The 72,089-nt window shown below is 38.5% G+C and overlaps 1 protein-coding gene and 1 pseudogene across 1 annotated transcript; both read right to left on the minus strand.

Moving 5' to 3' along the window:
* Positions 1–13,876: 13,876 nt before the first annotated feature.
* On the minus strand, positions 13,877–17,319 carry STRIT1 (small transmembrane regulator of ion transport 1). Its single transcript, XM_045386745.3, has 3 exons — positions 17,257–17,319; positions 14,580–14,678; positions 13,877–14,486 (listed from the first exon to the last, which is right to left on the minus strand). Exons 1-2 carry the CDS (start codon positions 17,267–17,269, stop codon positions 14,584–14,586), a joined length of 108 nt encoding a protein of 35 aa, XP_045242680.1. The 5' UTR covers positions 17,270–17,319; the 3' UTR covers positions 13,877–14,486; positions 14,580–14,583.
* A 20,510-nt stretch (positions 17,320–37,829) lies between these two features.
* Positions 37,830–39,766, minus strand: LOC102115960 (polyadenylate-binding protein 1 pseudogene; annotated as a pseudogene).
* Positions 39,767–72,089: the final 32,323 nt, after the last annotated feature.

Consider the following 72,089-nt stretch of genomic DNA (forward strand, 5'->3'; position numbering starts at 1 on the left):
GAAACTGAAACAAAAAAAATACAAAAGAAATGAAACAAAAACCTGGTTCTTTGAAAAGATAATGAAATTAATAGACCATTAGCAAGATTAACCAAGAAAAGAGAGGAGATCCAAACAAGCTCAATTAGAAATGAAATGGGAAGAAGTATGACTGATACCACAGAAATATGAAAGATTATTCAAGGCTACTATGACTACCCTTATGCACATAAACCAGAAAACCTAGAGGAGATGGATAAGTTCCTGAAAGTATACAACCCTTGTAGATTAAACCAGGAAGATGTAGAATCTCTGAACAGACCAGTAACAAGCAGCGAGATTGAAATGGTAATTTTAAAATTGACAACAAAAGAAGTCCAGGGTCAGATGGATTCACAGCTTAATTCTGTCAGATATTCAAAGAAGAATTAGTACCATTCCTTTTTTATAGAGAAAAAGGGAATCCTCCCTAAATCGTTCTATGAAGCTAGTATCACCCTAATACCAAAACCACAAAAGGACATAACAACAACAATAAAAATGACAGATCAATATCCTTGATGAATATAGATGTTAAAATTCTCAACAAAATACTAGTGGACCGAATCCAAAAGCATATCAAAAAGATAATCCACTGTGATCAATTTTGTTTTATCCCAGGGATGCAGGGATGGTTCACCATATGTGAGTCAATAAATATGCATCACCACAGAAACAGAATTTTTTAAAATCACGTAATCATCTCAATAGAGGCAGAAAAAGCATTTGACAAAATCCAGCATCTCTTTATGACTAAAACCTTCAGCAAAATTGGCATAGAAGGGACATACCTTAAAGTAATAAAAGCCACCGCCAACATTATACTGAATGGGGAAAAGCTGAAAGCATTTCCCCTGAGAACTGGAACAAGACAAGGATGCCCACTTTCATCACTTCTATTCAACATAGTACTGTAAGTCCTGGCTAGAGCAATCAGACAAGAGAAAGAAATAAAGGGCATCCAAATCAATAAAGATGAAGTCAAACTGTCGCTGTTTGCTGATGATAGAATTGTATATCTAGAAAACCATAAAGACTCATCAAAAAAGCTCCTAGACCTGTTAAATAAATTTAGCAAAGTTTCAGGTCACAAAATTAATGTGCACAGATTGGTAGTTCTGCTATACACCAACAGTGACCAAACTGAGAATCAAATCAAGAACTCAGTCTCTTTCACAAAAGCTGCAAAAACAATAAAATACGTAGGAATATATCTAAACAAGGAGGTGAAACACCTCTGCAAGGAAAACTACAAAACACTGCTGAAAGAAATCATGGATAACACAAACAAATGGAAGCACATCCCATGCTCATGGATGAGTAGAATCAATATTGTGAAAATAGCCACACTGCCAAAAGGAACTTACAAATTCAATGCAATTTCCATCGAAATATCACTGAGGCTAGAGAATAGTGCCTGGAGGCAGGGAACATAAGACTGATCCAGGCTGACTTCCTAGAACTAAATCAAATGGAAGCACTTCAACAATGACAAGAATATGAATGGTTTTGTAAATTCACTTCATCCTCTCCACTTACACAATTTACACTTTGTAACTTCACATTCATCCTCTCCATTTACATAGATCATACACATCAAGTAACATCCTCTCCATTTACATAGGGTGCATTCTGAGTAAATGACTCTCTAACTTCACTTCATTCTCTTCATTTACATAGAGCATGCACCAAGTAACCAATGGGAAAACTCTAGAAGAGTACTGAAACCCCAGAAAATTCTGTAACTGAGTCTCTTGCGTCCCTGTGCTTAGGCCCATTCCCACCCTGTGGAATGTACTTTCATTTTCAATAAATCTCTGCTTTTGCTTTCCTTGCTTTGTGCATTTTGTCCAATTCTTTGTTCAAGATGCCAAGAATCTGGACACCCTCCACCAGTAATACCATCACCATTCTTCACAGAAGTAGCAAAAAGATCCTAAAATTCCTATGGAACCAAAAAAGAGCCTACATAGTCTTGCTTTTTGCAAGACTAAGCAAAAAGAAAAAAATCTGGAGGCATCACATTACCTGACTTCAAGCTAAACTATAAGGTCATAGCCACCAAAACAGCATGGGACTGGTATAAAAATAGGCACATAGACCAATGGAACAGAATAAAGAACTCAGAAAGAAAGCCAAATACTTAGAGCCAACTGATCTTCAACAAAGCAAACAAAAACATAAGGTGAGTGTCAAGCACGTTCATGTGAAGAGACCACCAAACAAGCTCTGTGTGGGCAACAAGTCTGTTTATTCACTTGGGTACAAGTGGGCTGAGTCTGAAAAAAGAGTCAGTGAAGGGAGACAGGAGAGGGGCAGCTTTATAGGGCTTGGGTAGGCAGTGGAAAGTTACAATTAAAGGTGGTTTTCTATTGTTAGTAGGGGAGGAGGTTACAAGGTGCATGGTGGAGAGATCATGGGACTCATTGTCCAGAAGAATGTCACAGGGTTGATTGATCAGTTGGGGCAGGGCAGGAACAAGTCATAATGGTAGAATGTCATGAGGTGGGTTAATTAGTTAAGGCAGGAACTGGCTGTTTTACTTCTATGTGTTTTTTTGGCTGCTCCAGACTTCTTGGCTCCTGCAGGCTATCTGGATGTATATGTGCAGGTCACAGGGGTTATAATGGTTGAGCTTCAGCTCAGAGGCCTGACATTCCTGTCTTTTTATTTATAAAATATAAAGTTATAAGAAAAGATAAGAAAATATAAGTTTTTACTGAGGGTTATTGGGGTAGGGGTGATGTTTCTCAGGCCTACTTAGGGGTGGCGTGGACACCTCAAGAAAATTTAATTTTATAGCAAGTTGGTCTAGAAAGTTTTTGGGTACAATTTTGTGTGGTTAACAAGGCACCAGTTAGCATATTTTTGAGTTTGGAATTGTCCTAATAGAATTTTTTTTAAATAGCAATTAAGCATAATAGCTTTAAGGTAGGTGGCAGTGAGGTTTTTAGGCCAAGGAAGGAATAATGTTTTACGTACCAAAGTTCTTTGTCCCCGTTTCCCATCATATGAATAGAATTCCCTGTTGTTAAGCCTAAGATCTATTGTATTACCCTTTTTCCATAGGTGTGAATGGAAATCTGAATGGAGAAGTGTAATAGTTCTGATTGCAGATCCTATGCAGGAGAGATAATCAATAAAATAATCTTTGTCTCCTGGATTAAACTGAGGAAGAATGAATTTTCCATGACCTAAGAACCACTTCCTCTGAGTTGGAAAAGAGTGGTAGAGCAGGTTTTCAGAAGAGGAGTAGGTGGGGGTGATAGAGGAGACAGAAAAATACTGGCCTTTTGGAGTGAGAGCTGGAATATTTGCAGGTGTGGAGGCATTTGCTATGTCTTTTACTGTTCTGTCGGCATAGGCATTTCCTTTAGCAATAAGGTCAGTTGGTTCCTGGTAATCTTTCCAATGAATGACCGCAGCCTTCGCAGGCAGGAGAGCAGCCTTAAGGAGAGCCTTTATTGTAGCAGCATTGATAACGGAAGAGCCTTGTTTGGTAAGAAAACCTCTTTCAGCCCAAATGGCAGCATGGTTATGGCGGATGTGGAAAGCATATTTGCAGTCAATGTAAATGTTAATGTACATTCCTTTGGGGAGAGAGAGCGCATAAGTAAAAGAAATCAGTTCAGCTTGTTGGGAAGTAGTGGAGGGAGGAAGTGCAGTAGCTTCGATAATAGAGGTGTGGGACACGACAACATAACTAGCTTTAACTGGCAAGAATTGGTTGGGTTTAGAAGAACTGCCATCAATAAACCAAGTGTGGTATGGATTTGGGATTGGAAGAATAGAAATATGAAGAAAGGGGGAAGATGCTATGTGTATTAGGGAGATACAGTCATGTGGCTCAGGACTTGTGCTGGGTGCTGAGTGATAAGCTGGGTTGAAATGCGACCTATGGGTAATAGTTACTATTGGGGTTTCAATAAAGAGTGAATAGAGCTGGAGGAGTCGAGGGGCAGACAGTAAGTGTGAAAGGTGTGAGGAGGATATTAATGCTTGAAGGTTGTGAGAACTATAGAGGGTAAGTGGAGCATAGCTTGTGATTTTGAGGGCCTCTAGAAGTATTAAAGCAGTGGCTACCACTGCACGTAGACATGAAGGCCAGCCTACAACTGTAAGTTCAAGTTGTTTGGGTAGAAAGGCTATAGGTCGTGGGCCTGGCTCCTGTGAGAGAACTCCAGCAGCACAGCCTTGTATTTCAGCTGCGTGTAAGGAAAAAGTTTGGGACAAGTCAGGGAGTGCTAGTGTGGGAGCTGTTTCTAGGGTCTTTCTGAGAGAATAAGAGGAAGAATGGGTAAAGGACTTAGGGTCTATGGGATCAGCTAAATCACCTTTAGTGAGCTTGTAAAGTGATTTGGTTAGAATGGCAAAGCCTGGTACCCAGAGTTGGAAGTATCCAACAATGCCTGAGAAGGAAAGGAATTGTTGTTTAGTGGTGGGGATTGAAGTCTGGGAGATTAACTGAACACAGTCTGCAGGAAGAACACATGTATGTTGATGGAGGACTATGCCAAGATATGTAACATTAGGGGAAGAAATTTGAGCCTTAGAGGGGGATACTTGGTACCCCTTTGAGTAGAGATGTTGAAGAAGTAGAGTAGTGTCCTCCTGGGAAGATTGGTAAGAGGGCTGCAAAGAAGAAATTCATCAACATATTGAATAAGGTGGGAGGCAAACAGGCAGAAAGAAAGTAAGTCATGAGAGAGAGCCTGACCAAAGTAGTGTGGGCTGTCCCTGAAACCTTGGGGTAGGACAGTCCAGGTGAGTTGCTGGGACTGGTGGGTGTCAGGGTCAGTCCAAGTAAAGGTAAAAAGAGGTTGGGAGGAGGGATGTAACGGGATGGTAAAGAAGGTATCATTGAGGTAGATAACAGAATAATGAGTTGTGGAAGGGAGTATTGAAGAGAGGAGAGTATAGGGGTTTGGCAAAACAGGATGGATGGGAAGGACAACCTGATTTATGAGGCCTAGGTCTTGAACTAGCCTGTAGGACTTGTCCAGTTTCTGGACGGGTAGGATAGGGGAATTGTAAGGAGAATTTGTAGGCTTTAAAAGGCCATGCTCTAACAGGCTAGTGATAACAGGGTTCAGTCCCTTTAAAGCCCGCTGTGGGATGGGATGGGATACTGGCATAGAGTGGAGTAAGGGTGATTAGGTTTTAATGGAATGGTAAGGGGTGCATGGTTGGTTGCCAAAGAAGTAGAGGTGTCCCATACTTGTGGATTAAGGTGGGGAGATACAAGGGGAGGATGCAAAAGAGGCTTTGGGTTGGGAAGAAAGGCGGCAATGAGATGTGGCTGTAGTCCAGGAATAGTCAGGGTAGCGGATAATTTTGTTAATACATCTTGACCTAATAAGGCAACTGGGCAGGTGGGGATAACTAAAAAGGAGTGCATAAAGAATATTGTCCAAGTTGGCACCAAAGTTGGAGAGTTTTAAGAGGTTTAGAAGCCTGGCCGTCGATACCCACAACAGTTATGGGGGCAAGGGAAACAGGCCCTTGAAAAGAAAGTAATGTGGAGTGGGTAGCCCCCATATCAATTAAAAAGGAGATGGACTTACCCTCCACTGTTAGAGTTACCTGAAGCCCAGCATCCATGATGGTGCAGGGGGCTTCCGAGGCAATGAGGCAGCATCAGTCTTCAGCCGCTAAGCCCAGCAGATCTGGGAAAGAGTCAGAGAGCCTTGCGCCAGAGCTTTAGCAGCTCTGGGAGTGGCTGCCGGGTGAGCTGGGCAGTCTGATTTCCAGTGAGTCCCTGCACAGATGGGATACCATTGGGAGGAATCCTGGGCTGCGGGCATTCCTTGACCCAATGGCCAGATTCCTAGCACTTGAAGCACGATCCTGAGGGAGGAGGTCCTGTAGGAATATCGCTGCGGCTTACGCGTTTTGAAGTTCCCGTGTGCTGGAGGTGCAGCTGGGTTTTGTCTCTCAGCAGAGGCAAGTAATTGTAACTCAGAAATGCATTGCCTCTTGACTCTTCTCTATTGTTGTACACCTTGAAGGCAAGGTTAATTAAATCCTGTTGTGGGGTTTAAGGGCTGGAATCTAGCTTTTGGAGTTTTTTTCTAATGTCAGGAGCAGATTGAATGATAAAATACATATTGAGAATAAGGCAGCCTTTTGGCCCCTCTGGGTCTAAGGCCTAAGCATTGATTAATTTGGGAAAGGTCTGATAGAGAAAATGATACATGCACTCTTACAATGCTCTTAGCTCCAGCCACCTTTCAAAGAGGAAATTGTTGGGCAGGTGGGGGAGGATTTGCCTCAGAATGAAATTGTAATCCGGACCAGGTGTGGAAAGGGTACACTATTTAACAAACGGTACGGGGATAATTGGCAAACCAAGTGTAGAAGAATGAAACTGGATCCTCATCTCTCACCTTATACAAAAACCAACTCAAGAGGTATCAAAGACTAAAATCTAAGACCAGAAACCATAAAGATTCTAGAAGATAACATCGGAACAATCTTTCTAGATATTGGCTTAGGAAAAGACTTTGTGACCAAAAACCCAAAAGCAAATGCAACAAAAACAAAGATAAATAGATGGAACTTAATCAAACTAAAAAGTTTCTGCACAGCAAAAATAATCAGCAGAGTTAACAGAGAATCCAAGAATGGGACAAAATCTTCACAATCTATACAACCAACAAAGAACTAATATCCAGAATCTACAAAGAACTCAAACAAATTAGCAAGAAAAAATACAAACAATCCCATCAAAAAGTGGGCTAAGGGCATGAACAGACAATTCTCAAAAGAAGATAAACAAATAGCCGACAAGCATAAGGAAAAATGCTCAACATCACTAATTATCAAGGAAGTGCAAGTCAAAACCACAACACGATACCACCTCACTCCTGCAAGAATAGCCATAACCAAACAAAAAATAGTAGATGTTGGCATGGATGTGAAAACAGAACACTTTTACATGTCGGGTGGGAATGTAAACTAGTACAACAACTGTGAAAAAGAGTGGGGATATTCCTTAAAGAACAAAAAGTAGATCTACCATTTGATCCAGCAATCCCACTACTAGGTATCTACCCAGAGGGAAAAAAGTCATTATATGAAAAAGATACTTGCACACATGTGTTTATAATAGCACAATTTGCAATGACAAAAATACAGAACCAGCCCAGATGCCCATCAATCAACGAGTGGATAAAGAAAATGTGGTATATGTATATATACCATAGAACACTACTCAGCCATAAAAAGGAATGAAATAATGGTATTTACAGCAAACCAGATGGAATCGGAGACTATTGTTCTAAGTGAAGTAACTCAGGAATGGAAAATCAAACATTGTATGTTCTCACTTATATGTGGAAGCTAAGCTGTGAGGACTCAGAAGCATAAGAACGACACTTTGAACACTTGGGGGAAAGTGTAGGGGTAGCGAGAGATAAAAGACTACACATTGGGTACAGTGTACACTGCTCAGGTGACGGGTGCATAAAAATCTCAGAAATCACCACTAAAGAACTTATTCATGTAGCCGAATACCACTTGTTTCCCGAAAACCTATTGAAATAAAAAATAAATTTTAAAAAAATGCTATAATTTGTTTTAAAATGATGGAGAATAGAATATTGAGCTCTTAAAATAAGAAAGTCTTTGTCAGAGATACAATATTAAGATTTATGAGGCTGGGCACAGTGGCTTACACGTATAATCCCAGCACTTTGGGAGGCCAAGGCTGGCAAATTGCTTGAGGCCAGATGTTTGAGACCCGCCTGGCCAACATGACGAAACCTCTTCTCTACCAAAAATATAAAAGTTAGCCAGGCATGGTAGTACATGCCTGTAATCCCAGCTTCTTGGGAGGCTGACACACAAGAATTACTTGAACCCAGGAGGCAGACGTTGCAATGAACTGAGATCATGCCACTGCACTCCAGCCTGGGCAAGAGAGCAAGACTCTGCCTCAAAAAAAAAAAAAAAAAAAAAAGGATTTGTGGGAAAACTGAAGATTTCTGTGTTTCAGAGGAAGTTGTGCACACATTTGAGCAAGAAATGAGCTAGGCTATAGCCTCAATGAGCTAAAGAAAAGGACCAGTACATGTGGAGAAAAATACTCCAGACTAAAGAAAGGAAAGTTACTCTGACAAACATAGGACATAGGTTGCCATAATATTATGTTTTCTAACCCTGTCTCTCTAAAAACCAAAGAAATCAAAAAAGCTGACTAGTGATGCCAAGTTATGTCAGTAGAAAGAAGTAATAGAAACATCCAGTCTTCTGTTACAGAAAATGGTTCCATTAACATTAGAACTATAATATGATCTAACAGTCCCACTACTTGATATATATCCAGAGGAAATAAAAGCAGTATGTCAAAAAGACATCTGTACTCCCATGTTTATTGCAGAATTATTCACAACAGCCACGACATAAAAGCACCCAAAGTGTCTATCAACAGGTGACTGGATAAAGAAAATGTGGTATATAAGGCCGGGCGCGGTGGCTCACGCCTGTAATCCCAGCACTTTGGGAGGCCGAGGCGGGCGGATCGCGAGGGCAGGAGATCCAGACCATCCTGGTTAACACGGTGAAACCCCGTCTCTACTAAAAATACAAACAAATTAGCCGGGCGTAGTGGTGGGTGCCTGTAGTCCCAGCTACTCGGGAGGCTGAGGCAGGAGAATGGCCTGAACCCGGGAGGCGGAGCTTGCAGTGAGCCGAGATTGCGCCACTGCACTCCAGCCTGGGCGACCGAGCGAGACTCAGTCTCAAAAAAAAAAAAAAGAAAAAAAAGAAAATGTGGTATATATACACAGTGGTATATTATTCAACCTTAAAAAGAAGAAAATTTTGTCATTTTTGACAACACAGATGAACCTAGAAGACATTATGCTAAGTGAAATAAATCAGGCACAGAAAGATAAGTACCAAATTATATCACTTACATGTGGATTTTAAATAAAATTGAACTATTTTATTTAACTTTCTAATTGAACTTCTATTTTAAATAAAAATAGAAGCAGAGAATAAAATGGTAGTTGTCAGGGTCTGAGGGAGGAGTGGGTGGGGATTCAAGATGTTGGTCAAAGGATACAAAATTTTAGTTAGACAGGAGACATAAGTTCAGAAGATCCATTACACAATGCAGCGATTATAGTTAATAACAATGTATCATGTACTTAAAAATTGCTAAGAGAGTAGTTTTGGTGGTGGTGGTTGTTGTTGTTTTAGAGACGGGGTCTTGCTGTGGTGCCCAGGCTGCAGTGCAGTGGCTATTCACAGGTGTGAACATAATGCACCAAAGGCTTAAATCCCTGGCCTCAGGTGATCCTCTCACCTCAGCCTCCTAAGTAGCTAGGACCTATGGGCATGTGCCATTGACTGGGGCAAGAGAGTAGACTTTGATGTTCTCACCACAAAAGGATAATTATGTGAGATAACATACATGTTAATTTGATTTAGTCATTCCATAATTTATACATATATTGAAATATCATGTACACCATACTTTTTTGTCCATTAAAATAAATCAATAAATAATAATGTTTTTAAAAAGGGATAAAAGAAAAACTGGTCTTTATCTAGAAAGAAAGCTTAAATATGAGGTCATCTCTTTAACTCCAGGTGAAACTGGAGCCAAGTTGTGAAAAAGCCTAAAGGCTTCAGAAAGTAGGAAACACTTAAGGAGTTACTTAACCCGAGGTGTCTTTTCTGTAGATTTCAGAAAGTCCATAAACACCTTAAATAGTATTGCAATGTTTTATGAACGTTTGGTTTCTGGGAGAGCTTATAGCTTTCACAGATTTCTCATTAACGTCTATAGCACAAAACAAGCTCAAGTAAATGAAGAGATCATCTTTCTAATTACCTCAAGAAGATTTTTTTTCAAAAGTGGCTGGTCTTGAATCCCTGACAAACCTGTGTAAGCATCAGACAAAGGGATTCAAGGCAGTGGTGTGCTGGTAAATGTTTAGGAGCTGGAGATTCAGCAAAACAGGTCCTAATATATAGCATTTGTTGATTTTTGTGGTGTACATACTCCTCCATGACCAGTTTCAAGCTACAGATGAGACACTGACTAATACAAAATTCCTGAAGATATTAACAATCAACTTCGAGAAGTCTGTAGGAGTCAACTCCAGCAAGACCTCTGATTGAAGGTCAGTTAGGTTTTCTCAGGTCTGGAGAAAACTTAAATTAGGACAAGTCATTAAGGAAATGAGTTGAGCCTAATTTTGCACACATTTTCTGCTTACATTTTGTAAATATTTCTCTAAATATATTTAAGAAGCATTTTTGAAGTGTTTAGCCAAGTTTAAAAGATCAGAATCAATGAATAGAGCAAAAGCTTTTTCTAACTTTTCGATAAGGATTAATTTATATAGAGAAATTAATCAAATGGAAGATATTGTGAAAGTTATGAGGAAGAAATCAGCTCCCTTCTAGAACAGCAGTTCTCAAAATACAGATCCCAAGGAAGCAGCAGCAGCATTACCTGAAAACTTGTTAGAAATTAATTCATAGGCTTCCACCCCAGATCTGAATCAGAAACTCTGAGAATGATGTCCAGCTATCTGTATCTGTGTTTTAACAAGTTCTCTAGAGGATACTGATGTGCACTAAAGTCTGAGCACCACTTCTCTAAAACAACGGTTCTTAAATTTTAGTGTGCCCAAGTATCCCTGGAGGAATTTGTTAAAATGCAGATTTCTGGTCCCATTGCACACCTGCTGAATCAGAATCTCCCAGGGTGAGGTTCAGGAACAGCACTATGTTTTATTTTATGTAATTTTGCTTACTTTTATTAGTTACGGTTTGCAACACAGAGTCACTGGGAGGAAAAAGGAAACTTCTTATAAAAATTTTTAAATATTCTGTAATCCCAGCACTTTGGGAGGCCGAGACGGGCGGATCACGAGGTCAGGAGATTGAGACCATCCTGGCTAACACGGTGAAATCCCGTCTCTACTAAAAAATACAAAAAACTAGCTGGGCAAGGTGGCGGGTGCCTGTAGTCCCAGCTACTCGGGAGGCTGAGGCAGGAGAATGGCTTGAACCCGGGAGGCGGAGCTTGCAGTGAGCCGAGATCGCGCCACTGCACTCCAGCCTGGGCGACAGAGCGAGACTCCGTCTCAAAAAAAAAAAAAAAAAAAAAAGTTAAATATTCACAAAAGTAGAATAAAGAGTACAATAAATCCTTGTGAGATCATTCGTCTTAAGCAAATGTCAACATTTTGCCTGTCTTATTTAATGTTCCCCACTTCATTTTTTAGTTTGTTGTCTATAGGAATATTTTAAGGTAAAGATATCCTAATATCTAACCAGCAATTATTTCAATATTCTCTCTAACAGATAAGAGCCTTTTCTATTCCAAGTCATTATTATAGTGTCTTAGTCCATTTTGTGTTGCTGAAAGAAATACCTGAGATTGGGTCACTTATGAAGAAAAGAGATTTAATAAGCTCATTCCACAGGCTGTATAAGAAGCATGGTGTTGACATCTTGCTCAGCTTACGGTGAGGTTTTTGTGCTGAGTCAAACATGGCAGAGGTCAACAGGTAAGTGGCCATATGTGAAGAGCGACCAAGCCCAAGGAGCATTCCGGCTTTATAACAACCCACTTTCTAAGGAGCCATCCTAGTCTCTAGAGAGTGAGAACTCACTCATTACCAAGAGAAAGGCACCAAGCCATTCATGAGGGATCCATCCCTATGACCCAAACACCTGCCACTAGGCCCCACCTCCCTAAATTGCCACACTGGGAATTAAATTTCAATATGAGATTTGGTGGAGAAAAACAAACCATATTCAAACCCTAACATGTAATGTCTAGAATTAATAACAATTCTTTAATATCTTTATCACAGACATGCAAAAATGTGTCTTTTGTTGTTGATTCATTTGTTGGCTATCATTTTAAGTCTCTTTTTTTCTATAATAGTTTCTCCTTTCCCACCTCACTTCTTTTTTTTTTTTTTTTTTTGAGACGGAGTCTCACTCTGTCACCAGACTGGAGTGCAGTGGCATGATCTCAGCTCACTGCAAGCTCCGACTCCCTGGTTCAAGCAATTCTCCTGCCTCAGCCTCCCGAGTAGCTGGGATTACAGGCATGTGCCACCACGCCCAGCTAATTTTTGTGTTTTTAGTAGAGACAGGATTTCACCATGTTGGTCAGGATGGTCTCAGGTGATCCACCTGCCTCGGCCTCCCAAAGTGTTGGGATTACAGGCGTGAACCACCTCACTTTTTAATGCTAGTTATTTGTTGGAAAAACTGGATTATGTGTCCTTTATAATTTTCCACACTTTGGACTTGGCAGAATATATCTTCATGATTTTGTTTAGAGTAGCCTTAGATAGATCCAGAAACTTGTTCTGCTTCAGGTTCACTTGTTTTGGCAAGAATACTTCATAGGTGGCACTCTACTTTCTACCATCTCCTATCAGAAGGAACACAATGTTGAGTTGTAATATTTTTGGTGATGTTAAATTAATCAGTGGGTTCAGGTATAATCAGACTAATCCATTCAGTATGAAATTGCAGATTACATTGTACATTTTCTGCCCTAGGCTAGGGTAGGGATCCCTGCCTCCTTTGAGTGGAGACTGGACTTACAGACTGGACTCCTTCCTCCCACTTTTTCCAGTGGACAGAGTTTGAATCGACTTTTTGTTTTAGAAGAAGAAAAATAATTAGTTTATACTGATATTTGCAGTTCAGATTTAATATCACCAATTATTTACTTGAGTTTTATGCTGATGATATTAATTTCAAACCATATCAATATTACCATGAACAAAAAGACTACTGAATGTGGTTAAGATTTTTACCCCATAAGAGGTGTACAGTCAAATATGCTATGTTATAAAGATGCATGAAAGATGTCTGTTCTCTGTGTGGTTATGCCACAACTTGTTATACTATCAGATCTGCCTTAGTTTGTTTTAAATTTTGAGAAATAATTTTTTTCTTTTTAACTTATAAAATAGCTATATGAGGCCGGGCGCGGTGGCTCAAGCCTGTAATCCCAGCACTTTGGGAGGCCGAGACGGGCGGATCACGAGGTCAGGAGATCGAGACCATCCTGGCTAACACGGTGAAAGCCCGTCTCTACTAAAAAATACAAAAAACTAGCCGGCCGAGGTGGCGGACTCCTGTAGTCCCAGCTACTCGGGAGGTGGAGGCAGGAGAATGGCGTGAACCCGGGAGGCGGAGCTTGCAGTGAGCTGAGATCCGGCCACTGCACTCCAGCCTGGGTGACAGCGCGAGACTCCGTCTCAAAAAAATAAATAAATAAATAAATAAATAAATAAATAAATAAAATAGCTATATGATTCCAAAAATAAAAACTATAAAACAAGACATATTCAGAGATATCTAGCCTCCATTTGTTTCTCCTCACAATATTTTAATTTCAACAAATACATGTACACATTGGTATAGCCCCTTCTTCTCTCATATAAAAGGTAGCACACATTGTCCTATAGCTAGATTCTTCACTTAACACTTTGTCCTGGAGATCTCATCATACCAGTATCTAAAAATCCTTTTCATTCCTTTTTACAGCTGCATAAGTACTACATTATGTAGACATACCACAGTTTGTTCAGTTAATCCCCTCTTAAAAGATATTTGGCTTATTTCCAGGTTTTTGCTAAACAGAGTATGCCAGAATAAATAGCTTTGTATATAAGTCATTTTCTATTTTTGCTCATATACCTGTGGAAATTGCCATAATCCTAGAAGACGGATCGCTGAGTCAAAAATTAAATACGTATATAATTTTGATAGATATGTACCGCCAAACATCCTCCAAAATATAGCATTTTGAATTCCCAAAGACAATGTATGAGAATGCCTAATTGCACACAGCCTTACCAACACATATGTTGTCAAACATCTTTATTTTTTTTCCCATCTGATAAGTGAGCGATGATTCCTCAGTGTAGTTTTAATTACATTTCTCTTTTTGCGAACAAGAGGTTAAGTAAGTGTACTTTTACAGTATATGTTCTATGAATTGTCTGTTTTTATCTCTGGCCCATATATATATATATATATATATATTTTTTTTCGTAGAGATGGAGTCTGTCTCTCTCGCTTAGGCAGGTCTTCAATTCCTGGGCTCAAGGGATCCTCACAAAGTGCTGGGATTACAGGCATGAACCACCGTGCACAGCCTTAGCCAACTTTCTCTATAGTTTTTTCCAGAGGGTAGGGGGGAGAATTTTTTGTAATGTGATTTAATTTATCAAACTTTTTTAATGACATGCATTTTTCATCATAGCTAAACATTTTTCTCACTCAGAATATAAATTCACTCATAATTTCTTATTGTCCTGAAGAAATTCTTAGGCACACCAAAGTACAGTTTATAATCCAAGTTTGTAAAGTGATGTCAAACATTTCATTGTTTAACATGAGACATTTAATAATCAGTCATGTTCATAGTTTTCTTAATTCTTCTAAATGATGTCAGTGTGATATCTTCTTGCCTGAATGACAAAACATTCCATTAGTAAAATAGAAAAAATTATTTCTGGAGTAATTTAGACTATAAATAAACATTCAATTATTAAAACCCTTACCTTTCTAAGAGAAGACAACATAAATCATTATAATGCAGCCCACAATCCAGCCAATCAGGAGAAGAATAGGAACCAGAAGGTGTGAAAATGTAGATCCTGCTTTAAAATAAACAGTAGAAAACGGATTATATTGGTCTTTTTAGTATTGAATTTTCTGAGTCAAGAGCATAAAAGGAATCTGGTAAGATTAAGAAAAAAAGCATACACTCTCTAGTTATACCCATACATAATTATTTTTTCTTTTCTACAGAGAATACATGAGACTGTCATAAATCCTGGGTATTTTGAATTAAACCACGGATCTTTTACTGTTATGTGACCTTGGGCAATTCTGAGCTTGAACTTTCCTATTGGTAAAATATCAGTAATGAAACTTGTGCTATCTACTTCCTGGAATAGTTTTGCAGGTCAAATGACATAACATATGTGCAAAGCTTTGTAAACTCTAACCACCGTGTGTGTTTAGTGTATACAGAACACATCCATGCATTTGTGCAATAATACATACAGCAGCTATTTAAATAAAAAACAATCTAATACAACTCTGAGACAATTTCCACTGAAGTAAATAATTATAACACAGGGAAAGGTGTTGAGCACTGTTCTTGGCCTCCATAGCCGAATGTAATTTTAAATATCACAGGGAAAAGGAAAGTATCATACATTATATAACCATTCTTGACTACAGAAAAGAATTTCTATTGTTTAAAAATTATTCATTATAACAACCAGCACTGAACCTGAATCAATGGGCAGTAATAATCCAACACACATATAAATGGCGTTTGTTATACATGATTCCTCCTGTGCCTCCTATTTGTACTCTTACCTGTAAAAAGCAATTTATACAAGTACCTTTTTACAAGTATTCACTGCATTTAATTCTTGTTCTTTCAAGCAAACATACACATGCACACACACAGAAATCCACACATGCATCACACAAAAAGATTTAGAAAGATCACAGAAAAACATTCTATAGAATTAATGTCCCTGTGTTAAGGACTCAGATATATTCTTAACTGCAAAACACAGTTAGATCTTATGCCATTAGTTAAAAGAGAGAATACATATTCTTAGCAATTATACTCCTATTACAATTTCCATCACTTTAAAACGTGAAATTTTTAAAAATGCTATTAAAATAAAATCATCAGGAGATGAGACACATTTAAAATTAGAAGACGCTCTTATAAAAGCAAACTTTCTGAAGTTGAAATGAATTTTAATACTTCTATTTTTCCAAGAATGCTAGAGTCTCTCTTAACTGACAAAATTCAACGTGCTTTTCTTGTTTCTCCATCTCACTGTGACCTTGTATAAGGCATTAAGCACTAAATGGAAAACTGTTCTCTTTACTTGACATGTGGTATTGCTTAAGGATAAAGCAAACAACATGAGATGTCCTTTACTCTCATTTGGACGAAAGCCTTTTTATGAATTAAGGTACCACCACAATGGAAGTACATAGCAGTAATTTTTTTGAACTGTCTATGTATGTGGCTTTGTATTTTTCTCAATTTCAAAGAACTTGAAAATTAATATTAACCCTTTAATTGTGCATTTATATTTTATATGTGCGTATTTTAATAAAATTTACATATCACAAAGCCTTGAAAGTCAGTATCTCATTATTTATTTTCCTTGTAAAATAGTAACAGTTGCACTAACTGTGCATTTTAACACTCAAAGTATACATTCCATTAGTGTTTTTTTAGCACTAATATTTTCAACTTTACTAACACCTGTGGAATTGTTTGGAAACAGAAATATGTAAGAACACAACATACTTTGCATATGTCACTTACATTACTAGCACAAATAAGAACAAAACATCTTTTTAAATATGAAGTGTAATTGTAAAATGCTTCTCTCTTGTCCAGTTTTGAGCATGTCAAAGTAGTTACAGCTGGAACTGTTCTTGAAGACATTGCACTCTGGAAAAGACGGTCCAGGTTAAACACCTGGTGCCACCACTCTTTAGTGATCATGAACAACTTACTAAACTGCTGTGTCTCAGTTTTCTTATCTATAAAATGGGCACGATGATGATATGCATATTTCAGAAGGTCATTGTCAAGATTCAAAGCAAAAATCCCTGTAAATATTTAAAAGCTATTTCTTAGATATAGTATATATTCAACCTATTTTGACAAATTGGAATCAATTATTTTATATAACTATAAAATATAAATACAAAAAATGTTTAAAAACAAGAAAAAAGTTAGACGTGGAACAAAAATGTTAGATGTGGAACAGACGACTGAGCCCAGTATTCTCATTTTACTGTCAGAAAACAGACTTAGAGAGGTATAGGGACTTCTCCAAACTCACATAGCCATTTACTAGCAGATCTGACACAGAACTTAACTGTCTTCAATTCTGGCTCAGAATTGAAATCAGAGCTGATTTTTAACTCACCTTTCAAAATAAGCATAAACAAAATTAAGCTCTTTTGCTTTGTTGGTCATTTTAAAATTTTCATAACCTATAGGTCTGATCCACAAATTACATAATTAATGCATTTTTGCAGCCACACTAACATATATGGTTAATGGTCATTTAGCATAGAAGCCACATTTTTTAGAGTAACTGGGAAACACCAAGAAACATAACTAAACCAAAGTCAAGAAGCCTTTTTTATTTTGCCAAGAGAATCCAATGCCTTAAATCTTACCTTTTTCAGCCATTATTCCTGTTGGTGGGTGGCTAGGTCAGGCCACGCTTACCTCTTTCTTTTGTTATCCAGCGTCTCTTTGAACTTTAAATAGAGAGAAATCTGAAGAGTGTGGCAGCTGCCCGTCTCCTGGCTGCCAATTGTCTGCAGAGTGATGTAAGTCATTGGAAAGCAGAGCTCCTCTGGCTCTTCTTTATTCTATTATTACGGAGGAAACAAGGGGCTACGTGACCTAAACAATTAGGTAAGCTGAATTATCCTAATGCAGAGATTCACAGGTTTTTAATTTGTACCATACCTTTAGATAACATGAAGAAAATGCTCTGTAAAGAAGGTGTACAGAGGAAGAACAACATTCCACCTATACAAGTGCTGTCAAGGAGAAGGGTGATATATTAGAAAGAAAGGATTTTGATGTTGGAGAGACTTGGGTTCAAATTCCAGCTCTTTCTGTAATGAAAGCCAAGTTGCTTAACCTGGGAATCAGCTTCTTTAGTTTTAAAGTAAGGATAATAATACCTGCTCATGGGAGTTGCATAAAGATGAAATCAAAGTCTATATGAAATGTAGACAGTTCTTTATTACTTTACAGATGGAAAATACAAAATGAAATGGTGCCCCTTTCTTTGAACTATTCTAAAAACAAAAACTGTTAATATACTAGAAATTAAAACAACACAGAAGTTTCGATGTTACCTAGAATTTTTAGAAAGCAGTCATAAGCTTGTTGTTTTTATTAGCAATGTATAAAAATAGGACATTTCATTTTTCAAAGTCCAAACTGGTTTATGTAACTGACCTAGACTATTCTCTATATTCTCATTGGAATAACTTTAATTTGGGGATCTGGCTGGAAAAGTTTTGCAGAGTGACCCTGTGAGCATCTTCCCAAAAAAAATTGGCATAAGATTAAGACCTCTAAAGGCAGGTCTTGCCTGATCAAATTTATCTCCAGAGTTCCAAGAATGTTATTTCCCTGCAAAGGACCCTGTTCCATCACTGCTCAAAAATCCACCAATAGTTCTTCATCTCCTAGACAATAAAAATCTGAACTCCTTGTTTAGACACCTAAAAAGCCTTATTTCTCTACTCTTCCATTTGCAGTGATAACTTCAGTGACACTGAACTCCTTGCTATTATATGAATTCAGAATCCTCCCACTCTCACAGGCAAGAACATTTGACTTGCTACCTCAAATAATGTACCTATAGATTAGAGTGTGCAGCCAAGAATCTGGCACATTTATATCATTTATGTCAAGTTGTCATTTCTCTCCTCAGTCTCTCTCTTAATATATTATTTAATATTGAAAAACATGTCTGGCTATATCAGGTAAGCAGAAAAACTGTATTGTTTATGCAACAAAATCCCTTGCTTACTTGGCAAAGTTGGGTATTTTTTTCAATATTAAATAATAATATGTTAAAGGTTAACTGAGCCCAAAAGAAAGAGAAGAAATAAAAATGTTCATTGATCTCATTTAGATATAAAAAATGTTAATTCAATAAGTTCAGATGAACACTAATTATCCTACGGAAAAAAATGGCATTCAAAACAAACAGTGTGTTCCCCACAAAGAGCACAAACATTCATACTAAAATAAATAATTTGCTTAAAACATATGAAAAGGTTTGTACATTTTAAACACTCATTTCCATTTCAATTATATTAAGCTTTCCTCTTGACATGAAATTGACTATTATTAACACTACTGCTGTCAATTTGGAGTTTGAGGAGGGATTAGTTTATAATTCATCATTTATTTTCCTTACTTTTCTATGGAAAGAAGAAGGGAAACAAACTAATTTAATTGACATGAATTTCTCAGACTTCAGAAAAGAATTCAACCTAGAATCTCATTTCCTTGGTTATACCATCAGTAAATTTTTTAAAAAATAAAATATTTTAATTAAATATAATATTTAATCAGGAAAAGATATTTTATTCATTAATAGACTGGTTTCATAGACTTTGAGCTCATAAACCCAAGGGCCTATATTTGACCATTTTCTAATCTTTCTCTTAGGACATACTAATTAGGAACATTTTCTACTTTTTTACTTTACATACTGTCTTAAATGTTTAGCTCTCAAATCCCTTACTCTAAAGGTGACATTAGATTTTTCAGAGATATGTGAGCCAAAAAATTTAAATATTTGGTTTTTCTTTAAAATACTTAAGAATTCTTCACTTTCCAAATATTTTTCACTACCAGTGTCTGGAATTATAGCATATAGACCTGACCATGGTAGATGCTCAATGGATCTTTGCTTCATGGCTGGCTGACTGGGTAGGTGGATGTAATAATAAATGCAGTATAAGGTAGCTTAGTTTGCACTCTGAACAAAGGTTTACTTATGGCAATACCTAAAAGAGTAATAAGAAATAAAATGATCTTAACTATAGTCTTATAATATATGCATATATAGATAATACAGTGTATTTAATTACCAGTAACATTAGAATAACCTATAAATAAGAATATAAACAAATAAAGGAAAGTGACATCTGCAAAACAGAGGAGTGGGAGCCTCCAAAATATCTTTCCTTCATAAGAGCACCAAGAAATCTGTCTAAAATTTTTGAATCAATTTTTAAGAATTCTGGAAATTAATCAAGGACTTACAGCAATTGGGGAGCTGGAATCTTGGTAGGAACAGCAAGTTTTGTGATATTTTAATGTGGCCTATTCTCATCTCCCCCATCTCCAGCTTTGTAGTAGCCTTGAAAACCAATGCTCCAAAATCTTAATGAAAACTAGTCTTTCAAAGTCTCAGTTTCAGAGAACAGTAATTATTTAACCTGTCTGGTGGTTCTCCCAAAGACCTCACCTGCAAAGCTGTCTTTATTTGATCAGATTCAGCACTTACTCTGTGTGAAAAGTACCCACTCCCAGGACATTTGTTGAAAACAGTTAGAGGCAATTGTTTAACATCACAGCTGCCTAGGTAACAGAGTGAACAACAGGCTTAATAAAAAGCTTAAAAGGAGAATCCAGGGAATGAGATGTCAATAGGGGCTTCAAAAGTTTCACATATCGTTAAAAATCTAGAAAGCTACATGCATATGTTCAGCTATGAGCATGACCTCGTGGCTGTGGGTATGCTTAGGAAAGACCTGAAAAGGCCCTAAGCTTTCACCTCTGGCTAACTTTGAGGCTCAAAATGCAAAGCAAAGGGTAAGGCAGTTGTCAACTCCCCGACTGGGTATTAAAGGCGTACCTCAACATATACACAGAGCCCATCATTAAAGTCTGGGAGGCATATTAGTTACAGGCATTTAAAGAAATCTTTGTCCAATCATTAGTTGATAACTAAACAAATTGAGCAAAAACTTTAGTGGTCACATACAACAAAGAATACAAATTGTACAAAATCAGTTCAGAACAATAATAACAACAACAAACAGCAATGACAACAAACTCTTGGGAGGAGGAAGAATCTGATTTTAAGAGTTGACATTATTTAAAACGACCAACTTTCAACAAAAAAAGTTATGAGATATGCAAAGGAACAAAAATGTATGGCCCTTACACAGGGATAAAAAACCTATCAAAAGTAACTGTTTCTCAGAAAGTCTATAAGTTAGACTGACTAACAAAGACTTTATGTCAACTATTTTAAGTATTTTCAAATAACTAAAAACAGCAAAAGAAAGCCATCTCAGCAAAGAGAATATTAGTAGAGAGATAAATACTCTTTTTAAAAGAGCAAACAAATTTTGAAGTTGAAAGGTGCAATGACTAAAATGAAAATTTTACTAGAGGCTCAACAGCAGATTTGAGCAGGCAGATGAAAGAATCAGTTAATTTGAAGACAGTTTGATTGAGATTATTCTGTACAAGAAACAAGAAGAAAAGATAATAATGAATACGGCCTTAGAGATCTGTGGGACACTATCAAGCATATCAACATATGCATAATTAGAGTCCTAAAACAAGAAGGGCAGAAAAAAATATTTGAAAAAATCATGGTCAAAAGCTTCCCAAATTTGTGAAAAATGTTAAGGTACATATTCAAGAAGTTCAATTACTTCTAGGTAGAATAAACGCAAAGAGACCAATACCTAGACACAAAATAACTGTCAAGAACCAAAGACAGGCTGGGTGTAGTGGCTCATGCTTGTAATCCTAGCACTTTGGGAGGTGGAGGCAGGTAGATCACTTGATGTCAGGAGTTGAGACCAGTCTTGCCAATATGATGAAATCCCATCTCTACTAAAAATACAAAAATGAGCCAGGTGTGGTTGTACACACCTGTAATCCCAGCTAATCAGGAAGCAGAGGCACAAAAATCACTTGAACCTGGGAGGCAGTCATTGCAGCGAGCCAAGATCACACCACCACACTCCAGCCTGGGCAACAGAGTGAGACTTTGTCTCAAAAAAAAAAAAAAAAGAAAGAAAGAAAAAAAAGAAACAAACACAACGAGAAAATATTTCCCTGTTGATCTAGGGGATGTATTCTAACAGGGAACTGCCAAGTCTCTAAATCACCCTCTTGTCTAGCTTGCTGAATTCCTGCCTGAATAGAACTAAGAGCAGTCGCTCAAGGTGCTACTTGAGAAGTCATTGAGGCAACTATTTTCACCCAGTGTCCTCCAGAAAAGAAAGATCTGGGGGGTCATTTTCTTCAAAATAATAATGAGGGGGTGCAGAAGGGTAGGGATGAACCTCTCCTTCCTTTGCCGCTTTCACTTTAGCTGGCAAATGAACATGCTCTGTAACCTCTTCTGTTACTTCCCTATACTCTTGTTCCTCTTCATAATCAGTGTGAAAAAGTTCCAAGATGAAACAAACCAGACCCCATACCTGTCCCATTGTTACACTGATGCCTCTGAGCTCCCCTTCTTACTCACCACGGGGATTACTTTAAGAGTACTTCGGTGTCCTCCAGCTAGTTTTCCATTCCAACCGTCACTCCAGCGACCCTTCGACCTGGATTCGAGCCCCCATGAATGGACGCCACTTGCTGAAACCAGCTCGGTCGGGGAGACCCTAACCCAGTGGCACTAGAGGAATTAAAGACACACACACAGAAATATAGAGGCGTGAAGTGGGAAATCAGGAGTCTCACAGCCTTCAGAGCTGAGAGCCCCAAACAGAGATTTATCCACATATTTATTAACAGCAAACCCGTCATTAGCACTGTTTCTATAGATATTAAATTAACTAAAAGTATCCCTTATGGGAAATGAAGGGATGGGCCAAGTTAAAGGAATAGGTTGGGCTAGTTAACTGCAGCAAGAGCACGCCCTTGAGGCACAGATCACTCAAGCTATTGTTCAGGGCTTAAGAACACCTTTATGCGGTTTTCCACCCTGGGTGGCCCAGGTGTTCTTTGCTCTCATTCCCATAAACCCACAACCTTCCAGCACGGGTGTTAGGGCCATTATGAACATGTTACAGAGTTGCAAGGATTTTGTTTATGGCCAGTCTTGGGGCTGGTTTATGACCAGATTTTGGGGGGGCTTGCTCCCAACAGTGAGACTCTGTCTCAAAAAAGAAAAAGAAACAAACACAAAGAGAAAATCTTGAAGGCATCAAAAGAAATAACTAACTCATTATATGCAAGGGATACTCAATAAGATTAACAGCTGACTTCTCCATAAAAGCCATGAAGCTCAGAAGGTAGTGTTACGACATTCAAAGAAAAAATATTGTCAACCAAAAATTCTATAACAAGCAAGATAATCTTCAAAAGTAAATAAAAAATTATGACATTCCCAGATAAACAAAAACTGAGATAATTTGTTACTAGCAAAGCTACTCTGCAAAAAATACTAAAAGGAATCCTGTCAGAATTAAATAAGAAGACACTAGACAGTAACTCAAATCCACATGAAAAAATAAAGAACATCTCTACAGGCAACTACATAGAAAAACAGGATAAATGTATTTTTTGTGTGTAACTTGTTTTCTCCTCCTAACTTAAAAGACAACTGCAATAATTATAAATCTGTATTGGTGACCCTTAATATATAATAATGGAATTTAAATTAAAATGACAACACAAAAAAGGGAATAGAGCTCTATAGAAGCAAAGATGTTGTGAACTACTAAAACTAAGTTGATACTAATCCAAACCTGATGGTTATAAATTAAAATATTCATTTTAATCCCTAAGGCAACTGCTAAGAAAATAACTCCAAAAAAAAGACAGCAGAAGAAATTACAAAATAATTAAAATGATATACTAGAAAATATTGATTAACACAAAACAAGACAGTAATGAAGGAATAAAGAAATAAAAAGATGGCATACATAAAACAAATAGGAATTATAAATCTTACTTTATAAATAGTTACATTTAAATGGATTAACCACTCCTAATACAAGATAAGAATGGCAGAATGGATTTTTAAAAGTGATCTAACTATAAGCTATCTATAAGAGACAGTTTAGATTCAAAGACACAAATAGATTGAGAGCAAAAAGATGTAAAAATACATGTCATGCAAATTGTAATCAAAGAGACCTGGAGTAACTGTACTAACATTAGATGGAATCAATTTTTTTCTTTTTTTTGAGACAGAGTCTTACTCTGTTGCCCAGGCTGGAGTGCAGTGGCATGATCTTGGCTCACTGCAGGCTCTGCCTCCCAGGTTCATGCCATTCTCCTGCCTCAGCCTCCTGAGTAGTTGGGACTACAGGCACCTGCCACCACTCCTGGCTAGTTTTGTTTTGTTTTGTTTTGTTTTGTTTTGTTTTGTATTTTTAGTAGAGATGGGGTTTCACCATGTTAGCCAGGATGGTCTTGATCTCCTGACCTCATGATCCACCCACCTCGGCCTCCCAAAGTGCTGGGATTACAGGGGTGTGCCACTATGCCTGGCCTAGATGGAATAGATTTTAAGAAAAAAAAATTACTTGAAATAAAGAAATATATTTTCTAATGATAAAATTATCAATTATAAACATATATGTACCTAAAAACAGAGTCCCAAATACATGAAGACTGGCAAAATTGAAGCAAATAGGCAATTCAACAGTAATGGTTGAATGAATATCCTGCTTATAATAATGGACAGAAAAACTAGACAGAATATCAGCAATATGGAACTTGAACAATATTATAAACCAACTGGACCTAACACACATTTATTGACTACAATAATAAACAGTAACAGAATACACATTATTTAGAAGAAAATTTGGCAAATTCACAATTATATGAAAATTAAACAACATTCTCATCAAGAAGGGGAACGAGGTATTAGTCAGAGCAAGATATCTGTTTATGATGGATTTAACTAATGTAGTTTTGATAGGTTGGATGAAACTTTTTCATATTATCAACTTTTGTTGACTAAGTTGTGTGAAAGAATTTGTGTTCAAAGTCCCATAGGCTTCAGCAAATTGCAGTAGAATGTATTGAGAAATATAGTAGTCCATTCTCATATTGCTATAAAAAACTACCTGAGACTGGGTAATTTATGAAGAAAAGGGGTTTAGTCAACTCACAGTTCCGCACGCTATATCAGAATCATGGCTGAGGAGGCCTCAGGAAACTTACAATCATGATGGAAGGTGAAGGGGAAGCAGACACATCTTCACATGTTGGAGTAAGAGAGAGAGAGCGAAGGGAGAAGTGCTATGCACTTTTAAATAACTCACAAGAACAGCAACGTGGAAGTCCAGTCCCATGATCCAGTCACCTCCCACCAAGTCCCTCCTCCAACACTGAGGATTACAATTCAACATGAGATTTGGATAGGGACACAGAGTCAAGTAATATCAAGTGAAGTTTATTTGATCTGAGATGTCCAAATATAAAAGGTATTGTGATTAATAAATAAGAGACAACAAAATATCACAGACTATGGCCAGACACAGTGTCTCACACCTGTAATCCCAGAATTTTGGGAGCCTGAGGTGGGCGGATCACTTGAGCTCAGGAGTTTGAGACCAGCCTTGGCCACATGGCAAAACCCCATTTCTGCAAAATATTTAAAACTTGACTGGGCATGGTGGTGTGATCACCTATAGTCCCAGCCACTGGGAGGCTAAGGTGGTGGGATCACCTGCGATCAGGGGGTCGACCAGCCTGGGCAACAGAATGAAACCCTGTCTTAAAAAAAAAGTCACAGACTACCTGGCCTTCCTCCCTGGAGACTCCTCTTTGCATTTCACAGAAAAGAAAGTGTGGCTCAAAAGAAAAGGCAGCACTATGATAGTGGCAGGAACAGGGACTTAGGATCAAGTTTGAATGTCAGGTCTGATAATAGCTGTATGAACTTTAATGATCACACAGGCTGAGTCTACTTCTTCATTTGGCAAAAGATAAGCGCAGCATACAGAATTAGAGATAAGCATATACGAAATTCTCAGCACCAGCCTAACTAACACAAAGTACATTCCCAATGCATGGTAGTTGTTATCGTTAAGCCATGATAAACAGGGATAAAGAGGAAGGAGAAGCAACATCTGCAAAGAATCAGATATCCCCCCTCTGCATGCTTCCAAGGCCATTTTGAGGGTCATCTAAGAGGGACCATATCTACTGATCATCAGGCCAGGACATAAGAAGGATTGTAAGAGTCCATTTTTCAACTCCCTGCTTATACCTCAAGCTGCTTTTGATTGGTTGCAGCCTGCATTTCTCTATGAAACAACTCATTTCTAAATCACTAAGACATTTCTAAGATCACTAAGACCTAAGATCCTGTGACTTCTATGTTGTTAAGCCAACAAAATTTTTTTAGTCCTTCCTGATATTACTTGACCTCTTGACATTGCTTGATTCCATTGATTACTTTCTCCTTCTTGAAATTATCTCTTCTCTTGGCTTCTGTGGCATCAGAATCTTCTGACTCTTTCTATTTTTGACTGTGCATTCTTAGTCTTATAGGTTTATCCTCTTCAAATTCTCAAAACATGTTGTGTTTTGTCATGGACAGAGAGAGGGGAACAACACACTCCAGGGCCTGTTGGGGGGTGGGGACAAAGGGAGGGAGAGCATTAGGACAAATACCTAAAGCATGAGTGGCTTAAAACCTAGACAACGGGTTTAAAGGTGCAGCAAACCACATGGCACATGTATACCTATGTGACAAACCAGCACATTCTGCACATGTATCCCGGAACTTAAAGTAAAATAATAAAATAAAATAACATGTTGTGTTTTGTAAGTTAAATTCAATAGGACAACGGAGCATGCAAATAACAGAGGCAATATACTGGTATGTGGGTATGTTGTAGGGGTCCAGCAGCAGCCTGCACATGAGCAGCTTCAGGCTCAGCAAACAGCATACCCAAAGCTGTTGGCCCTATATGTGTGCCAGTGACTGGGACAGTCCAGAGGTGAAGGGAAGCAGGGGAGTAGGACCAGCCTGGGACCTTGGTACGGAATGATGGTAGTGACAGCAGCTATAGCAGTAGCAGCAGCAGAAATGCCAGGACAGGAACTGTTGGTGCTTATGTAGTAAATTTCAGCAGTATATTATAGAATCTTCAGTTTAAAAAACTGCTCAGTCTTACAAGACAAATATCCACAGGCTTAGAAATAGAAATTAAATTCTAAGAGTACCATGTTTGATGAAAAATAACACTATTATCATATGGAGCACTGGATAAACCAAGTATAAATGGGGTAAACAATTTTTAAATTAATTTTTTCTTATCATTGAAGATATAGCAATAGAATGCATAACAGACATTTTGAAATATACACAAATTAGAAAGTTTCTTGTCCAACCTCCACAAGTTATGAAAAGCTTCAAGGGAAATAATGAAACGTCATTATACAAATTTACATTTGAAATTAAATTCAGACTTACAGGAAATTTGTGCCAAGAGTTACATCTTTTTCTAGAGAAAACAAGAGTCATCAGCTCTAGATGTACTGAAAAGTATATTTTGACATAATTTATCAGAAATTTATCCCAATATTGTTGCAACCTATAAAATACTCTTGACAGCTCCAGTAATCGTTGCATTAGCAGAAAGATCTTCTTAAAATTAAAATGATCAAAAATGATTTGTGATTTTGAAATTGCCAAGAGCAATTAATGCTGTGTTCAGTTACATAGATTGAAAATTGGAGAGGGGTGGTGGAAGCAGGGAGAACATTAGGAAAAATAGCTAATGGATGCTGGGCCTAATACCTAAGTGATTGGATTATTTCTGCAGCAAAGCAGCATGTAACAAACTTGCACATCCAGCACATGTACCCCTGAACTTAAAATAAAAATAAAAGTTGAAGAAAAAAAAGAAAGTGATGTTGCTAAAAATTTAAATTTGCATGATCTAATACCTGCATGTGAATTTGCAAAAATATGAGCCAGAAAAACATCTTATGATAATCGTGATATCAGATTATTAAGTATTATATATTGTACTACATAAAATTATGACACAAAAAATACTATTTTTACAATTTGAAAATTTATGCTGCTCATTTATCTTGGCTGTAGCTATTACATTTTGAAATTCACTGAATTTTTTAAAGGAAAAAACTTTATATTTTAGTATATTTAATATTTTTTTTTTGGTTTTTTAACAAAGAGTCCCAAATTTTATTTTGCACTGAACCCTGCAAATTTTGTAGTGAATCCTGATTCCTTCCATAAGGGAAGGAGAGAACAGGGAGGTAAGAAGTCTGAGCCATCCACTTCCCTTTCTCTCTCGATTCCTTTAACCATAGCATCTCTCTGTCAAATGTAACCCCTGAATGTGCCATGCCATGTATCATATATAACTCCTGAATGCATTATGCCATCATGTATGATCTGTAACCCCTGAACACACCATGCCATGTATGATATGTAACCGCTGAACACACTAAGTCATGCATGATATGGCATCATATTTGGGGGCCGTGGTGCTAAAAAGTTTAGAAACCTCCCATCTAGTCCAACCACACACATATGAGGGAACAAACTAACCCTTAGGAAGGTGAGGTGATTTTTCTAACTTCGGAGTTTGTCTGAAGACAACCTGCCATCACCATGCTGCTTTCTTGGTATCCATGACTTCATCCTGGTGATATGATATGTTCAGGAGTTGAATCATAGCATGGTGTGTTTGGGGTTATATATGATGCATGACATGAGGGGTTCAGGGATTATATACGAAATCCCTTTTTCTGGAACCCAGTTTGAAGATCCCTATTATTACCCTACTTTAAAGCATAAAAGTTGAAAAAAGTTGGAGAGGGTATGCCCAAAAGTGAGCATTTATTTATCTATTTCTTATTCTAAAAGGTATTACCTAATCTTAAAGCCATTTGCAAAGCAGGTAATAAAATACGCTTTCAACCTAAATTTTTCTATTGCCCTAATGTTTTAATGTTGATAAAAACAGACATAAAAACAGAGTGTTGTCTCAGTGTCATTCTTACCATAGTTCTCATGATCTTCAAGTCTGGTATCAGCAATCTCCTCTAAAGCAGAAACAAAAAGTGCTGCTACTTCAGATAGATGTTTATTTACTGAGTTGGATGATTTCATCCTCCAGAGAATCTCTGTGCTTCAGAGAAGTCCTAGCTGTGAAAAAGAATTATTTGCAAAGACCTGATAGATTCCAACATTCTTAAAAATACAAATTAACTCATTGCTGAGTCATAACAAAGGGTTGAGTACAAGGTCTGTGCAGTTACAGAGACTGAGGTTCAAATTTCTGCTCCATTAGCTAATATTTGTGGGAACAGGTTACTGTCAAAAAAAAAAAATTCTCCAAACTTGGAAATAGGGAAAAAAGGTGGGAACAGATCTTTTCAATATCATAAGAGGCAAAGGTCCCCTAGGATTGTCTAGACCTGTAATTCGTTCATCTCATTTTCACTCTTGATTAAAAGGTCTCATACTTAAGGAATTTACTGATTAATTTGCAGGGTTTTGTCCAGTAGAGATGCAAACAATTTCCAACCAATGGAACAGACAATGTAAAATAGTGATGGCCTGTTGAATATTAACCAGTTTTACATCTAACTCAGCAATTTTATCTTAACATGTCTTTGTTAAATTGCCAATAACTGCCATCACTTCTTAAATGCTCTTTGAACTGATTATGACATCTTACTTGTTCCCTCATTAATTAATTAGTTCAATAAAATAATGGACATATGTCCCTTTTGTATTTACCTGAAAGTCATGATTTTATCCTTTTGAAAATTATACCCTAACATGACTTAACTCTCTTTGCCTTTGTTTCTCTACCTGTAAAATGGAAAAGACCTACTTTTTAAGGTTTCTGTGAGAATTAAGAAACAGGATATGTAAGGCACTTAGCACAGAACCTGTTGCCAAGTAAATGCACATAAGGCTGTAAGCTTTCAGTGTGAATCTAAAGAGAGGATTTAAGGCAGCTGAAATCGGGATTGGGGTCCAGTTTATCACCGTTCACCTTCAGCTTCTTTCCTAAACACTCACATACACTAGATTTTACAAACTTGCCTGAAACAATTTCTCCTTTTTTATAATCACATTCTTTAAAATCTTACTTGCTGGTCCTTTGCTAACTGTATACCTCACACCTCATGGAAATAATGTCCAGTGAGAACTACAAGTAAAGGGCATAGCTAGGTGACCTTTGTCACTGGAAGCTTTCCAGTGCTAGTTTCTCAGGCAGGCATATGGTTTAAAAAGTCCACAATACTGTCAATCAAGTAAATGTAAACCAAAAGATAGAGAAGATTTTTCTCAGAAATTGTGCATCAGTATTTCCATATTCAAATAGTAAAATTATTCAAGATGTAAAAGGGTGATATCAAAGATGACATTTTCAATGAAAGATATGCTAAAGAAATAAATTCTGTTGCGAACACATTCTGTAAACTGTTTTCTTTAATGTGTGCCCCTCCCTGAGAGCTCTCAAAACTAGAGAATTCTCATATATTTGAATTTCTAGTGTTTCCCTTTTGCCACCAAAATACATATATACACTTTCTCACCCCCATTCCCCAAATAAAAGTAGCCTCAAATTTACCTATCAGAGTCCAAGTACACCTTAAATATTGAGGAAGCCTAGCTAATTCTCTCCACATGCTGACAGTTTCTACTGCTTGAAGCTCAGGTGAGTCCCCAGGAACCCCAGTTTTCTGAAACTGTACACAGAATAGCAGAATGACACTTCTCCCCAACACCCATTCTGTGCAGTCTTTGAAATATATAAATCTAAGTTCGAGTAACTGAAAAGCACAGAAGACAAACAGCTAAGTAATAGCACTTTATAAACTACTCAGAACTCCTGAATAAACTGTTTTAAATACTAAAGTTGTTAGCTATAAAAGAGCAACTTAACAAAAAAACAAAAAGTCAAAGGAGCAAAGAAAGTTAACAAACAACTTAACAAAACAAACAACAACTTAACAAAAAAAAGTCAAATCACCATGCTTGAAGAACAGAACTGCCCTCGGCCTGTACAACATGTGCTTTGTTACAAGACTTACTTTGTTCTCCTAGCCCTTGGGGTGTGTGTGTAGCTCCTGGACCTGTGCTCGCCTCATAGCCAACATGGCCCCTGCTAGTAGGAAAGCAGTGGCCCAGCACAGTGCTCTCAGGGGCTGGGGTGTCGGAGTTCCTCCTTAGCCTCACAAGTCAGAACACTAGGAGACACCACAGAATCTGGAAGAGTCATTCCAGGGGCAACTCAGTCTACACCCAACCCTTCTCATCTGCATCCTGGTTCCTGAAACTGTTATAATAGGAGACAAAATCTTTCATTCTGTAGATAATGTTATAACTTACAGATTTGCAGTTTTGTTTTTATTGTATACCAAATTTCTTTAAATATTAGAGTCTATTTTCCAACATTTTATTATGAAAATTTTCAAGCATACAGCAATGTTGAGATAATTTTATATAACTACAAAATTTTTCATATATGCAGCCCTCTAGCCATCTTATTTTCTGACTTTCTTATTTGTTTCTAAATGAATTGCAGATAGCAGCTTAATTCCCTCCAAATACTTTAGTATACATATCATTAGATTAGACGCCAATATTATTTTTCGATTTTTTTCTTTCAAGAGAAAAATATACAATGAAACGTACAAATCTTAACTGTATGTTCACTGAGTTTCACAAAGTGAAATTACATCTTTATAACCCAAATTCCTATCAAGATATAAAACTGCTGAAAACCATCATTCTCAGCAGACTAACATAGGAACAGAAAACCAAACACCACATGTTTTCACTCATAAGTGGGAGGTGAACAGTAAGAACACGGAGACACAGGCAGGGGAACATCACACACCGGGGCCTGTCGGAGGGTGAGGGGCAAGGGGAGGAATAGCATTAGGAGAAATACCTAATGTAGATAGATGACCAGCTGATGGATGCAGCAAACCACCATGGCATATGTATACCTACATAACAAACCTGCACGTTCTGAACATGTATCCCAGAACTTAAAGCATAACAAAAAATGAAAAAATAAAAGATACGAAAACACCCTAAGAAAAAAGATATAAAACTGAATCTATGTCTCTGGGTTGCCAGCTTTTAACCAATGACCTGTCTTTTCATGCCCTAGTAACAATGTGTTTTAAATATTTCAGCTTTAAAATATATTTTATAATCTGGGGTCAGGAGCAATGGCTCAGCCCTGTAATCCCAACACTTTGGGAAGCCTAAATGGGGCGGATCACTTGACGTCAGGAGGTCAAGACCAGCCTGGTCAACATGGCGAAACCCTATCTCTACTAAAAATACAAAAATTAGCCAGGCATGGTGATGTGCACCTGCAGTCCCAGCTACTCAGGAGGCTGAGGCAGGAGAATCGCTTGAACCTGGGAGGCGGAAGTTGCACTGAGCTGAGCTCTTCCTGCTGTATGTACTCCAGCCTGGGCGACAGAGACAAAAATGAATAAATACAGTAATAAAATCTGTATGCCTTGTTCCTTTTATTACTCTTATTTTTGTAATGATTTTGGCTATTCTGGCATGTTTAACTTTCCTTTTGAATTTTCAAATAAATTTATTTAATCCCCACCCCCACCCCTCACAGAAAAGAAGGTGAAGGAGGAGGAAGTGGAGGAGGAGGAAGTGGAGGAGAAGGAAGAAGACTCCTGTTGTTATTTCTAACTGACTTGCATGAAGTATAGAGATTAATTTAGGCATGAGTAAAATGTTGTGATATTCAGTCTACCTTTCCAAGAACAGGAAATGCCTTTCCATTTAGTCAAGCCTTCTTTGACGTCCCTCGGTCATGTGTCAGAACTTCCTTCATAAAACTTTTGCACATTTCTTATCAAGTTTATTCTCTTCTAAAAATATTTTTGGTGGTTATTATGTTTTACGCAGCATACTTTTTAAAATGTTTTAAATTATATTTTAAATTTTTGTGGGTACATAGTAGGTATACATGCTATCATACTTTTTTATATGGATTTTGTATACAGATAACAAATTTGCTTATGGTCATTAGGAATTTTTCAGTTGATTCTCTTGGGTTTTGATATATACAATCGTTATCTACAAACAATAATTTTATCTCCTCCTTTCCAATTTCCATATCTCTTTTTTTCCTTTTTAATAATAGCATCAGCTTGTACTGACAGAAGAATGCTTTCATTAGGGAGGCATTAGTGCTTTTAACAACTTTTATCTATCTCCTTATAGTCAATGATCTCTAAATATACTAAATGACCTTCCTCTTCTGAGATGGTTTTATCAATTTACCTTTTTCTAAAATTATTCCACTTCAATTCCGTTGAACAGAGTCAATTATTCCCATTTCCTCTGTATTTGTGGTAATTTCTCTATTCTTGTTTCTTATTTTGTGTAATTGTGCTTTGCTTGTTTTAACCAGTTTTACTTTTCTCTGTTTTTATTTTTATTTCAATAGGTTTTGGGGAGCAGGTGGTGTTTGGTTACATGGATAAGTTCCTTTTTTGTTTTTTGTTTTTTGGTTTTTGGTTTTTTTAATTATACTTTAAGTTCTAGGGTACATGTGCACAATGTGCAGGTTTGTTACATATATACACATGTGTCATGTTGGTGTGCTGCACCCATTAACTCGTCATTTACATTAGGTATATCTCCTAATGCTATCCCTCCCCCATTCCCCCACACCACGACAGGCCCCAGTGTGTGATGTTACCCTTCCCGTGTCCAAGTATTCTCATTGTTCAGTTCCCAACCATGAATGCGAACATGTGGTGTTTGGTTTTTTGTCCTTGTGATAGTTTGCTCAGAACGATGGCTTCCAGTTTCATCCATGTCCCTACAAAGGACATGAATGCATCCTTTTTTATGGCTGCATAGTATTCCATGGTGTATATGTGCCACATTTTCTTAATCCAGTCTATCATTGATGGACATTTGGGTTGGTTCCAAGTCTTTGCTATTGTAAATAGTGCCACAATGAACAGACTTGTGCATGTGTCTTTACAGCAGCGTGATTTAAAATCCTTTGAGTATATACCTAGTGATGAGATGGCTGGGTCAAATGGTATTTCTAGTTCTAGATCCTTGAGGAATTGCCACACTGTCTTCCACAATCATTGAACTAGTTTACAGTCCCACCAACAGTGTAAAAGTGTTCCTATTTCTCCATAATGGATAAGTTCTTTAGTGGTGATTTCCGAATTTTTCATACACTGTATCCAATGTGTAGTCTTTTATCCCTCGCCATCCCCACTTTTTCCCTCAAGTCCCCAAAGTCCAGTGTATCATTCTTATGCTCTTGAGTCCTCATAGCTTAGCTTCCACATATGAGAGAGAACATACGATGTTTGGTTTTCCATTCCTGAGTTACTTCACTTATAATAATAGTCTCTAATAACATCCAGGTTGCTGCAAATGCCATTATTTCATTCCTTTATATGGCTGAGTAGTATTTCATGGTGTATATATATATATACACACACCATGTATATATATACACCATATATATACCATGTATATATACACCAAAATTATATATATATAATTTTCTTAAGTGTCCTGTTTTTGCCACATCCACACCAACACTTATTATTTTTTGATTTTTTGATTATGGTCATTCTTGCAGGAGTGAGGTGGTATCACATTGTGGTTTTGATTTGCATTTCCCTGATTATTAGTGATGTTGAGCATTTTTCCATATGCTTGTTGGCCGTTTGTATATCTTGTTTTCAGAACTGTCTATTCATGTCTTTAGCCCACTTTTTGGTGGGATTTTTTGGTGTTTGTTTTGTTTTGTTTTTACTTACTGATTCGTTTGAGTTCCTTGTAGATATAGTCCTTTGTCAGCTGTATAAGTTGTGAAGATTTTCTCCCACTCTGTGGGTTGTCTGCTTTAACTAATTTTTGAAAACCAGCTCTTGAATGTATTTCTTAGTTTCTTGCTTTTTCTGTTTACATTTCATTAATGTTTCCTTTTATTTTTATTTGTTCTTTTCCTTAATTTTTCTTAGGCTTAATTTCTTGTTCTTTGCCTAGTTTTTAAAATGTGACACTTAATTTATTTGTTCTCATCTGTTCTTGTTTATCTGTGAAAACATTTAGGGTTATATATTTTTTCTCTGAACACAGCATTAGCTTGAGTTCTAACATGTAATAATTTAATTAATGGTATCTTCTAGATATTCTGACCTTTAAAATTTGATTTTCTCTTTAATCAAGAAATTGTTTAAGAGAATTTTTAAATTTCCAAGCGGTGCCAGGCACAGTGGCTCACATCTGTAATCCAGCACTTTGGCAGGCCGAGGTGGGCAGATCACCAGAGACCAGGAGTTCAAGACCAGCTTGGCCAACATGGCAAAACCCCATCTCTACCAGAAATACAAAAAATTAGGCAGGCGTGGTGGCAGGAGCCTATAATCCCAGCTACTTGGGAGACTGAGGCAGGAGAATCACTTGAACCCGGGAGGCAGAGGTTGCAGTGAGCCAAGATTGAGCCATTGCACTCCAGCCTGGGCAACAAGAGCAAAACTCTATCTCAAAAAAACAAATAAATAAATTTCCAGGTGGTATTTTGCTGTTTAAGATGATTCCACCAGCACAGTGGCTCATACCTGTAATGCCAGCTAATGGGGGCATATCACTTGAGCCCAGGAGTTTGAGACCAATGTGAGCAACATAGTAAAATCCTGTCTCTACAAAACATTCTTTTAAATTAGCTGTGCATGGTGGCACATGCCTGTGGTCCAAGCTACACAGGAAACTGAGGCGGGAGGATTGTTTGAGACCAGGAAGTTGAGGCTGCAGTGAGTCATGATTGCATCACTGACCTCCAGCCTGGGTGACAAAGCAAGACTGTCTCAAAATAAAATAAACTATACAGTAAAATGTTTTACAGAAGAAATATTTTAATGTAAGATATATATTTATTAATCTGTTCAGGGACTTTTGTTTCCTATATGTTGGAGCTTTTCTTTTTGGTGTGATCATGGCTCACTGTGTTGGAGCTTTGTTTATAAAGTATTCCTATATAATGTAGGCACATGTATATATGCATATGTTTTTAAATACATTTTTAATATGTATTAACTACTATGCCCTAACATTGTATTTGCTACAAAAATACATTGACTAGTTTATTCCTTAATTATTGTCAATTATAATAGAAGACCAAATCTCAGAGAGATTAAGCAAGATCTCTGAATCCAAATAGTAGAGCTAGGATACCTGCCAAGGTGTATGGCTGATTCCAAGGCCTATGCTCTTCCCAAACTGCATCACTAGAACCATGGAAGAAAACAAAATATGAATTATATACCATGTATAGAAAATAGATACAGCACACAGTACCACAAATAGGCAATGCGTTAGCATGTTTGAGATGCATAGTGAGAAATGTAGATATGTTATTTCACATTTCATAAAAGCACAAGGTTTTTGTAGATTTCAAAAGCAGAGAATACGCCAGGAAAATCATCATTCTGCTCTTAACGTTCTTTCAGATTTCCAGGTATTTCCTGAAAGAGCTTTCTTTCAATATTTCACTCTCACCATCAAGAAATTCTTCTTCATACTTTATCTATTACTTCATGCTGAGGTTTAGCCATCTCTTTGGGATTCTTTAGAGATAGAGAATAGCTGGTCCCTATTTTCGACATAATAATCCCTCATAAACTTGAAGCCTTCCATAGTAATCTTGTCTCTGGGATACATAATCCTAATTCCTAAGACCTATCTTTTTTTTTTTCCAAATATTTTCTTTAAATGTGGTTATTTTTATGCCTGGAGAAAAAGATGATATTTATATTGTCCACATCCTTTTTCAATTGTATTGAGTGTTAAGGGGCTATTGCATAGTGAGATGGTAAAAGTTGCACTATGACTGATGTATGGTGCCTATGAGTTTGTTCATGTCTCCCAAGGTCTTTTAACCTAGGTAATAAGGTTCTGGACACTTGCTGTCCGTATCTCACACTCAAGGTGCTGAGGAAAATCAAAACTGCCCATGTCCAAGAAAATTATGAGAAAAGCATGTAAATAGAGAAATTCGAGGGATGAGTAGTGTTTTTGTATGAAGTGCAGGTATCCTTACTAAAAAAAAAATTGTTTTACTTAATAGGTAGCATACAAAAGAAATAAAATGAATGCCTGGGATCTATAATAGCAGAGTATGTGTTTTCATAAAGACAAGAAAAGAAAGATAGGTCATCAAAAGCTTTTCTCACTTCAAAACTCTAGAATGATTTCTGAGTGATGGGCATTTCTAGAGATCATGACAATAGCAGAAATCTAATAACATAATAATGGAAGAACAAAAAGATGGAGGTGTTTATTGGGACTGAGTTACTGTACAAAAGAACCACAATTATGAAAGTGAGTTATAAAAATTCTGTTTCCCAGGGTCTATAAACCATCAATGCTAAGGGAATTACTTGAAAGAACAAATTAATTCTGTATTGCATCACAAATATTAATAAGAGATAACAATAATCAAGAGCTTTACTAGATGCCAGGTGTTGTTTTAGGCACATGACATGCATTAATCTAATTCTCACAACATTCTCCCACATAAGGTTTCTTAACCCAATTTTACAGATAAGAAAACTGAGGCAAAAGAGGTTAAATTATCTGACAAAAGTCACAATGGAGGTACAAGAAGGATTTGGAATTCTAACACAAGTAGTCTGGCCCAAGGGTCTTTGGTCTATCAATGTCAGAAGATGATTTTAGCTAGGACTGAGCTATTGAGTCTACCCATTCATCAAAACTGACCATTCTCAAAGGTTCAGATAAATGAATTGTAATTTCAATGTTCTCTAGTACTATAGTCGTAGGTATGATTAAGAGAGACCATGCCCATAGGTAAATACTTTTTTCACTATTTAAGAAATTTTTATTGAAGCAAGAATTTTATAATCCAAATTACATTTCCTTGCTCAGTTATCAATTCTGTTACTTAAAACAGAACTGACATTTTGAGCCATTCCACAGTGAAGGATTACAAAATTAAAGAGAGGAATGCTTTAAAATTTTGTACTTGCTGAAAATTCTGTTTCCCAGGGTCTATAAAACATTAAATTTTTAAAATATTTTACCATTTTTTGTGGGTTTTTTTGTTTTGTTTTTAAATCAGTAAGTAATCTAGGACTAACATTACGTTTGCTAGGCCTGGCATTTTCTCAGTACATAAGGTTCAAAGTTTCCCTTCCTTTTTAAATTTATTTTATATTTTGCAATTTTTTTCCATAATATTTAAGTTTTTCGATGTTTAGATATTTTTCTTCGGTGAAGCACAAGTTTCTTTTCGTGGTCCCTGATCAATTTTAAACAGTTGGAACACCAGTGGCACTGTTAACTGCTGTCTGGTACGCCTCTTTAGCTTGATGGGCTTGTAGTACAGCTACAGCTTCATCGACCTTATAACAGAGAGACTCTGGAGACTCGAGCCTATGAAGAAGTTCTGAATTATCAGTCTCCAACAACATGCCAGTGATTTTACCAGCAAGAGTAGGATGTGTGGCTTGAATAAAAGGAAACAGCCATTCACCCAACATTTGCTTTTCCTCTTGAGGAGAGGCAGACGCCAATATGGAAGCAGTCAAAGGTTCCTGACCTTGTACATGAACAGCAGGCTGTTGCATTGTAACTTGTGGCTGTGCATTAAGATGTTGCTGAGGATTGCAAACTCCCGCAACATATTTATACTGTGCAACGGTGCAGACAGCAGGAGTAGCTGCAGTAGCTACAGCTGCAGCTGCAGGACGTGGACCCATTATCTGTGTAGATGTGTTAGCAACACACTGTGTTGCCATGACTCATGGAACCTGTGAAGAAGCTGGTCTCATAGTACTAAATGGTGGTCTAGGAGCAGCTGGGCAGGTAGCACCGGGCGTATTTTGGAATGGATGACGTCTGGCACCCTGAGCAGTCCAGCGAGGTCTTAGCTGAGCAATTTGGCTAGGAGGATGGTATGCAGCAAGGTTCTGAGACTGTGAGATAGCTGCCACGAAGTAACCTGAAGGAGGTGCTGGCTGGTAGGGGTTGATTACAGGGTTGGGCACAATTCATATACTTGCCATTCTCTGCCTATACTGGCTAGTGAGGTGAGCCTGGCACTCTCCTTTGCGCTCAGCTAAAGCTACATACCATGGCTTTGTGGCCACAATTCTACCGTTCATTTCTGTAACTGCTTTAGTGGCTTCTTCTGGGGAGGAGAAACATACAAAACCAAACACCTGCTGCGACCACCCTCCATCATAACCTTTGCACTAGTGATTGTACCAAATGGAGAAAACTTTTCTGGAGATGTTCATCATCAATACCATCATCAAGATTTTTCACATAAGGATTAACATTCTAGTATCTGGTGATCCTATCTTGCTTCATCAGTTCAAGTTTGCGCTTAAGTTCCGTCTGCTGTTCCACGTTTTTCTGAACTCGAACAACGTAAATTTGTTTTCCACTGAGCTCCATTTCCATTAATCTCATCCACAGCTGTGTATCCTCATGCCTTTCAAAGCTTACAAATCCAAATACTGCGGATTTTCCACTTTCATCAATCATTACTTTCACACTTAAGGCAGGCCCAAACTTGCCAAACAGATCCTTAAGGCGCTCATCATCAATGTCTTCTCCAAAATTCTTGATGTAAACATTGGTGAACTCTTTTGCCCTAGCTCCAAGTTCAGTTTCTCGTTTTTTACGAGACTTAAATCGTCCAACAAATACTTTGCAATCATTAGGCGTATTCCATTCACTTTTTCAAAAGCTCTTTCAGATGCTTCCTGAAAGCATACAAATCCATAGCCCTTGGAACCATTTTCATCACAAACCACTTTACACGAAACGATGTTACCAAAAGCAGAAACTGTATCATACAGTGCTTTATTATCAATGGATCTGTCCAGATTTTTAATGAATATATTGCCTATTCCACTTTTGCGAAGTGATGGTTCACGCTGAGACCACATGGTGCGTACTGGCTTGCCCTTTATAAAATCAAAATTTACAAAGCACACTCCGCGTCCGCCGGCTGCTGGAAGTTCACATAGGCGTGGCCCAAGGAGCCGCGGGTGATCAGGTCCCTACAGACCCGGATGGAGAGGATAGGCCCGGCTACGCTGAACTCAGAGCATGGCCTCAGTCACCTCGGGGTGGAAGTCCCCCACGTAGAGCGAGGCCATGGTGTAGCTGGGGGCGCTGGGGTTCCTCTCGGCACGGCTGCCCGCAGGGTCACAGGCCGCGACCTTTCAGTGACAGGAGGAGAGCGAGTGCCTGGGCCGGGAGTCGGGGGCCGGACCCGGTGGGAGGGAGTGGGGGCAAGCGCAGAGGGACAAAAATCACCCGGACTCGAAAACTACTAAATGGCCGCAGGACAGGGTAGATCCGCTGCCGCCCGCTGCCGGCTGCCGGCTGGGAGTGAGGGTGGCGGTGTCGGGTCCAGGCAGCAGGAAGGCCTTGGTCTCTTGGTTCCTTCTTGGACCTGCTGCTGGGCTACAGGCGGGGGTGGGGTCGGTCTCGGCTGTTTCACCGGGTTATTTTATAAAAGAGGAAGAAGAAAAAAAAAGTCTCCTGAGGGGGAGAGGCGAATTTTTTGTAAAATGGGGGGCGGGGGGATGTTGTTAAACGACTTTTTTAGATTTTTATTTTTTATTTTTTAATAATAAATGTGTGTTCCAAGCCCGGAGCACACACTCAGCACTCTCAACACTAACCGCCGGGTAGAAGGGCCCACAGGTGAATTTTAAAGGAGGATCCTCCATCAGATATGAACCGCTGGCTCAAATCAGCATGTTCCCTCGACCAGGCTCCTCTGGAATGCACTTGGATTTAACACACTCCAACCACAGTGGTTCTACTTTGAACTTATAGTCACACCAGTGTCTCATTCCTTTGATGGGATTATTGTATTACCTGTGTCTGCATTTGCCTCTATACCGCTGGATTAAAGCTCCTAAAAAAGCAAGGATACTGCCTTCTTTATGTTTGCATTACCAAGCATCCAACTCTGTAATGTTTCTTCCCAACAAGCAGGGGCTACCCAGGCCAGTGGTCACCTGGGGCACAGAGTGAGTGCAAAGTACCTTAAACCTCTGGGATGGCTGGCATGAAAGGTCAGATGCCAGGTGCAGAGACCTGAGGATACTAACACTGAAGCCAGATAAATAGTCCAAACACCACACTGCCGAGTCCACAGGTTGAGATGGAAAAGCGGGAACAAGTGGAGCAGGAGAGAAAGTAGGCACAGGGAAAGTGGGTTAAGACCCAGAAATGCCAAAGTAAAATCAGACATTTGTACATCATCAGACAAGCGTATTTCATACAATTCCCATAATAGAGCCTTTTAAATGCCACCAGTTCCTTTGTGGCTCTCTTGCCATCTTTGTCTATACAGAAGTGTTTATAAAATTGTTTCAAGGATTTTTCCTATTTCATAAAAGATAAGTGGGAAATGGAAAACTGCGGTGCACCTTATTGTAGTAAAAAAAGCACAGATCTTATAAAATTGTTACACAGATGAAAGTCATTCTATGTGCTTTACATGCTAACTCTTCAGCTTCCTTCTAGGGTTCACTGTACTTAAGCTAATTCAAGTGTAAATTTGACTTTGGAGGAAAAATATAAAGCTTTAAAACATGTAAAAATTGCTACAACAGCATCTTCAAAATGTGCTACTGAATGTAATGGTAACTACATAATTTAATCTTTCTGGTTTGCTTGTATTACAAATCTCCTTATAACATGTAAATGTCTTGTTCAACTTTCAGACATTTGACTTTCAAACAGATTTTTCAGAAACTCGTTATGTAAAAAAGTAGGAGACTCTCTGGTATAAAACTTTTAAAAATAGTGAATATTACTGTATAAGTTAGGCTAGTGGTCCTCAAACAGTGGCAGTTTTGCCCCAAAGGGGATATTTGAAATGTCTGGAGACATTTTTGATTGTCATGGCTGGGGAAGGCAGTGCAATTGGCATCTGTTGAATACAGGCCAGGGAAGCTGCTCAGCATCCTACAATGCACAGGACAGTCCCCACAACAAGGATATACCTAGTCCAATATGTCAATAGTGCTAAGGTTAAGAAACCCTGATGTCGGTAAAATACAAGCTGTAAAAACACAAACAATCCTACCATCTCCGTGACTTAACACACCGTAAGTTTATTACCCTTGTAATAATCCTAGGTGGGTTGACAGTGGGGGGACTCTGCTCCTTATATATATACAGGAATCTAGGTTTTATCTATCCAGTGGCCCCCCCCGACCAACCATAGGGCTTCAGAATTTTCCACCAGATCTTTCTGGAAAGCCAAGAAAGAAAAGGGGCCTTTAGAGCAACGCATGGGAGACCTTTTGGGCTCTTGCTGAAGGTGGTATCAATTCTACCCACTTTCCATTGTCCACAAGTCAGTCACATGCCTGTGTCTAATGCCAAGGGAGGCGAGGAAATGTAGTCTAGCTGTGTGTCCAAAATGGGGAAACAAGTTTGATGAGTATCTACCCAGTCTCTGCCACTATGTCTTAGTTATCTTTGTGTCTAACAAAATGCTTTGCTCACAGGTGCTCAATAACAATAAATTAACTATTAACACCAAAAACTGTTCGTTAGTACAAACCAATATTGTCTTTTTTAAAAAAATAGGAACTAGAATCTGAAACTAACATTTAATATGAGGTCACCTGCAAATTTTATTTTAAACAATGCATGTCTTACTAAAATGAAATATGATAATACGATAACCAGATTTTTGAGCATTATGTTTAAAATACAAGTATATATATCATTTGATGTTTATTTCATATTTTGTGTTTTCAAACTCTGATCTATATTAGCTAACATAACTTATGTTTCTTATCTAATTTAAAAATTTCTTCTTTGTAAATTTTTAATTGCTCAAATTTTTAAATATAAAGCATGCAGCATTTTACACAAACAGCAAAATAACAATTTTTGTAAAATTAATGTGCAATTAGATATTGGCTTTCTACATACTATTCTTACAAGGAAGAGAGACAAAACAGCAACCATAACCAACAGAATAATGTTGTAAGTATTTTGACCTTTTGACATCTTTAGAGTTATTTTTAAAGCAATTACTTCCACGTGCCTCCTTCTTTTAAAAAAAAAAAAAAAAAAGAAAAAAAGGGCTAACATATAAATGGTGAGTCTTGTGTCATATCCCTAATGTCAGCAATCTGGCATTTCCAGGTCCAAATGAATGTTTATTTCTAAAAGGAAGAAAAATAAAATTTAATACCATCAGAGGGTAAATCTAATTACCAGGCAACCACCTTTTTAACCAACTATATTGACATAGTTCTGAAATTAACAATTGGATTTAGTTTAGCAATGAATAGTGTTGGATAGATCAAACACAACCAGATTCAACAACTTCTATTCCGTATTTCCCTTCATTCCTTTCTAAATTCCCAAGTTCCTCTCACTAATGGACTGCTTATGATATGCTAAGGAGTCCATCAACAGTATAGAGTAAGGGTAGAGAAAGAATGTGATCATGATGAAATTGCTGCATTCCATTGCAGAGGTGATAAAAATGCAGGGCACCTCATAAATATTTCTGACCCATTTGCTTAGAGGAATGGAAGTATTTATGGTTAGGAAATCTCTGGCTATAAAAAAGCATTCCAGTTTATTCTATGCTATCAAGTAGCCTTTTGTTAAAGTAGAGTTTTATGGGTAGGTTATTACTGGGAAACCTGCCCTTGGAACATTAGTAATGCAATAAATTCCATCCAGCCCATCTAGGCTATTTTGGGAATAACTATGCCTAAATGAGCCAAATGCATTTCACCAAAGATATTCAGAGGCTTATATATGATCTTCTTGGTCCTTGTCTTTTTGAGATTAGTAATGGTAGAAATATTCATGAGAGGAGGGGTTTTTTTTATTTAAAGAATTTTAATCAAAATATGACACAAAAAATTACCTAAACAAAGATTTGTAGTTAAAGAAGTTAACTGATCTTAATTAGCTATAAAATCACATTGAAGCTCATGAAAATAGCATGTGGGATTCATGAAAATATTTTCCTATCTTGAATCCTTTGGTATGAAGTTTATGTCATATGTTTTCAAAATTGTATGGGCATTCTGAAATCTATATATGGTGCATTTCTGGTTTGCTTTCAAATTAGGCTATAAACTCATTGGCATAAGGGATTGAGTACAAGAGGCAGTTCACCTTTGAAGTCAGATATCTTGGGTTTCAGTAATGGCTCTTCCACTTAATAGCTGTGTGGCCTTGGGCAAATTACACAGCAATCCTGTGTCCCTCTCTCCTGCATTATAAAAGAAGGACAATAAAAGTACATATTTTAGAAGATTAAGTTATTGCAAATAATGTTCTTAGAGTAGTATCTGGCACATAGTAAACCCCCAATAAGTGTTTGCTACTATTATGGTTATTTTCCTTCTCTATGTTCCCACTCACAGCATTCAGCAGATTATTGGCCCTAAAGGAGGCACTTGGTATATATTTATTGAATAAATCAGTGATAGCATATCTTACATGGTTATCTTACTTCCGTGAGACACATGGTAGTATCCTAGTATGGGAAGTGGGAGGGACTGGGAATCAGAGAGAACCAATAATCCAGTTTATTAGAAATATATGGCTACAAAGCTTCCAAAGAAAAAAAATCGACATATAACATTTTCTTGCTAATTAAGTTTTGTTTTTTTCTTCCGTTAAATGAAGACAAGAATATTCTTATGAGATCATTGTAAAAATTAGGAACAATTATGGTGAGCATTGGCAAAAATGTTTGACACTCAATAAATGATCATTACTACTAACCTGTGCAGGTTGACAGTATAAAAAATGACAACACTGTCTACAAATATGATTCCTTCACTCCACTACATTTGTAAATATCTACCCAGTACAAGGCAATGTGCTGGTGACTGGGGATGGAAAGATAAAAAGACATGATTTCTGTGTCTCATACTATGCTGATGTTATGCCCAGACCGTTTGTTCCCCCAAAGAAGACCACCAGAGTCCAGAGTCAAAGCCAAGTGGCAAGGATCTTTACTGCAAGTTCGAACTTGGTCCCTCCATTCCACAGCGTACAAGAGGGCCCCGAACAATGCGAGTGCTTGCTTTTTATAGCTCGATGTAAACAGGATATGTAAAGTTACAGGGGAACAAGGTAATTCTCTCGGTTACAGCACATTTAGCATTTTTTATTGGTTCCCGCTGTGTCCTTATCGGGGATTTCCTAGGTGGTGTTTTTCTGAAGTTTGAGAGAAATATGGAGGAATGTGTTTGTGCTGGGCTCAGGAAGTTGGGAGATATATGGGGGATGTGCCTCATTCCTTTCACTGAGAAGTAAGATTTTTTTTTAAGGTGATAAAATAGATAATTTCATACAGAAGCATAAATTTTCTTTTTATCTTTTTTTATCTTTTTTTTTTTTTTGTAATTGTAGAGATGGGGTTTCACCATGTTGCCCAGGCCAGTCTTGAATTCCTGAGCTCAAGTGATCTGCCTGCCTTAGCCTCCCAAAGTGCTGGGATTACAGGTATGAGCCACTGTGCCTGGCCCAGATAAATTTTTTAAGGTGACCCAAGAATAAGTGGAAAGGCAGAAACATAGATCAATAACCTTATTGTAGTAGACCATGGCCAGGCCTGTTTCATCAAAACCTTGAGGAGGTACAACATTACGGTAAAATATTTCAAACTGGGTTACATTATAAGATGCTCTATAGATGCTAGATGCCTCAGTGGTACTAAGTTGTACTCAAAAATTTGTAAATCTGGTACCAGGAAGATGGTAACATGGTTTAAAATTGAAATGTGTCCTTTTTTAGTATAGACCCCTATGTGCTGATATGTACCCACCTATATTCCCCCAGCACATAAGGTGTTATCAGGCAGTCAGCTGCCAGGGGCAGCTTCTTCAACATAGTAGACCCTTTCCTCCATGTGGACTACTGAGGCCACCAGACAGCGGCATGCCTGCATGAGAAACAAGGACAGTGCCAGAAAGCTCAATACACTCACACCACCACAAATCCTTGAGTGCATGAATCTGTAAGTGAATCCATGAATCTTTGCATTCTCTCAATTGCTTGTTTGCTGGTTAAAAAGTCAAACACAGAGAAATGCATTTTGCTTAAGAAAGTTGTGTTGCTCAAGATATAATTCTCATCAATCTTCAAGTGCAGGACAGCTTATGTTGTCTGGCTCATCTTATAGAAGAAACTGAAAGAAGTACAAATCATTTGCACATTATAGCAATTTTCAATGCACTGAAAAAAATAAAGTTTTGTGTTCCATTTACAAAGCTAGAAAGTTTCAAAAATATTATAGTCAAAAAACAAAACTGTAGGTAAGCATTTTCAAAACTTATCCACAAACCTTTTTCTGATAGATGTTAATGAATGGCCACATAAAAAAAGATTTTGTGATCTAATAATTTAGATCAATGCTATGCATGATATCCCTTTCTTGAAGACTCATAATACATTTTTATACAAAAGGTTTTGAGAAGTCCTACAGTATACAAACAATTTAACAAAGAATTTCCCAAACTTGTTTGACTCTAAGCTCTCACTCTCTTTTTTATGCCCCATAACATTTTCTACAACCAAAGAAAACATGGTGAAATAATAATAACCAAATCAATTTGGAAACGTATCAGATTTCATCAGGACGACAGACATAGGCCATATTTCCTGCCTCTAAGTATTAATAATGAATATGTAACACCTCATAAATCTGACAAATACTTAGATGATTCTTCCATTTATTCATTCATCTGTTAAATTATCATTTAGCTATTTCAAGGGGTGTATTATTCCCTTAAACATCAGCATTAATACAATTTATATTTATGTATGGTTTTTCTTCATTGGCTCTGAGAGACACAAGTAAAATGTGGAAGAGCTGGAATTGGCCCAAGAGAAAAACGTTGATCAACCAGGTTAGAGAAGGTAAGAAATAAAAATTATTTTCTGAAACTTCTAACCAGAGTCCCCTGATAATTTAATGTCCAAGTGGAAGCATAGATTGAATAGAATAGGCTTCCAATAAAGATTATGGAAGCCTAGTAAAATTCTTTTAAAAGGCTACTCATTGAACTCTATAAATAGTATGTGTGTCTCCCATGCTATTGGAACACTTGGCTCTTTTTTCCCATGCCATAACCATGGTGCCTTTTCGCTAGGTTCATGTTGGCAGGGCAGGCTTTAGCTGCAACTGCTTTCATATAGCCTTCATAGTGGGTGTTAATGACACAGTATTCTTTACCCTAGTCTCAACACCATGACTCTAATACTATCAATTCATACAGATGTCTGGCGTTTGATAAAAGAAAGTATCTATTATACAAACTACATTGGGCTAAAACATATTGGGCTTGGAATAATCCAAATTAAAGGTGTCAAATATTACATTCTATGTACACAAATTTTGGGAGCTTCAGTTTAAAATAAATTTTAAAATGCATCTGTATTTCAATTCTGCCTAGCCATGATTTTGTTTCATAAGACAAAGTTATGCATTCTTCCACTTACTAGAGAAATAGAATTACTATTCAATTGGTATATATATGCAACAATTGAAATTTCAGGCTGTCATTTTGATGTAAAATCCATTTTGTTTGCTAATTTCTAAATCTTGTAAGAGATCATAACCAAAACCCCAACATTTCTTTGAAAGCCAGATATCAATTATCTCAGTTGAATATCTTTTTTGGCTTAGTTAAAAGGTGGACAAAAGTTGCCAAGTTCAATTATGACCTAAAAAAACTCCAAATATTTACAAAATAGAAAAATGGACTTTTCATCCGGGGCATGGACACATGAACTGGTACTAATTAACACCAGCTTAGGCTATCTCTTTGAAGGTTTCATTGTTTTTTTATGTTTGTCATTTGAATCACAACAATGAAAAAATAAATAATCATAAGACAAAAATCCAGTTACGTATGTGTTCAGCTACATGAATTATTTCTTGTGGAACCAAGGTCAAACATTTTAATGTTTCATTCTAATGAAGATAAGAAAGGCAAGTGAGCTAAATCATACAATTAAAAGGCAAGGATTATTATACTGAGCAGTATCTTGTAATAGTTTAAAGACTGCTCCGATATGATGTCAAAAGAGGGAATGAGGGTTTTCTTTTTTGTGTTTTTTTGTTTGTTTGTTGTTTGTTTGCTTTTTGTTTTTGAGATGGAGACTTGTTCTGTCACCCAGGCTGGAGTACAGTGGCATGATCTCAGCTCACTGCAACCTCCCCCTCCCGGGTTCAAGCAATTCTCTGCCTCAGCCTTCCGAATAGCTGGGATTACAGGTGCCTGCCACCACGCCTGACTAATTTTTGTGTATTTTTAGTAGAGACGCGGTTTCACCATTTTGGCCAGGCTGGTCTTGAACTCCTGACCTCGTGATCTACCTGCCTCAGCCTCCCAAAGTGCTGGGATTACAGGCAGGAGCCATGGTGCCCGGCCCGGGAATGAGGTTTTAAAGATACTTGCAATAAGTAAAAGCCGTCATTTTTACCCAGAATTATAAAATTACACCTATGCATTCTTTTTTTTTTTTTTTTTAAGGTACTAGACACAGAGTGAAAAATACAAACACTTAATGTAATAGATTAAGATTCTGTGCATCTAACACTCACTTTTTCAGAAGAGTTCATCTTACTAGGGATCCAATGTAGACATTAGAGAAGATGCTTACAATATTAAATGGGAAAAGGGTCTTGTCTTTGGTCTGTCCCTGCAAAACAGAGGCTTCCGCTGAGATTAGCCTGCAAGGAGGCTTACTGGGAAGGGCTCTGGGGAACAATACCTGTGAGGTAGAAAAGAAAGCAGGACTGAGTAGAGAGGAAAAGGGTGAATGATGATTGGCAGTGACCAAGGTCTTGGCTGAGCTCCCATGAATTGTATGGAAAGCCATAGAAGTGGGACGGCCCCTCAGAGTTGTCCAAACCTGAGGCAAGGGAACGAGGCCTTTGTACCTCCACGCTGACCAGTCAAGTGGATCGTACTCAGAAGGGGATAGAAACTGAGCCAAGACCACCCCTTTTGGCCAACAGCAGTGCCTGAGGAAGGACTCAGCTACGAACAGTAAGCATGCAGCACTCAGGGCAGCTGGTGGAACAAAGGGGTCCTGGGTGGTGTACAGAGCATCCACTGCCAGTCCCTAGAGTGGGGACTGTTACTAATAGGTAACACTGAGCTGCAAGAATTCCTGACATTAGTAAAATGCAGTGTGAACTTCATTTTATGCTTGTCTACTCAGATAAAATCCAAAGAAGAGAACTCATCAGGACAAAAAAATAAAAGTTGGAGTATAAGTTTAGGAAGAACAAAAATAAGTGTAATGCAATTCTAAGATAACTGACATCTGCAGAAGTCTCACATTAGGCATGTATTTAGATTCTCTCCCTCCCACACATGCATATATACATTATAGACCTTGTGATCCTTAAGTCAAGAAAATTTAGTCCAGCAATATTCCTGGTCAGAGAAATATGACATCACACTCATAAACAAACATCAAATGAAGAACTCTCCATGCTCTCTCTTATTCAGGGCAGAATGAAAACCACACACTTGCAGATAAGTAATATGAATGTGGAGGGGCTTTGGCTTAGCAACAGCTTTTTATTTCCCCTATTATTGTGTTGGCCGCTGAAAAGGTCCCAAACAGCTAATTCAAATAAAATGTAAAATGTTTGCTCCCTGTTTCTTATTTCTCATTGTCTTCACTGCATTTCAACTGGAATGTTCTGCTACCATCTTAAACTTAAAATGGCCTATGCCAGCCTCTTCACCAAATTTATCCCGAGAGTTTTTCAAATTAACAAACTGTAATACAGATAGGATAGATGCATGATGCTCTAAGTTGCATATCCACTAAAACAAACCTGAAAAGCAGAAAATAATTAGTTGTTTTTGAGTCAAAGGTACAAAATGTTAGAAATTACATTGATTTTTCCCCAGTTTTATTGAGGTATACCTGACAAATAAAAATAGTATATATTTAAGGTATGCAATGTGACTTTCTGACATATGTCATACGTTGTAAAATGACTACCACAATCAAGCTAATTAACATACCCATTATCACACATAATTACCATTTTGTGTATGTGTGGTGACAACACTTAAGATAAACACTCTTAGTAAATTTCAAGTATAAAATAGAGTATTATTCATTATAGTCAGCATACTGTACATTAGATCGCCAGAGCTTCTTCATCCCGTGTAACTGAACCTTCATACATTTTCATCATTATTTCCCAATTTCCCCACCCACCCCCGGCTCCCAGCAACGACCATTCCACTCTCTGAGTTTAGCATTTTTAGATTCCATATAAAAGTAAGATCATGCAATATTTGTCTCTCTGTCTCTGGCTTATTTCACTTAGCATAATGTCCTTCCAGGTTAATCCATGTTGTCAAAAATGATAGGATTTCCTTTTTTTTTTTTAGGCTGAATACACACACACACACACACACACACACACACCACATTTTTAATCCACTCATCTGTTGATGAACACTTAGGTTGTTTCCATATCTTGGCTATTGTGAATAATGCTGCAATGAACGTGTGTGTGCAGATAGGTCTTTGAGATACTGATTTTATTTCCTTTGGATATACCACCCGGAAGTGGGATTCCTGGCTTACATGCTAATTCTGTTTTTATTTATTTTTATTTATTTTTTATTTTTATTTATTTATTTATTTTATTTATTTATTTATTTATTTTTTTTGAGGCATGGTCTTACTCTGTCACCCAGGCTGGAGTGCAGTGGTGTAAACACCATTCACTGCAGCCTCAACCTCCCAGGCTCAAAGGATCCTCCCACCTCAGCCTGCCAAGTAGCTGGAAGAACAGGCTCACACCACCACATCCAGCTAGTTTTGTTTTTTCTTGGTGGAGATGGGGTCTTGCCATGTTGCTCAGGCTGGCCTGGAACTCCTGGACTCAAGCGATCCTCCAAACTAGGCCTCCCAAAATGCTGGGATTACAGGCCTGAGCCACTGCCCCTGGCTTATTTTTAAGTTTTTGAGGAATCTCCATACAATTTTTCCTTAATGGGTGTACCAATGTATGTTCCCACCCCAATGTTCAAAGGCTCCCTTTTCTCCACAGCCTCATTTGTTTTGTCCTTTAGATAACAGCCATCCTAATAGGTGTGAAGCGATAGCCCACTGGGAGTTCGAATCATGTTTCTCTGATGATTAGTAATGTTGAGCACGTTTTCATATACCTGTTGGCCACTTGTGTATTTTCTTTTGAGAAATGTCTATTCAGGTTCTCAGTTCATTTTTAAATCTGTTTATTTTGGTTTTTGCTATTGAGTTGTTTTCATTCCTTATATGTTTAGGATATCAATTCCTTGTCAGATAAACAAATTGCAGATATTCTCTCCTGTTCTGTAAGCTGCCTTTCAATTGATTTTTAGTGACACATAGTTTTTAAGTAGAAGCGTAGGTGAAAAATAAATTGTGCATTTTTTCTCAACCAGAAACTTTTTCTTTTTTCAAGGCTAATATACACAGATGGTTTCAGAATCATTCATACTAAAATATATTGAACAAGCTTTGATGCATAAAACACACAGTTCCACAGCAAGAAAGAATCTTAGATAACCTATTTCAACCTACCCATTTTACAGATAAGGAAAGAGAGGCCAGAAATGGAAGTCACTCAGCAATGGACCTAGAGTTAATTAGTAGCCACTGCCACACAGAACCCAATTCTCAAAACAGTGTTTTTTTGTACAACAATAAGCTCCATTGACATTTCAGGAAGTTTCAGTGTGTCCTTGTTTTCTATCATCACTGTAATTAATTAATATTTAATCTGATAGGAGATTGTGGTTCCTAATGTCCTGTTCAATACTAATGTTAAATGTTTAAACTGCTTTAGCTTTTGGTATACAATACATAAAACTGTGGTCAGATTTTATATCTTGGATAAACCTTGTTCCATATTTTGTATAAGTCACAAAGCCGGGAAATGTGCTTACCTGGTCACAAAAGTTAAATGCATTGAATACACGTTCTTTACATAGGCCCCAGACCCATGGAAAAGAGCTGACCCCATGAGACTCAAGTGCTGAGGGAAGTGGCAGCTCTAATAACCTCCAACAATGTTCTGCCTGGAAAGAGGTTTGCAGCTTAAAAGGATGCATGGCCTAAAGCCAGCACTGATCACATAGCATGAAAAAATTAAAACCAGGATCGGGTTTCAAATTCTGAAAGGCATTTTAAATGACTGGCTGACCCTGCTTTGTAATTTTCATTATTGTTTTCCTACTTTATTCAGAACAGGATTTTGTGTTAGAATTTTAAAAGGAATACAAGTAGAAAAAAAATCCATAACCATACATCTTCCCAGTCTCTAAAAGTTCTCTTTATTTATTACTTTTTGCTTTTATTCTGGATCTTACAAGGAAAAATTATATGCATGTATATATATGTATGTGTGTGTGTGTGTGTGTATATATATATATATGTGTGTGTATATATATATCCTCTCACATTTCACATTTTATCCTCATTTCCAGACATGATACACTGTTGGCTAACATATTTTATATATTATCTATGGCAGATTAGCTTATTCTCTGCCTATGAAGGGCAAGTTAAAATTCAAAGCCAGTAAGAGTCGGTTCACCCTTTACTCTGATCTGTGACCCTAGACAGTGTTCCAGAAACTAATTATCCCTTTAATAAAAAACAATAGGAAAACCCCATGCAACAGTGAATGGCCTCCTAGCACTACTGGAAAATATCTCCAATGACATGTCTTCATCTAGAGGCCAGCAGCACCTTCTTTACACACAACAGGCAGTAACACATTTCTTTAAAACCAACTGCATTCCATGCCTTACCCTGGACCCTGGGAATGCAGCAAGGAGAAAGTTAGACCCAGTGCCTGCCTTCGTCGAACTGCATTCTAAATTCTGCTTCTTCCAGGAAGTCTGTTGAAAATTTCAGATAATCTTGATTTCTTTCTTCTCTGAGTTTCTGTAGCACTTAGAATCTATAACTGAACATAAGACCACTTTATACCGGTATTTTATGTGTTTCACGTTTACTCATCCAGGCAACACTAATCTCCTTTGCCCATTGAGATTATAAATGCCTTGAAATCAAAGAACTTTTTAATTTTCTGTTATACATAATGCTTAACAAAACAAGAGTAGTCACTCCGATTTAATGTTGCCTTTTTATTGCTGTTAAGTAGCTTAAAAAGTTACAGGCAAAAAAGACTAAGCAATTTTAAATACAATTGGGAGGACTTTGAATGACGCAAACTAGTAAGTAATATATTTATACATAAATATTTAATTCACAATCTCTCTATAGTAGTCAATGAAAAAGCAAATTCTTATCACTGTATATGCATAGGAAAAAGAGATCGATACCAAAATAGTATGTTAAATCATATGAAATTGTGGGTTTTGTTGTCCAGTAGGTCCATACGGTTAAACATAATATAAATTCAGCTTCGTTATAGGTGGAATTAAATTTTATTCATATTTTAAGGAACTTTATTTTCCTATAGTAAACATTTATTTTTAATTAGAAAAACAATTTAAAATTACTCTGATTTGTTAAATATACTAATAAGGCATTCCTTTTTGAAATCTGTGAAAAGATGGCTCGGTCACAGCAAGTCTGACATCTAGCCTCCTAAAGACTTGGTGGGATTTGCTGCCTTAGATCCAGCTCAACTGTCCTTGAAAAGGTGGCTCTTTGGTGTCTAACCCCCTCTAGTGAGCAGATTGTGAACACTCAATCTATTCTTGTAATTACATTTGAAAATAGAGGACCTCTGCAATTGATGCCAGCATTATTACTAATGGTTTTTAGTTGCAGAAAATTATGATTATGAGTGTGAATTTCTAAAGGAGCTCTGTTTTCACTTTTTTATAAGTCAAATGAGTCCAGTGTTTCTATTATTAATAGATACAGCCTTTACCTTCAATTCAATTTGAATTGCAAAGACTCAAGATAAAGAACGGTATAACATTTAAGAACATCAGGGTTAACTGGACTATCTACCACCCTTCTAATTTCAATGCAACCAGTCTGTATTACCTACGGCACATGCCACAGGGATAATGCCCACGTGACTGACAGGAAGAACCAAATACATAGTCTAGACCAGGAGAGCTGGGCGTGATCATTAAATGCTACACAATGTAGCTGGGGCCTGTGCCACATGGCTTTCAACATTAATATTTATTCAGAAATTGGATAAATGTCATTCATTTATATAAATTCAATATAGCCAGTTGGTTCTTGGCATTTTAATTGTTATTCTTCCTTTGAACTATTGCTGTGAGTTTAGATTTATTGTGCAAATTTCAATTTGATGAATTAAATAAATAAATGAACATCTAAAGATATGTATTCATTTATAACTTGAACCTCACTCACTCCTAAATTTACTATCCATTACTTTCTGAGGTTGAATTTCTTCCGGTAAAGACCTTTTTTTAGCACCATTCCCTGGGTAACTTCCCTTTCCCCCAAGAAGATCCCAAGCAGCAACTCTTCCCATCTCTTGTTTCTCTTTAAATTGGGAGGGCTCTTTGTGATACAAGCTGCAGGCTGAAACCATCTCACCTTACCTATTTGTGTTGGTTCAACACATATTTACTATAGTCTTACTTTAAAAATCTGGATCAATATTCTAGTTCTGAGCAATTATCCTGTAAATCCTGCCAGGTGATGAGAATAAATAGGATGCCCATCACCCAAAGGTTTCCTTTTGGGGAAAGTAAGACGCAGGGAGCTAACCAAAGCCAAGCCCCATGCACCCAATCTTAGCAAGCATAACTATAGCCACCAGTTATCTAGGTGTGTCACAAGGCATTCTTTCCTCTCCTTTCCTTGTTGGAGGAAGATGCAATTCCACTGCTTCACCTTAGCATTCAGCCTGTGATAAGGGGTCCATGCAACCCCTCCAAGACACATTTTTGTCCCAAACTCTATTCCAAGCTTCACATCAAAGTCCTAGGAAAGAAAACTGGATCTAAGGGATCCAGAGGTAGACAATAACAGAGGTTAAAAGGCACAGCTCAGGTGAACATGGCTAATTCCTACTGATTAAGCCAAGCCTCCCATTTCATGGATAAAGGTCATGCTAGTATCCATGGCATAAATGAGGTCTAGGGAACTCCAAGGCTTCTGACAGTAGCGGGGGATAGAGACATAGGTGAGAGTGGATAATTCCTATTCTTGAGGCCCTCCCTGCTTCATGGGTGCAAGCCTTTTTGGCACCCATGGGTGGTGGCTGCCAAGGTCGCCAGGACTCAGGGACGCAAGGATGAAGAGGGAAAGAGGGTGCTCTTCCTTCTCTCCCTCACATACCGCAGGTATTTGCTCAGAAGAGAAGGGAACCAGCGATGTCTGCTCCCCTCTTTCTAGACGGGTAGCCATTCATCTTCAGTCTGTACCCCTTTCAAATGCATCCTGAACCCCTGGGACTCCTTTGAAATAATACCTTCTTTTTTCCTTTCTCCTCCTCTGTCCTCTCTCCACTGATAGGTAACTGTGTCTCCACACTACAGGACACTCCCCTCAGATGCATCCTCCAAACTGGAAAGAGTTAATTTCCCAAACCTTAAACTGGTGGATTTAGGATCGGGCTCAGCAGAAAGGAACCCAGAAGCCCAACATATTGGCAAAAAGACAAAGGTTTGTTACCAGTCAGGCTTTTGGCCTCCCTCTCCCTGTGCAAACTGGTAAAAGGCCTCGGGATTTTTGAGCTGTCCTCACGCTTCCCCTTGTTTCATTTTGATACATGTTTTCTAATAACCCGGTTTGTCTCTTTTTGCCCTCAGGCCATCAAACTCCTAATGGTCATGCAACTGGAGCCTCGGATGATGGCCCCTTCTATCGGGGACCCTTAGATCGGCCTCTGAGAGAGGTCTCTTTTTCCCAGAACAGCACCCGCTGTCAGCAGGAAGCAGTTAAGATCCATCTTCATCCTTATCCTTATTCTAATGGCAGTTAGATGTACTTCTTTAGAGGGGGAAATGAGACAGCCAAGCATAAAAGCGTCCCTGGAGAAACTCCATCTGGCCTGCACACTAGGAGGAGTGCACACTGGGGCGGAGCCTTGAGAAGTTAAGCGTTTGCAGTGGAGAGCACCTGGCCCCTCCTCTTCCTGGTTAGTACCTGGGATTCAATCTGTGAGGCAGGAAGCCAGCTAGCAGGACTTTCGGTTTTCTGAGACTCCCTGTTTCCCTTTTTTTTTTTTTTCCGCTTTACACCCGGTAAACCCTGCCCTTCTCACCCTTCAAAGTGTCCGTGAGCCTAATCTCTTATGGTCGTGTGACAAGGACCCTGTTTTCAGCTAAGCTAAGAACAAAGTTTTGCAACACTATTGGAAGTAATTCAGGGTGCTTTTTGCTATATCTGATACAAAGATAATTAAATTGTTTTTAAAATGAGAAATTATCCTAGGATAGCTGATAATTTAGAAAAGGAATTCTTGTCTGTGTGTAAGCAACTCTAAAGCAGAACAGAATGCGTTAAGCCCCCTCCACACCCCCACCCCACCTCCACAGGTGCGAGTGACGGCCATGGAGCGTGAGGGCGGAGTGGTGCTGTCATTCACAAGTGACTTTTGGGGGGAGTTGGCACTCGAGCTGGATCTTAAACAATGACCCTGCTCAAAATCTTGTCTCTACCCATCCCCACTCCCGCTCGTCTCTGCACCAACCTTCTCTCCCCTCTCAAATGCTTCCTTTTTTTCCTTACTTGAAATTACAGTGTTATCCAACAAAACTGGGGTCTGCTCGCCGAGAGTAGTAAGACCAGATATCCCCATCAAGGTTTGCACTGGAGTAAGGAAGGCATTTATTTGCAGGACGCCAAGCAAGGAGGATCAAGCAGTTAAGGTGCAAGTCACAACCTCCCCAGTGGCTAGCAGGCAAGGGTTTTTAAAGGCAGGGGTAAATTTCAAGAAAGCAGAAGTCATAGGTGATTACATATTCATTTTGGCCTAAAAAGATGACCTAGAACTTCCCTCAAAGCAATTCAAGATTTTCTTTTATTTCTATGCTTGTCCTCCTTTGCCAGCAGATCCCCAAGAGGGTGTCCCTAAGCTGTCTAAAGGAAAAGAAAAAAAGAACGGCCGGATGTGATGGTTCGTGCCTGAAATCCCAGCACTTTGGGAGGCTGAGGCAGGCGGATCACCTGAGGTCAGGAGTTCAAGACCAGCCTGGGCAATATGGCAAAACTCCACCTCTAATAAAAATACAAATATTAGCCAGGCGTGGTGGCAGGTGCCTGTAATCCCAGCCACTTAGGAGGCTGAGGCAGGAGAATTGCTTGAACCCAGGAGGCGGAGGTTGCAGTGAGCTGAGATTACACCACTGCACTCCAGCTTGGGTGACAGAGACTCCGTCTCAATAAATAAAAAACAAATGAAAAAAAGGAAAGAAAAAGAACAAAAAAGGTAGGAGCCAGGAGAATTGAGAAAAAAAACAGTGTGCTCAGGGAGACAGGTAAAAAGCTCACACTTCAGGACTCCAGGGCAACAGAAACCTGTGTCAGGTCCCCCTTTTGATGTGTAGTTTGGTGAAGGTCCAGAGGCAAGGGTATTGGGCATGTAAAACATACTTCTGCCAAGACATTTATGTGCGTATGACTCAAGTCAAGCATAGCCCTTCTTTCTGCCAAGCTATGGTGCAAGAAAGAGCTTCCTTTACCCTCATGATACCATTGGGTCTCCCAGCCCAAGGAAGAGGCAACACTTCCTAGGTTATCCCAGCAGATTCAAAGCTAAGAGCTCAGGTGCATTTAGTTTGGATCACAGTATTTCACGTATGTTGAGAAAACAGGAAAAGACTCACCCTTCTAAAACTGGAAATAGCATGGATTTTTTTCTTCAACATCTCTAATAATCTTCTGCTGTGTTAGGTAAAAGATAGGGTGGAGTAGATCTAAGAGAACCATCCCTCAAGGGTCCAGCTGCACCTTACACCCTTATATAACAGCAGAAATCCAAAAGGACCAAAGCATGCAGGGAACAAGCCAGTAACTTTTTCTACTCCCTTATTCACACCCCCTGCCACTCCCTGGTCCCTGGCCTCTGGAAGACAACCAGAGCCTGTGTCCCCTCCACTCTCCAAGCTCTCAAACTCTGCCCCCCAGAAAGGCTTGGACTTAATCCTCTGATTACTATCCAGGTGTAAACTCCTCCACCCACAAAAAAAAAAGTTCTAAGCCCCACAACCAACTGAATGGATGCCTCCTCTCCACCAAGGGGATTTCAAAGAAACCTAAAACATTAGTTCAGGCCATGATGGGAAGGGGAATGGGACATGCTCATTATTTTCTCCTCCCTTTGGAATTCAGACAGAACCGACCAGCATTAAGAGCAAAACAGAGATCTTAAGACTGACATAACAGACTCTTTGTAGAATAAGATAGCAAATTCCAACCTAACTCTAGCGTAGCATCATATGACAAATAGCAGGCCCTGAAAGTATCAAAGTATTTTATCCCAAAATGTATTTCTTTGACATATTTTGAAATAGCCCTGCAAAGCTGCCTCTTGTGGGGAAAATCTACATTCTGTAGAAAATCCCCTTCCCTTTCTAGGTCTTTTCCTAATCCAGGAGCGGTTTAACTAAGAGTCTGGCACCTTTAAATCCTGGTGAGAGACATTTACTATCTATTCTGTCTGAAGCCTGCTACCTAGAAGCTTCGTTTATATAACAAGAACCTTGATCTCCACAATCCCATATCTTAACCCAGACACTCCTTTCTATTGATTCCACACTTTTAGACAATAACTGAAGTCTTTCAACCACTTACCAATCAGAAAATCTTTGACTCCACCTATGACCTGTAAACCCCACCCCCACTCCCACTTCAAGTTGTCCCACCTTTCCAGACCAAACCACTGTACACCTTACATGTATTGTTACATGTATTGATTGATGTCTGCCTGTAACTTCTGTCCCCCTAAAATGTATAAAATCAGATGTAACCCAGCAACCTTGGGCCCATGTTCTCAGTACCTCTTGAGACTGTGCCTCAAGCCATGGTCACTCACATTTGGCTCAGAATAGGACTTCAAATATTTTACAGAGTTTGGCTTTTTTCATCAAAACAGATGTCATTTAGTCTCAGTTCCTTGGTTTCCTTACCTGTAGAATATATACCTTAAAGAAATGTCAAGAGGAATACACAAGATAATGTTTATAAATTCAACAAAAGACTGTACTGTATGTCCATGATTTTAAGCGAGGTGCCCTGTATATGTTTAGGAAATGTTGTCTAGCACACAACCATTCTTCAGTCCCATCTCCACCATCACCTTAGAGTTGCTGTGTTTTATGCTATTATGTAAGTTAAGCATTAACATGGGTAAAATTGATTTATAAACTGTAAAAACCTATGCAAATGTGATATTGCTAATAGTTTACTTATTGTGAGGTGTTACTCTTCCCAAGGGATATTTGCATTTTATTTGGAGACAAAATCTTAAGCTAAAATTGATACCTAATAATGTTGGAAATGTACACGCCAGTCCAATATGTTGGGGAAAGGAAATGCGGGAAAGGTGGATGATCTCCTCAGTGTCCCCTCAAAACATTCGAGGTAGGAAGAGTAAATCGACTTTATAACTGTCTATATATAAAAGCAACACAGAGTGACAACACACGCCCTGGAGGTCTGGAGCAGGGCTATGATTTATGCAATGAAGAATTAGACACCTTTTGAAAAACAGCTTCTGCTTTGCTCTTGAGCTCCAGGAGGGAAGGAATGCTTGGTCATGGAGCACCAAGAAACCATGAATCCAGAGCTTATCACCACAGGCTTGGTCCTATTAGAGCTACCAAATCAGAAACAGAGTTCGTTTCTAGAGAAGGAACTCTGGTCTGTGTGTAAGTAACTACAGGGTTACTTGGAGAGATAGATGAGTTAGTTGCAGAGATAGATGGGTCCAAACAATTCCTCATAAAAATAGGATGCTACACTTGATCTTAGTCAAAAGGCCAAGAGATAATTATGTTTGTCAATGTAGGTTCATAAGTTGTAACAAACGTACCACTTTGTGGAGGTGTCGATAGTATGGGAGGCTGTGCATTTGCAAGGGCTGAGGGCGTATGGGAACTCTCTGTACCTTCTGCTCTATTTTGCTTTGAACTTTAACTGTTCAAAAAAAACTAGACTTTTTTGTTACATGCACAAATTAGTCTTTGTGCATCTCAGGCCCCCTTGTATCTCCAGCATCACACCCATAGGCACACGTGTAGGGGCACCCTCATAATCTCAATCACAGGGTGCTAAGCCTGCTTCCCTCTCAGATTTGCTCTCCCATCAGGCAATTGGGAAGGGATGATGCACTTTGAGTTTAAGGATCAGAATAATTCACTATCAAAGCATCCAAATTTTACACCAGAAGTGTAATCTGGGGGGGCCAAAGAAGAGATGCAGCTGAAAATGAATCACGTGGCTGGAGAGGGGCAGACCCAGCTGAAATGCATTCCTCCTTATTCCTGCCACCCCACACACCACACTGCAGCCTGGTGGCATCTGGCATTTAGTCTTGGGTCTAGAGCAAATGCGAGTGCCAGCGGAATTAGCCATATAAGCTGTTGGAAGGTGAGGAGCTTCAGTAAATTATGCCTATTTGGAGTTAATGCAGTACTGATTCCAGCAGATAGCAATGAAGGACTTCCTAATTCCCACACAAGGGTGAGAAACCCAGTATATGCTCTTAAATCATTAAAACAGTTTTTGTTCTGATCTAATATAAATAGTTTTGTTCTGATCTAACTTTTTTACAGTACCATTGTTCGGGTACAGGAAAAAAAAATAAGGCCGTGGTCCTTCTCTTCTGAATGACGTTTTTTCCCTCTTTGACAATAAAAGATCTGAAATCCAAGTTTATTAATTCATTTGACAAAAATGTGTTCTGCTCTTGTCTGAGCAGGCTCAGAGGAGGCTGCTGTGGGAGGATATTGAGGACAAGGACATGATGTCCCGTCAGATAAAAACTGAAGAGTCTGGTTTATCCATGCAGATACATTCAAAAACAGTTCAACAACCAGACTTTCATGATAATGGGTTTTTAACAAGAATTGCTTACTTTTGACTCTAAATCTGAAGACTTAACAAAATCATGAAGGTGATTGGATTATGCAATTCTCAGATCTGCCTGAGGTTTCTCAAAACCCTCATCCAGATATTTTGAATTACTAGACCAAAATAGGGGCTTAGATATATGTAGTTTTAATCTCCCCAGTGAATCTCATAAATGTGCTGTCAGGTTTGGGATCTTCTGATGATCTTTGATGTCTCTTCCAATACCAAGGCCCCTTGCTACTGTGAAACACCTTCCAGGGCAACAGAACCAACTTGTACTGGGCCACTTAGCAGCTCAGCTGAAGCCAGAGCTAAGAGTCATGAGAGTCATGAAAGCAGTCTATTTGAAAATAAACATGGGCTTTTTATTCTGCACATAGATCTTGAAATGTATAATTTATACACATGTGTATACGAACATTAGTAATATATATCAACCAAAGGTGCTAATCAATATGAAGATTATACAATGTTATTGATGCCATTTCCCAAAGTGATCCACTATTTCAGTCTTTCAGAAACCAACATGTGGAACAAATTAATTTTGGGGGAAACACCAACATTTATCATTATCAAGCAGAAACCAACATGATACATAATATTGTTCATCTGTTTCACTTGCAAGCCATGAGAACACTGAGAATTGGCATATATTCCATTTTCAGAGAGCCAATTTAAGTCCCAACCAGACAGCACAAAGCTCTATAACTTAGATCGAATATTTATTAAAACTGTCAAGGGTAACACACTTAAGGATAAAAGTAAACTATCGATGATACCTTCTTGTCATCTGCTCATAGCCATATTTCCCCTGGATCTGTGCTGGTCAATTCAAGATTGCTAAGTTCGAATGAGTTATTTGTTTGTTTTGATGGAAATACCTGGGATTCTTTTGATAGGGAGTTGGGGCTGTTTGTTTCAGAAATAAAAATAACAATGTACTACTACTAATTATTAGTAGATTTCTTTTTACATGTAAATTCCCAAACAATCCACTTCAGGAATATGCTGTATTTATGTAGATTTTAGGGTAATAGTCTTCAGCTCTGATGTTCTCCTTCCAGTTCCTGTAACCATCTCTATTTTTGAGACAGACTCTTGCTCTGTTGCCCAGGCTGGAGTGCAGTGCTCCATCTCAGCTCACCGCAACATCTGCCTCCTGGGTTCAAGTGATTCTCCTGCCTCAGCCTCCCGAGTAGCTGGGGACTAAGGCCTGCCACCAGGCCCAGCTAACTTTTGTATTTTTAGTAGAGATGGGGTTTCACCATATTGGCCAGGCTAGTATCGAACTCCTGACCTTGTGATCCACCTGCCTCAGCCTGCCAAAGTGCTGGGATTACAGGTGTGAGCCACTGTACCTGGCCAGTACCATTCTCTTGATATTTGCTATGTATTCCTAATTTGTGATAACTTATTTACTTTTGTTTTGTTGTTTGTGTGAGGCATTTCCTGATGGGCAACTGCTCACAGGCTGTGTCCTCTCCCCAGGTTAAACAAAGGGACTGTTAGTTACAGGATCTTAGTTGACACTGATGCTCAAAGACCTGAGATGCCATCTTGACTCTCTTCCTTAGGGGAAGGAGACGTGAGAAATAGATGGAGTCCATTTGGTCTGGGAACCCACCAACTGAGCATTTACCTGGCTCCTAAATTTATAATTGACAGTGGAATATTTAGTCAATTTCATAGTCAATGGTTATAATGTCAACATTGGGTCCTTGGCATGTGGAGTAAGGGGTATCATGGTGGGGAAGGTCAGATTGAAGCCTCTGAAACTGCTCCCCTCAAATTAAAAAAAAAAAAGTGACATCATATACTGAGGGCAGGGGGATGGCAAAAGTCAATGCTACCCTCAAGGATCTAAAGGATTCACGGATGGTAGCCTTCGTGTTATCTTCATTTAATTTTCCAGTGTGGTCCCTAAAGAAACCAGACGGATTCTGGAGTAGACTACTGAAAACACAATCATGTAGTAGCCCCAACTGCATCTTCGGTGCCAGACATGGTGTTTTTCTAGAGCAGATTAACACAGCCTCAGGTATGCAGGTATGCAGCCATTGATTTGTCAAATATGTTTTTTTTCTATTCCAGTCAGAAAAGTGTGTCAAAAATAGTTTGCAGTCACATGAAACAGGCAGCACTATACTTTTACAATTTGCCTCAGAGCTGCGTTAACTCCCCTGTTGCTGGTTGGAATATATTACAAAGACATCTGGACCACCTGGACATCCAAGAGAGAATCACAGTGATACATTACATACATGATACTATGCTAATTTATCTGGATGAGTAAGAAGTCTAGCAGGCTGGAGGCCTTCGTAAGACTCATGCACTAAAGAGAGTTGAAGATAAGACTTACGAAGATTCAAGGGACTACATCAGAAAACATTTGGGGGTCCAGTGATGAGGGATATGCCAGTAGATCCTCAAAGTAAAAGACAAGTTATAGCATCTCACACCTTCTATCCTGAAGTAAGGAGCTCAGTGCCCTAAGGTTCTGAATGTGGAATATTCCACACCTGAAAATACTCCTCTAGCCTGTCTACCAGGTGACACAAAAGGTTGCTGAACTTGAGTGAAGCCAGGGGAAGAAGGCTCTGCAAGAGGTCCAGGCTATGGCAGAACAAGTAGCCCTGACACTTGGGCCTTGAGCCAGAAAACCTTGTAGTGTTAAAGATTCTAGTGGTAAGAAAGATGCTATGTGTAATGTGTGGTAAACTCTAATGAAGAATGACAATAAGGCACTGAGGGTCTGGAGCAGAGCTATGCCATATGGAGTGAATTATTAGACATCTTTTGAAAAACAACTCCTGCTTTGTTCTTGACCTCCAGAAGAGAAGTATTTCCTGGCCATGGGACACCAAGCACCCATGCATCAAAAATGTATCAGCATGAACTTGATCCTATCAGACCTATCAAATCATAATGTCCAGTGTGCCCAGCAGCAATTCATCACAAGATAAAAATAAACAAGATCAGAGGGCCACTAAAAATGAACAAGGCTGGACGCAGTGGCTCATGCCTGTAATCCCAACACTTTGGGAGGCCGAGGCAGGTGGATCACTTGAGGTCAGGAGTTCAGGACGAGTTTGGCCAACATGGTGAAACCCCATCTCTACTAAAAATACAAAAATTAGCTGGGCATGATGGCACATGCCTGTAGTCCCAGCTACTTGGAAGGCTGAGGCAGGAGAATCACTTGAACCCGGGAGGTGTAGGCTGCAGTGAGCTGAGATGGGGCCACTGCACTCCAGCCTGGGTGACAGAGCAAGACTTTGACTAAAAAAAAAAAAAAAAAAAAAAGAAAGAGAAATGAAATGAACAAGATCAGAGGCCTTAAGCAAGCGCTTAAACAGGTAGCTCAGACGCCTTTGTCAAGCACCACGCCATTTCAGCTCAAGCCTACAGCCATGTGGGTCATCACTTAGATGCAGCTGACAATAGGTTGGTTCAGTAAGTGGGACAAGATGAAAGTGGACAGTAGCTGTGTTTGTAGCCTCGCTCATATAAGTCCTTGAAAGAACAGTTTCAGGTGCTCTGGATGTCGTCAGAACCAGAAAATAATCTGGCCCATGGAAGTTCAACACTGGCCACGCCTGATCCACATTGAAATGATTTATTTTTCAATTGAATGAGACCCACAATCATTGTCACAGGTGTTCATTATCCAGCAGATGCTCTTTTTTATATTAACTGGCAACCCAAAAGCCAGGCAGCTGAGCTACCCTCAAGCTAATAGCAATTGATGTTTTTCAGAATCCCAAACCTCTTCAGTTTCTAATATCATCATCTTTATCTGCTGAGGGTATAAGGCTTTTATGTTGGGTCACTGCCCATCAAAAACAAAGTGAGTTTTGCCAGAAGCCCACAAGCAGCCTAGGATGCACACACATCCCTAGCAATTCACAGGAACAAATGCAAAGCCTCTTCCCACGTTAATTACATTAAGATGAAGGAGATCTAGCTGCCACTTAAAAGAAGAAACTCAAAAAGGAGCCTGAAAAGTGGCAAGCGAGGAGACTTTGTTCATTTTGTAAAACTTATTCAGAAAAGGAATTACATTTTACATAGAAGAAAATAAATCATAGTCATTTCAATTATGCCATTTTTAGGAATCCAGCCCAACACCTACTTTTATACCATCTAACCAACTTCATTAGCTTTCTGGTTATAACTTTATTTTGCTGCCACCTTTTTGGAATAATCACTTTTCCAACAGAATCATATTGACATGTAACACGCTGCTTTGTGACATGGCCCTTACTCTGCTGCAGCACTTTGTGCCAAGTTTGACATGTGCTGCTTCTCCTGACTAACTCCTCTTATCCGAACCTGACAGAAACTGAACAAAACCTTTCTGTTTCCTGTCCAGGAAGCAGTGCACACCACAAGGCCAAGTCATTCTGCTTTCTTAATCCCGCCTTCACTTACCATATGGTAAGAAACAAGATAGCGTTACTGAACTGACTCTGAGCAAAATTGTCAGCCAGTTCAAGAGAAATTTATAGCTGAGTAGAATCATGGAATTCACTCAGAATAATCCTTATATTTTGCTAATTGATAGCCTGATTCCTAAGTAATGGATAAGACTTCTTGTGCAAGCCTACTCAGCCACAGAGCAGAAAATACCAGAAGGAGTGTCATTAAAGCAATGCATTCGGCCAAAAAGAAGTCATCAGCTGAATAAGCTAGATTGCCCTAGAAATCCACCCTCCCAATTACTGCCTCCCACACAGCCTTACTTTTTCTCTCTTATTACTGACTCTCTGCTCTATCTTTGCATCTCCCTAGCTGTTTCCAGTTGTTTCTTCTGGTGTGTGGTATCAGTTAGGATCTGGTGAAGAGAAAAGCAATCATGCTAGTATTTTTAAAAGAGGGTATTTAATTCAGCGATTTGGTTATACTGTTGGTAGAATGCTGAAAGAGCAAAAAATAGCATATCAAAATAACCCAAAGATTAGAAAATGCGGGAAGCAGCTACAACCCTATTGCGGGAAAGATAAGAAAACAAATGGTGTCACCAGAGTCTCAGAGAAGAGCTCCTCATGAGGCGGGAGCGCCAGCAGCCATGGCTCTAGCTTTCAGCTGGCATCTCATGGCTGGTGCCTACCTCTACGAAGAAACTGCCAGTTGATTGTTGCTGGACAAATCATTCCAATAGGAGTTATATACTACTGTTAAGGAAAAGAGACTGTGAAAAGAAACCATTTTATAGCATGTATGAGGGAAAAGATAACTGTTTTCTCCTTCTATACTCTCGACACTCAACACAGACCATTTCTGGTCATCAAAATGCGTGGGTTTTTTCCAAATCAAGCAATTCTCCAATACCTGATGAGTGTCCTACAATTCAGTTCAATTCTGACACTAACCAGAATTAGTGCAGACTCTACAGCTTAAAGACTCAGTTACATAAGACTGCATCTTGCAACTAGTAGGTTCTCAGGTTACTCACAATTTCTGTCCAACTTGCCTAAAAATCAAAGGTTCCCACGGCCCCCTTCTCAGGTTCAGTCATTTGCTGGAGCAGCTCACAGAGCTCAGGAAAGCACTTCACTTAAATTATCCCCTCACTATAAAAAGACACAACTCAGGAACAACCACATGGAAGAGACATGTGAGAAGAAATATGAGGGAAGGGGTGCAGAGCTTCTAAGCCATCCCCAGCTTACCACCCTCCACATGTTCAGCAACCCAGAAGCTCTCTGAACCCATCCTTTTGGGTTTTTACGGAAGCTTCATTATGTAGGTATGATTGATTAAATCACTGGTCATTGGTGATCAACTCAACCTTTAGCCCTTCCCCCTTCCCCAGATATTGGGATAGGGGCAGAGGCTGCTGAAAGTTCCAACTATCTCACCACATGATTGATTCCCCTGACAACCAGCCCTCCATCCTGAGGCTATCTAGGACCCTCCAGACAACAGTCATCTCAATAATATACAAAAAGAGACTTATCAATTAAGAGATCCCAAGGGCTTTAAGAGCTATGTTTTAGGAAAAGAGACAAAGACCAAATGTTTATTTCTTATTATAAATCACAATATTGTGTAGCAACTGAAAGCCTTGTTATGCTAATAAAAGATCATTTTATGTATTCATTAAAGCCAGACTCTTAAGGATATATTTTAAACAAAACTTTGTAGCCTGGTTCGAATTAGCGCCTGTGATTAAAAGTAATTTTCTCGCTCAGCACAGTGGCTCATGCCTGTAAACCCAGCACTTTGGAGGCCGAGGTGGGTGGATCACATGAGCCCAGGAGTTCAAGACCAGCCTGGCCAACATGGCAAAACCTCATCTCTACTAAAAATACAAAAATTAGCAGGGTGTGGTGCAGCACACCTGTAATCCTAGATACTCTGGAGGCTGAGGCACGAGAATCACTTGAACCCGGAAAGCAGAGGTTGCATTGAGCTGAGATTGTGCCACTGCACTCAAGCCTGGGCAACAGAGAAAGATTCTGTCTCAAAAAATAAATAAATAAAATAAAAGTAATTTTCTTTTAAAAAAAAAAACAGTTCTTTAAAAATATTTTGTAATTAAGACTACTCACTGAGTGAGATTAGACTTTTTTTGATCCCAGCTTGTCTAAATTATTCAGGTTCTTGACAAGAGCAATAAATCAAAACCACTATATTTATATTTATTGTGTTCAGCATCATCCACCATAAGTAGATAGTAATTTGACCTATAACTGCTTTTGTCACTGCCTCCAGTTTTACTAAGAGTAATCATTGCTACTAGTTCTTGAGTCAATTATGAACTGACTATGTTATAAAAATCTCATTTACTCATGACAAGTTTTCCATGAAGTGAGTATCATTATTCCCATTTTAGAGATGAAGAAGCAGTTCCAAACATTTCTGTGACTTAAATTCACAGATTTTTTTTAGGGGTTACTGTATAATTTGTAATATTTATCTCTGTCCTTTGTGCTATTAGAGAGATAAAAACAAATTATATAAACAAATAATCCAAAAAACCAGGAGCAATAAAAACTATCCAAAATGGAGCATAGGAAGCATTTTTATTATGGTTGTAGCATCTGCATCTGCTAATTCCATCATCTCAGTAATTTCTGCATCTGTTTCTATTGATTCAATTTTCTCCTGGTTATAGCTCTTATTTTTCTGCTTCTTTGCACGCCTGCTGTTATAGGTTGAATTTTGTCCCCCAGAAAGATACGTGTTGAAGTCCTAACTCCTGATACTTCAGAATGTGACCTTATTTTGAAATAGGATTGTTGCTGATGTAATAAGTTAAAATGAGGTCATATTGGAATAACGTGGGCCCTAATCTAATATGACTAATGTCCTTACAAGAAGTAAAGGAGATAGAGACACACAAGGAGAAAGCCATGAGGCAGAGAATAGGGTGATGTAGCTGCAAACTAAGGAACTCCAAAGATTGATGGCCACCACCAGAGGCTAGGAAGTGGCAAGGAAAGATTTTACCCAGAGTCTCAGGGAGTGTGGCCCTGCGGACACCTTGATTTCACACTTCTGGCCTCCGGAACTGTAAGATAATAGATTTCTGTGGTTTTTAAGCCACCCATTTTGTGGTACTTTGTTACAACAGCCACAGGAAGTAAATATACCTGGCCATTTGGGTTGGATGCTGCATATTGTAAATTCTATGTTTTGGAGTGCTGGATTTTGTCATATTCCATTAAGGAGTATCGGACTTTGTTCTAGCATGCAGAACATGTTACTTAGAATTGTTACTTAGAAACAGTTTTCTCCTTTTGAAACTTGCTTTTAACTTTCATCAGGATGGGTCACAAGAACTATCTAGGGCAAGTTTAGCTCTGCTACTAAGGTAACACCTTTCTTTGAGTTCTGCTCAATGCCCAGATCTTACAGGTTTCCCCCACTCTGGCTAACAGGAACATGAGTTATTTCCAACCCAGAGTGAGCTCCAGAAATCTTTTGCTTTCTGTGGGTCTTTTTCTGGCCTTGAGTAGTTTCTTCTCACCCCTGCATAGACCAGTACTCAGTCAAAGACTAGAGAAGACCTGTGTGCACTTCTTGGGAACTCTCCATATAGCTCCTTCTTCTCTGGTATTCTGTCCAGAAAATTCTAGGTGCCTATTCACCCAGAATTCCAATTTCCATCTCTTCAACTCCACAGGACTTCTGGAATCTGTTGGGGTCTCCCTCTCAGAACTGTAGCCTGAAGTAGCCTTTATATAATAAGCTAGGTCAGTTGCAGGACTCATCTTATTGATTATTTTATTCTTACAAATCACGATCCTCCACTGTCTCTTATCCAACGCCTGGAAACCTTTGTTGCATGTATTCTACAGGGCTTTTCTTTTTTTTAATGTTGGAAAATAAATGAATCCAGTTCCTGTTACATCATCAAAGCTGGAAGGAAAGTATGTTGTTTATTTTTTAAGTAAACAAGAATATGATGTTTTGAAAAGTTACAATTTTTTTCCTTCTTTGTATCTGGAGGGCACACCTTTCTACTCAACGGTAATGTGTAATATATAATGTGTGTTTTTGGTACCAGTAGATTTGCTGTCAAGTCTCTAAGAAAGAGAAATCTAAAAATTGAAACAGAGCCTGGCAGATCAGACCCAAGGAACCCCAATCTCAATAAACATCTTGTGTCATTGATGACTATTAGATGCAAACTAGTTACAGAAACCAATTTCTGCTTTTTAAGTGATTTCATCAACCAAGCAGAATGACAGGCTTCCCAACTAGTCAAGAAGTACAAACTTTGTGATTCCCATCTTTGAAACAACCTTGGTTTCTCAGTGCCATGGTGGGCCCTGGGGCAGGATTTGGGAGAGTGAAAACAGAGAGTATTCAGATGATAATTGAAAGCAGATTTCTTGTGTGATGTGGTATATGATGCAATAATTAGAAACCAGGAAATTCACTTAAGAGTAAATTGGGGAAAAGCACCACTCTCTACTAAACACATGCTACATTACATGGACTTTATAAACATGCCAAACTCTAAAAGCTGAGATTGTAATAGCAGTTTATAAATTACAAAACATCACCACATGTATTTATTTTCTTCAAACCATCCACAGTCTTCTTTTTCTCAGCTGATGGCAGTTCCATTTTCCATATGCTCGAACCAAAAGCCTTAGGCTCATCGTTAGCTCCTCTTTCTCTCTTACGTGGCCTTCCTATCCAATCCATCAGCAAATCCAGTAAGGTCTAACTATAAAATAGAACTAGATGCAACCAGTCCTCAACACCCCCACTGATCTGAGTGACTGTCATCTTTCTCTTGAATTCCTTCAATAGCCTCCTAACTACTGAACCTCCTTCTAATCCAGCTCCCCATGATGATTCTCAATACAACAACGAGAATGGTCCTAATATAAGTCAGATTATGTCACTCCTCTGCTCCGAACACTGCAGTGGCTCCCAATTTCTCTCAGAGGAAAAGACAAAGTTCTTATAATAGCCTATAAGACACTACAAGACCCAACTACCCTTCCCTCAAACTTGATTTTCCTTGCTATGATCTACCTTGTGTTAATTCCATAAATACTCTCACTATCAACCATTACACCATGTAATTTAGTTATTTCAAACTGCAATCTAGTCTAGCAAGCCAGCAGCATTGTTTGGTAAGATGTTGATATACATTCTCTCAATTAATGTATGTGGCAAGAACAAGTATACCCACTGGTGCTAACTAACCTTAGCCTACATGGTCATGTACAACTCTTGTTTTTGGTGGATAGCAATAATCTATGGAGCAATTTGAGGTTAGTTAGGGTGAGCCACTACCCCACACTCTTATAACAAAAGCAAAGCTGACATGCATACAGCTATGTGTTGACCAAACATTAGTAAGCAGCCAAAAACAGCTCTCATAAAATATGTGTAAAGCTCCAAAGAGTTCTGACTGCCTGGATCTCTTTTAGGTTTCCTGAGAAGTTCACTTGAGGTGGACAAAACAACATTCCAGAGGTAAGATTCTATGAGCCTTGCAAACAGTATCAAGCAATCAGAATCCTCTTAAACCAATGGGACAAGGGACCATTTACAGATTGAGCGTAGGGTGTCTTCCCTAAGGACATAGGCTACAGGCTTCCTCGGGTTTTGTACCTTGTTCATGCAAGGGAAAGGGTACAGCCAGTCTCTATATCTGGACTATTTATATTTCACAAAAGAGAAGCCATTTCTGACATTCATTATATAGTCAACAGGTCCCCATTTTAATCAATAGTAACACAGTTCTGACATTCAGTTTCCTAATTACCATAGTCTTGGTTTGGTCAAGATACAATAACAAAGCTCATGGTAACATCTGGCATGGGACTACTATATTCTAGTAACCGACTACCCCTGTGATGTGAATTCTTCACTAGGGCAAATCTCTGCCCCTAGATTTAAAGTTTGAAGTAACTAGTACACACCAATTTAACAATATCCTCAGAGAATATATTAGATTAGAGATCTTGCAGCACATAGCAGTGAGTTAACAGACACCTTGACAAAAAGTATAGTGCCTCCTGTGTTCAGTAGGACAAGCATCAAGGCAGAGTAATTTCTTAAAAGAATTTTCTTTTTCTCTTTTTTTTCTTTTTACAACCACACTATTGATCAATTCCTGGCATCACATAACATGCATGTGGTAGACATCAAAAATCCAATCATAAAGAAGTGGAAGGGCAGGAATGTCATATCAAAATTTCGTAAGTATGAGTAACTGCCTCTCTCTCCACCAAAAACTTTTTATGTCTGTGGGCAGAAGTGAAGAAAAAGAAAATGGCCTCTTTACAAAATCAGAAAATTTCTAAGCTAGAATATGTAGAATAGGGGTAATCAGAATCTCGTATGTCAATTATTATTATACTTTTTAAATGTTTTTTTTTCTTGGTGTTTTATAACTTGAATGATTCTGTTGCAAATGTAGAATAATTAACATTTCTGTTTAAAAAAGTAGGCCGGGCACAGTGGCTCACGCCTGTAATCCCAGCTCTTTGGGAGTCCAAGGCTGGCAGATCACCTAAGGTCAGGAGTTTGAGAACAGCCTGGTCAACATGGTGAAACCCCATCTCCAGTAAAAATACAGACATTAGCCAGGCGTGGTGGTGTGTGCCTGTAGTCCCAGAGACTCGGGAGGCCGGGGCAAGAGAATCTCATGAGCCTGGGAGGTGGAGGTTGCAGTGAGCTGAGATCGTGCCATTGCATTCCAGCCTGGGTGACAGAGCAAGACTCCATCTCAGAAAATAAAGTAAAATAAAAACAAAAAGCCATAATATGTACCTCATAAATATATATACCTATGTACCCACGAAAATTAAAAATAAAAAATTTAAAAGAAAAAAGCAATGTTTATAGTAAAAATACTAGATTAAAAATTTTCTTTTCATGTTTTTTCATTTTTATGCTTTCATTATTTTTCATTTTTAT

This window comes from Macaca fascicularis, chromosome 2, assembly GCF_037993035.2.
Source record: "Macaca fascicularis isolate 582-1 chromosome 2, T2T-MFA8v1.1".
In the NCBI taxonomy this organism is placed as follows: Eukaryota; Metazoa; Chordata; class Mammalia; order Primates; family Cercopithecidae; genus Macaca; species Macaca fascicularis.